A 72,089-nucleotide genomic window follows, 5' to 3' on the forward strand; every position below is an offset into this window, starting at 1 on the left:
GTAAAAGAGCGCCAGGCTCACTCCTGTGCAAATTGTATGCATTAGTTGGGAATAGGATAGATTAGAACGGTGGGAAATGAGAAATGGGCCTAGGCTAATGGTCGGCCATGTAAAAAAGGGGATGACCGCCCATGAAAAGTAGGGCATGTATATAAAGCTCAAAAAGTGAGGTGTCATATGATTTGAAGCCCCTAAATCAGTGTACTATCTCTCATCTCTGTTCTTCTTGGATGAATTCTTAGACACATGCTGCACGGCAAACAACCTATCAACCTACTCATCATGACCATTGCTAGAAGATGCATAGTGCCCATGCTGTTTGCCCTTTGCCTTCATATCTCCTTGCTTCTTGTAACAATCCTTTGCAATGTGTCCATATCTGCCGTAGTAATGACAGTCCTTATCTCTATTTGACTGCTCATTTGATTGCCATGAATCAGATCCACCACCTCTACCATGGGGTGATCTCCCCCTGCCTCTAAAGCCACCAAATCCACACTGGCCCTATGTATTTGTGCCATGCCAGGCTTTCTGTTGATGTTGTTGATAAGTGTTTTGAGTGTCTCCTTGACCTCAAAAAGAGCCACGGCCTTTGCCGCCTTTGCTACGCTGGCTAGAGTAAAGAACAATGTCTTTGCTTTGAAACGTACTAGAACCTGTCTTCATCCCAACCTTAACTTCCTCATGTAGCAGCAAAGCAATCAACTCATGCCAATCAGGGGATTCATCTCTCACAGAAATAGACATATCAAATGCTGTATACTCTTTGCCAAGTCCATTCAATGTCACAGCATTCATATCATCCTCATGCATTGAAGATCCAATGGTGGCATCCGCTATGTTCTTATCTCTGTTTGACTGCTCATTTGATTGCCATGAATCAGATCCACCACCTCTACCATGGGGTGATCTCCCCCTGCCTCTAAAGCCACCAAATCCACACTGGCCCTATGTATTTGTGCCATGCCAGGCATTCTGTTGATGTTGTTGATAAGTGTTTTGAGTGTCTCCTCGACCTCAAAAAGAGCCACGGCCTTTGCCGCCTTTGCTACGCTGGCTAGAGTAAAGAACAATGTCTTTGCTTTGAAACGTACTAGAACCTGTCTTCATCCCAACCTTAACTTCCTCATGTAGCAGCAAAGCAATCAACTCATGCCAATCAGGGGATTCATCTCTCACAAAAATAGACATATCAAATGCTGTATACTCTTTGCCAAGTCCATTCAATGTCACAGCATTCATATCATCCTCATGCATTGAAGATCCAATGGTGGCATCCGCTATGTTCTTATCTCTGTTTGACTGCTCATTTGATTGCCATGAATCAGATCCACCACCTCTACCATGGGGTGATCTCCCCCTGCCTCTAAAGCCACCAAATCCACACTGGCCCTATGTATTTGTGCCATGCCAGGCATTCTGTTGATGTTGTTGATAAGTGTTTTGAGTGTCTCCTCGACCTCAAAAAGAGCCACGGCCTTTGCCGCCTTTGCTACGCTGGCTAGAGTAAAGAACAATGTCTTTGCTTTGAAACGTACTAGAACCTGTCTTCATCCCAACCTTAACTTCCTCATGTAGCAGCAAAGCAATCAACTCATGCCAATCAAGGGATTCATCTCTCACAAAAATAGACATATCAAATGCTGTATACTCTTTGCCAAGTCCATTCAATGTCACAGCATTCATATCATCCTCATGCATTGAAGATCCGCTATGTTCTTTATCTCTATAGTGTGGGCTTGAATGCTCCTACCATTCCTAGACATGTTATTGAATTGTTGCTTTAGCTAAATCTTTCTTGCATGTGTTACATTTTCATAATTCTTCATGAGTATGTCCCATGCATCCTTTGGGGAATTGCATCTAGTAATTTGTATAACCATAGCATCTGATATACATAAGGAAAACCGATGTAACACCTTGCATGGTCTCTCAATCCATAGCTTATGAGCCCTTTTTTGATGATTTGTCGGATTCCTTTCATGTATTTCAGGTTCAGCCTCATCACTTGTACATAAGTCCCAATAACCTCTACCAACCAAAAAATTCTTCATACGAAACTTCCATAAAGCCAAAAAAAATTTGTCAAGCTTTTCTCCCACAATTTGAGTGATATTGTTAGTGCCTTGAGCATTTTCCATAGTTGCAGCTTAGGTATTCAGTGGTGTATACAACCTGTAAGTATCTGACTCCTTTTCCTACAGTTCAGGACTAGTTTCTTGCTATTCATGATAGTTTCTTGCAATTCATGACAATTTTCATGACAACTTGCTTGTTATAAACTATATTTCAACAATGAAAAATCACAATCAACTGAGCATAAACCAAGCTCAAATCAGTTCAAAACATTCTATGGTAGTGGCAAAACATCCCAGCAACAAATTATGTCCATAAAAGTATATATGTTTGTATTGTATGCAATTAGCAGTACCAAATACAGCCAGCCCACTACTATAACCAAAAATATTTTCTCTATTAAAACAAGTGTATTCAAACCTCAAAATATCCCCAAAGCATCTCATTTAGTTGCCACTCTATGCAGGAGTTGATACATGTCCAACGGGTCATACTATACTGCATGTATGTCAAGTGAAGATGATAGGTATCCTTCCTACATACAATAACCAGTCAATACCTTGTATAACTAGCAACAAATCAATCCAAACTTTGGACTTTCAGCACTCACAATATCCCAAAAATCATCTATCACTCAAGTGGTATGATCCAAGCATTTGTCAATAGCAAATAAGCATCACAGATACTTCAACTTTGTAGATATATTGTTTCCAAATTCAGGACAACAACTAGTTCAATATTTTCAGCTTATAAATAATCTCCAAAACTGAGTATTTAACACTCCAATATCATGCTCAAATGCATGATAATAAGGGCATATACATTATTAGGATGAAAGCCACCAGTGCCCTAGAATCACTTGCTCTTTACTGTAGTAAACAACCTAATCTACACAGGTCTGTGCTGAATATCTCAAAATCTGTGAGAAAATTGAAAAAACTTTCTTCTACAAAGTTGTAGAGCACATTGAAATGGTTAGGAATTTCAAGATGTTTCTCCAGAAACCATTTTTGTAGCAAGATCCCTCTTCTGCAAAAAAACGGGTTGCAGGCACAGTCTCCTTTGATGACATTTTCTTTAGATCAGGTGTCTTGATGTCAAATGGCCACTGCCAAGCCTTCAGGCTTCAGGCGTTCAAGCTCTGATACCATGTTGGAAGAGAGGGAGAGAGAGACAGTGGAGCAGAAGATGAGCCTCAGCTCATTGTTGTTCTTCTTCCATTATTCTTCCATCATATTCATCACTGAAAGAGACTTACACACATAGGTATGACTAACCAAGACTAATTGTGGTTAAGTCACTGACTACATGGACTTATTGAATGTCACACATGTGTACATCTATATCCATCTAATGTCGATCACACACATAAAGATAGACTGACTGAAGAGTATTGGGGGCTTGATATTCTAACAGAATGAAGTCAAGGAAGGAAGGCTAAAAGCGATGATACTCCCTATAACTCAGATATAATGCTCAATCAATTTGTTGATGCCACCAACCTCTCACTCAACAATGGTACATTATCAATCTGCTCCTTTTGGAATTGCATTGAAGTCATTTGTCTAGCTTCAAGGTCAGAACTAAGATTAAAATTAAATCTAATTAAATCTCCCTTGCACACTTTGCAAATGGCCATTAGATGAAGGGTGGAAACTAATAGAAGAGGGACACATAATCAAATTGCTAGGAATCCCAATAGGCTTTAGGGTAAACATGAAAGAGATATGGTATTGGGTACTAAGTAAATTCAAATAGAGACTCAAATACCTACAAGGAATCCAAATTTCCTTTGCAAGAATATTTGTGCTATTGAAACATCTCGTGATCCCCTTTGCCATATATTTCTTGTCCTACTTGAGACCATCAAAGGAAAATGTAAGCTATCTAGAAAGTCTAGCTAAAAACTTTCTATGGTTAAGCAATAGTGAGAAGCCAAAAAATTCCAAAGGCCTCTTGGGAAGGATCAGTATACCAAAATTAAAGCAAAAGGAGGAGTAGGACTTCTAGACAAGATGATGTTAGTAGACAAACTAGCTACAAAATGGATTCTAAGAGCCTTTAGGAAGATTTGGCTTTGCTAGTTCTTAATAGATGTAAAGGGTCTAAACTTAAACACCTTACTAGATGGAAGGACCATGATCCTATGACTATAGCTTTTAGTCAAAGTAAGTTCACTATTAAAGATAGTTGAAACATCACTAAAAGCTTGGGGATGGCTTGTAAACTTCATCGAACTCCATATGCCTTAGCATATTCCATTTACTAGTAAGTGCTAAAAAAATATAAGGGCCTAAGGAGATTGAAAGACTTATGAAAGTATGAGCTTCATGAGTGGCAGAGCATGGATCTGAGATAAACCTTGAATAGTTGGGCCTTTCATTGAAGTCTAAATAAGTGGGCATTGGGTAAGTTATCTTTGCCACTTGTCAGTTGGGATATTTTCTCAGTCATGTGGTGTTACTTTCCTTTGTATATGATCACAAGAAAATAAAAATCTAACAAAAGCAATATCCATCTAACAATTCTTCCTATAGCATGTGACTTGTTCGCAAGATAAAGCAAAGATTGATGATCAACAAAGAAAGTGACAAGTAAATAATGTCAAAACTTGTTTTTTGCATAAGCCATTGCTAAACCTATCCACCTGGTAGCAAAATGCTTTATCTTTGTCTCAATGAGTTGCCTACTTAGAAAGCTCACTACAAAGTCCATGTTGTATTCACCAAGTTGGCACAATATAGGTCTCATGGCAATCTTGGATGCACAAGTTGGCATAATATAGCTCTCCCATGGAAATCTTGGATGCATCAATCTGTACATGGAATTAGATTCCTCAATCTGTGGCTCATAAAATGGGTACAAAAACAAGAGCCCTCTTTAGATCATCATAGGATTTTTAGTATTCATCAGTCCATTCCCACAAAATCAAAAGCTTGTACATGCTCTTTGTACTCATAGCATAGTTTAAAACAAAGCAATGATAATAGCCAATGTGCCTAAGGAAGTAATGAATATCTTTAGGAGTGGTAGGGGATGGAAGATCTATAATAACCATAATCTTGATTGTAAGTAATTTTAGATACAATATGTGTCTGAGAATAGTGCCATATGCATTATCCAAAATTGGCATTTCAGGGGATAATACAAGGTAGTCATAAGTAGTTATGCCACCTTTCTACCCACATTGGGCTAAGAACCATATTCTCTCACCTGGCATTAAAAATGAATCATGCCATTGAATTTAAAAAGTCTACATCATTTGATAGATTGTAAACACTTTAACAAGAAAAAATAATCATCAATTATGCAAAAAAGAGAAGGCTGCTCCAAATAGCGAAACTCCTATAGCTGATCATCACCTAAAATCTCATATCGACACAATGGATCATTGAAAGGGTTTTGCTATATAATCAAATATTAATTCAAATTAGGGGAGACATAATGAGGAATACAAATATGCTACACTCTCAAAAGATATGTGATTTATCAGACCATCATATGCATAGAGCTTGATGAGTGTAGTTAGGCCATGTCTTTTTCATATGTTGTTTCAAGCCTAGTAGGATTTTGATTTGTAATGGAGTACTATGCCAAAAAATAAACTAACATTGTTAGAATTATGTTGGTACTATGAGAAACATAAAAAATAAGAATGCCTTCATAACAAATAGGAAACTTACCAAATACTTTAGGTAGTTTCTGTGAACCATCACTCCCATGTTGATGCACAACTCTAGCCTTTGGCCATTTCCTTGATGCCTCCCATGTTTCTACCACTATTGTTGTGGAGAGAAAGTTGGCTTCTCTTTGAGTCTTCTCCAACCCTCTCTATCTAGCCACTTGGGTATCCCTCTCTCATACTTTATTGCCCCATGCATCTAGTCACTTATATATGCGAGCATATGCTCTATTACCCATCTTGTGGAGAACTGATCTGAAGGAGAATGTACTAGGAACTCCTCATGGAAGGGTGTTATCACAGAGTCCTTGCTATTATTTGGTATATTCTTTCATCTATCTAATACATTGTGTTGATAGACTTGTTGACACAATTCATACATGCATGCCATGGCTCTCTTTCACTCATCATTCGTAAGCATAACACCAGTGGTGTTGTCCACCAAGTACCCATAGCTAGGTGGGGTAGATTTAATATAAGTCGTCCCCCACCATGCAATACAATACTCAACATAAACAAGAGATCCCTATACAATAGGTGTACATGTAGAACTAGCACCTAAAGAAAATCTATTTATAGATGGCCAATAAAATTCAAGTGTTATAGTGGATGGCACTACCAATGGGTGTGGCCAATATGGGTAAATCCACTTAATTGATGGGAGGTAAATAGAGCATCTATGTTTCTATAAGCAACTACTAGAGTCATCCTACCCAACATCTTGAAAAAGGAGAGAAAAAGAAACTAGCCATTGGGTTGTAGCATTTATATCTTTGTAGTATCCTAGAGAGCCACCCCTACTATGATGAGAAGACATAGCTTCCATCTCTCCACAATGTCCACCAAAGCTACTACCTCTATGAGTCAAGAAAGGTGTTCCTAAGTGAAAGCATGCTAATGTGTTATGCTCTTTATGATAGCTAGCATGTGCCAACAAGCATGTTGTGTAACCATAGGGATGATATGTGTTTTTCAAATGAGTCTACCACCATCATGGAATATATATGTTTTTTAAAAATTGGGCTACATGTATCAGTCATCTAACTTTCATTTCCACCCAAAAGTTAGGCAAAGATGATTACACTCTTGTACAATTGTTTGAAGTTTTGGTGTATTCATGAAGCATGGACAGAAGGGGGATGTAGGAGCCACAAGAAAGAGAGTGGTGAGGAGGTGATTGCATTTTGCAAATCCTACTTTAGCCATCATTACTCAGTAGGATGTAGAGGAGGAGAAAATCTCAACTAACGAAAGAGCCACCTCTCAAGACTCTCTTCACCATTCACCAAGAAGAAATTCTAGGGCCAAAGCTACTATTACTTCTTCTTCGCCATGCAAAAGTGTGAAATTGTTTGATTCCAAGGGATCCTCAATGTCATGTTCATGCATGCATGAAAAGGGAAGAATGACTCAAATTCTCTCTCTCTCTCTCTCTCTCTCTCTCTCTCTCTCTCTCTCTCTCTCTTTGTGTCTCTCTATCTCTCTCTCTCCTTGTGTGTGTGTGTGGATGTCTCTATGTTTCAATGTCCCCTACATGTAGTCTGGTTAGATAATATCAATTCCCTAATGCGAAATAGATTTTCCATTTTCTATGTAGAGCGTTGGATTGTATTATCTTGATCATGCAACAATATTTTTTTTTGCTAATCTCCTATGACATCTGTGTAAGGCTGATGTAAAGCTCCCAAAGTGAACATCCATATGTGTAGGAAAAATTTTGTATTACCACAAAAGATTTCAAATCCCTATCTTCATGGATGGTGTGGATCCCAAACTTGTGAAGTGGAATGGTATAGTATTTTTAGAGAGTCAAAGGATCAAAATCACTAGTAGTCTTGGAGCATATAGGGTTGAAGGTATACCACATGGGTAAGAGAGAAGCGTGTAGGGAGATTGAGAAACGGAACAAGATGAAAGGAAGAGACTTAAAAATTTGAAGATTTAAAGGAGATAGATAGAGGTGAAACTGATTGACTTCATTTCATACAATTCAACAAAGCAATCAATGTGCAATACATCCAATAAATTTGGTAGATATGCCCAAGAAAAAGGTGCATGCACATAGTTGGGATGATACCCCAACATTAATTGAGACTATTGATGAGTATGTATACTAATACATAAGTAATCTTTGTTGAACTTAATCCAAAATTTGTAGGTAATACCTTTAAATCTCATGCATACATCAATATGATGTGGATCATGATAGGTGGCATTACCATAGACAAGACACATGAATAGGAATAAAAAAATCCCTACAAATATCCTTTTCGGCCTTTATAAGCACTTCAACCATGTAGTTCTAATTTTATTTTAGTAGTAAAACATGGTATAGATGCTGCACCAAATCTAAGATAAGCTTTATCTTTATTGTCTATACTATGTCTACCAAAGGTAAAGATCAAGAATCAAGTAGAAAAACTCAAGAGAATCCCTATTTGAGAATCCAATCTTCATTTCTAGCTTTTTTCCCTATTCTTGACTATTATTCATAGCCCAAAACGCTCCACATGAAGAACATAAACCCATCAAAACTCCTCTTTGATGATCAAGAAATCTCTCTTGATCTTTGGGGCCAAAAATCATATGAGATATTGCCTTAGAGCATCCATAAAGTGCTCATGCAAGTCCAACTACTCCCACCCAAATCATAAGTTATTAAGAGTGCAAACATCCCATCGTGTATGTATCCTTTAGTATCCATCCTTGGAAATGATAACATCCCAAGTTTACATGTGAGCTCATCTTCAGTTGCTTTCAATGTCTAGCACTTTCTCCTCCTCATATTTTTCAATTTTCTCATCTTCTACTAGGCTCAGTAGTGGAGAGACCTCTTCCACATTTCTCTTTTTGCATATCTTGGTCCTCTTCTCTTTTTTGGCTACTCAAATGTCAACCTTATGTATCTCTAGCAAAGCATATGTTAGATACAATAGATTACATTGATCAGACTTAGTCTCTTCTTGATTGGAAAACTATCCTATAGGACTACCTTGTAGAAAACTACCTCTGCCTTCTATATCGTAACCAAGATTATCAAGTTTTTTTGAAAAAATGTTGCCCTACTCATAATCTACAACTTTACTGAAGACACTAGGACCAAATTCTCAAGATATCAGTGCCTAAAATTTTCTGTCTAGCTTGCAACTATTTTTTAAAGCATGTAGTCCCAGATAGACATCACACTTTCCCTATAACTTTTGATATCTTTGACTCCTAAGATAATTCAAACTATAGGTGTATGCCACCAAGAGCCATTGCCCCATCCTACATAAGCTAGAATGAGCAATAAAAAATGGGACCACAATAGAATCAACTCCATGCCACTACTCCCTCCACCAAAAAACAATAGAAAGACCATGCAAATCAAACCCAACCACCAAAATCCCAGAAAGATTCCAACCACTCTTCATAAAAACCTCCACAACACTGACACTCTTCATAAAATACCTCCACAACACCGACATCTAACAACAAGCCTCGGTCTAGCATGGTTTATAGACATAATCACCCCAATTCAAACTCTTCTATTTCTCATGAGGTGCCAAGTACATTAATTCACTTCTTATTGAAATAGTTTTCAACATCTTCAAATCTACCCTACCTAACCAGATCAATCTCTTATAGCCTTTTTTTTTTCTTGGGTCTTCGAACCTATACATCCTTGGTATATGCCAAAGTATTAGTATTCAATAGATTCAAAGTCTTCCTCATCCATATCCATGCCATTCACTTCTTCTTCCTCCATACTACCAAGGTCAATACTTGTATCCAACTCATCCAATTATATATTGTAGACTCCTTTCACTTAAAGAGCTTGATCGGATCACCAGCTATAGAAATGTGCAATGTTGTCCTATCCAATTCAACAAGTGAATAGGTAGCATTTTCAAATATCTACCCTACCACATATGGACCAAACCATCTCTTACACATTTCTGGTTTGACTCTATGCTATTTTTCCAAGTTGCTGTCATAAATCAGCACCCGAGACATCTTTCTATATGGCTCTTGGCCAAAGTCTATGTCTCTTATCAAACTATTTCTTATTCTAAAGCCTACCTTCCTTTAACTTCTGTCTTATTGTCCTAATGTCTTTTGGCCTTCTTTCTAATTTTCTTATGTGTAAAACTAGCAACTTCTCTCTATTCAACCCCTCTTCCCAAGGTATCACACTCCATGTAAGAGCCATCTCTTCTATTGGCATGATGGGATTCTAACCATACAACAGTTGAGCAAGCATATATCCTATGACATCACTATGAGTTTTTCTATTAAGCCACAAATCATATGGGAGAAGTTGTGACTACTCTTTCATCTTCTCTTGACATAACGACCAGGGCCTTAATGATAGGTGGATGTAATATTTCCGCACACTGCGTGCCGTAAATATTGACTTTCCGCACGCCGTGTAAATCCTGTGCAAGGTGATCCCCTACATCGTATTATTGGTAGCATTATCCATACAGTGCATGCTCAAAAATGAGGCCGCCACATTGTAAATACGAGGCCGAGATTGGAGACCGTAGAAGCCGCAAGGGAACACCCTTTTTGAAGGGGCAATTTGGATAAATCAAGGCAAATTTTTTTAATTATTATCCCTTCCCCCAGCCGATGCATGGCTGGAGGAGAGGGAGTGTGGGGAGGAATGGCCAAGGGAGGAGAAGGTCAGATATGCATGAGGAGTCCTCCACGTGTGTGGAGGCCCTCTTTCCCAAGGCCTATAAGAACCTCCTTTTGGGGGGAGGGGAAGGTAGGAGAATGGGGGGGCAGAAGGCTGTCGTGTGACAGCCGGACGTGAGGGAAGGAGGTCGCTGTGGATGGTGCCGGACGTGAGGGAGGTGGACGGGCTGCTGCTGCCGTGAAGGAAGGGACGGCTGTGGAAGGAGAGGACGTGCTGATCGTGCAGGAGAGGAGGGCGGACCGTGTGAAGGAGGGGACGGGCTGTGTGAAGGGGAGAGAAGGTCGCCGTGTGGAGGGTGAGAGGAGCTGGAGGAGGTGCCGACGTGAAGGGAGGAGGCCGCCGTGGAGCCGCCGCGCTGCCGCCCAGTCCACCAGCCGCCGCAGCCGCCCAATCCGCCAGTCGCCAGGCCTTCAGTCCGCCGCCACTGGATTACGATCCCCCTCCTCCTCCACACGTGGACGCTGCTGGAGAAGCTTCTTAAGAAGCTTCTCTAGGAAGCTTCTAAGGGGGCTTCTCAAAGCCCCCTTCCCGTGGAGCCCTTTATAAGCCCATTTTTTTTACCCCGGGATTCAATCCCCCTTTTCCATTGTATTCCCACACAAGCCCATATTAGCCCGGTGTAAGTTTCCCCCCTTCTCGTGGATTTCCAACACAAGCCCTTCCCACCGATCACCCATAAGCCTTCTAGGCTCGGATTTAAAGCCCCGTCCCACTAGATCCTCCAAAAGTCCAATTTTTCCCCTCGGGTTTTGAAGAGGAAGCCTATAAGGCCTTCCCACCAATCACCCACAAGGCTGGGCCTAGGATTTTTGGGAAGGAGAAGAAGAACTCTAAAGCCCCATTCTTGCAAGGCCCATTCGCAAGAGCTCTTTCCCATAACAAGCTTAAATTCCCACAAGCTTGTATTTCTTTTTTCAAGGATCCGTACTTACAAAAAGGATCTTGTACGTATGAGGGAGAAGGGCAAGATCTGGAGGCTGCATTCCGAGGCAAGTCAATTCGTAGACCACAAAGGCAAATCAGAAACCGAATCCACGCCTACGATGGCCCCAAAAAGATCACAAGGTGCGACTGCGGAAGGTTCATCTCCGAGTATACAAGTGGATATCTCCCCGAGTCCACAAGTCCAGGTTTTATCTATTTGGATTCCGCACAGAAGTATTGAATTAATCTCGATAACTTTATGGATTAGGAAGCACTCATGCATGTCAAATGCAACTAGTCAAGTTAAATGCAATTGGAAAATGAATTGGCTATTTGAACATTTATTAGAGATAGCTTAAGATATGAAAATTGATCATTGGTACGTTCAATGGAGTTAATGAAAAGAGCATAAGGTGTCTATGCATTTGCAGGACCTTATTAGTAAGTTTCCTTTTGTGAATTCAAAAGTGACGGGCCTAGGACGACTGATACCTCATTTCAAGGTTGAAATTATTGAGGTACACCTTTTTACTAGGCATGGAAAGATTAATGGCATGTCACCTTTTTAGATAAATCCTCCCTGTAATGATTCATGAGGGAAAGTTAACACCCATAAGACGTTATTCGAAAAGGAATAGAAGGCAAGAAATTGATCTATGGACTTGCAAGAGGCATGATTATTTGAGGTAAGTCCTAGTAGGATTTAGGAAAGTTAGTGTCCGGATTATCAGGCATTTTTGCTTTGCCAAGGAAGGATAGGGTTATTGTGAACCATGTGATGCGTAGAAGCAATGAATCGCATGTTTACACGTATTGGTGTAGTTGTAACTATTGATCTAGTTTATTACCTTTGGGAAAGGTTCATCCTTGTCGCAAGACAAGTATATTGTGTTGTCTAAGTCACCTAGACCACAAGGGATTCATTTGGGCATGGTTCAGTCGATATGATAGGTAGCCCAAGTGCTAACTAGGGTTTTGTGCGGTAAGAATTCGACCTAGCTTTACACTTGTTGCCAAGTCAAAACCCGCAAACCCAAAGATCTTACACACAGTCACTAAATGTCGAGTCAACTGGATGCTCATACATAAAATGATCTAAGGTTTCATCCTAAGGATCACTCGTACAAATGATGAAACTCCGACTGAGTTGGAAATTCCTAGGGCCGTGGGCCAATATAATTAGGAATGGATTGGGTAAGAAGATACCCTAAACCCTGCTACTCGGCTGGAGGTAATTCCGTGACCAGAAAACGCCATTCAATGGGTGAAATGATGCCATGGAATAGATGCAACACATGTGCAAAAGGTTGCAACATCGTATAGACTTGAGATTTGTCCATAAGAGAGTTTTGTCATTTCTCGAAATGAGGTTGGCAAGTTATTGAAAGAATTTAACTTACAAGAGGATGAGTAATCATCCTGTTACTTCACCTTTCTTGGGGAATAATTACCAAGAAAAAGGAGAGTTAGGTATTTGCCTGGAAGCAAATGACCAATCAAGGAATTGAAGCGACATGGTCGCCAGGATTTACTATTACCTAAGGTATTGATTAAGTTGGGTTAACAGGGTATGGCCCTAACCCAAGGATAAAAGGGTGAACAAACAAACCCTTGGGGATCTTGCCAAGTCGCAATTTGATCCCAGGTCGAATGCTGGATGCATTCGGAGAGAATGATTCATTTTTTTTAACAGTTGGCCAAATAAAACGACCACTGGAATTGATTGTGCTTGTAATAGTTTAGAAAGCACTGTTTGCATTGTTTGCTCAAGGAACTAAAGGATGAAAAGATATCTAAAACTTCAGGTTGAAGCCTGAAGGGAGAGGCAGCTTCAGTTACCCCCGACTGCATGCCTGACCCTAACCAAGGGGGTTGTTAACCGCGCCGAGAACGTGGACCGAACCCGCCGCGAGAGGTCTCTCCGTTGAGTTCTACTTGGAGCAGGAGGACGCTTGGGTGCCAGGGGGGGCTCTGGCCGTAAATCCCTCGCCTTACGAGCCCTGCACAAGAGACTAACGTGACTCGGGATTGGATCTCGAGGCCCGCATACTAGTCTACGGGCGGAAACTTGGATTAGTGATCCTTGGTGGATTACTGGATAGCCTTCGGGCGGATTATGAATACGCCTACAGGCGGGAACTCCTTGTATTTCAAAGATAACAGGATAAAATGATAATAAGGAAGTTGTTTGACATTGTTTTCTTTATGTCCTGTGATAAGATTACGTGAAGGAACCAGTGCATAACAGGGTTAATCAAAGAAGCTGTTTGTATATGTCAAACTAATGTGGTAGGTAATTACATAACTAAAACAAACCGAGGAAAGTGCGGAGGATGGACCATGGGTCTGTCCTACGGATGGGTGGTCCCGGTTAGCCGGGAACTTTTCTCAAAGTCTTCGACGAGCAGTAGGTTGATCTTCAGCATCAAAGCGAATAACGAGGACGATGACCTAGAGTCACATCCTACCCGATTTACGCTGTTTTAGGGGAACGGAATGGGACTATGCCTTATGGCAGAGAGGTCGAGCCTTGCATCCCTCTCGTTTCTCATTCTCCTTGAACCAAGTGCAGCGTGAATCCGCTTCGGACCTGGCGTTTCTGCGTAAAGTAGTTCGCTCGGGTATGACGCTAGTTGTTGCTAGCTAATGACCAAGCAGGAAAACCCAAATTTAGGTCGATCCTAAGTGGGAACGGCCAGGATACTTCCGCTACGTGGCAGACGCGGGAAGACCTAGATCGCAAGTCCCGTAACATTCCATGGGAGTGCCGGGCGGAGCTTTCTAGACATCCTTCCCGATGGACTGCTAAGACGTGTCCGGGATGATTCTAGGGGACACGTTACAGTTGGTATCAGAGCAAACCAACACAGGACTTGTTTTTAGGAAATTCTAATAAGAAGAAGTAAAGCAAATGTTGTGTCCCAAACATTTCCTTACTTTGATTGCTGTCTTCCAGAATTATGAAGCATGGAACAAGTTCTTAGTGTTCCAAGTCATGTTTATGACCGCGATGCATTCCACGGATTATCGACAGAGGGTTGAGATTATGAACATCCTAGACCGCATTTACAATCCATCGCCTGTGTACATGGAACAGAGATGGATGGGTGTTTCAGGGATCTATTACATAACTGCCTATCGACCTGTGTACCTTCAAATTAACTTGAAGAGAATCAAGTGGATGGAGGATTTGAAGATCGTAAAGCTGTTCGTCTTTGTTGAGGCTCACGCAAATGCGACCCTACAGGTTGGAGGTCGAAGGGTTAACCAGAATAAGTATGTGTACGGAGAAGTGATTCAAAGAATCTCTGCCGACCGAATCAAGGTTTTGGGACGTCATTAGAAGAATGGATATCAAAGGAAAAGATACCCTAATCTTCCAATGAACTATCGATTCCTGAAAATCGATGACCCCAATCCGTACTACTACTCAGTTCATGTAGCTGAATGCAATAATATCTTATTCTCCTCGAATTAATGTATTAACTTGTTCCATCGGCCCAAGAAATAATTGTACCCCGAAAGGACTATGCTGATATGAATGGAATAAAACTTTTTCCCGATTGTCTTGACTATGAATATTGATAAAGAAGTAAAGTGAATTGGTCACTTGGCTGAAGGAATACGTGGACGTAGTTTCTGAAGAGTTAACAGAATTCCCACTTCAAAGAGAAGTAGATCATGAGATCAAGCTAGTAATAGGAGCTGCGCCAATTGCGAAGAGACCCTATAGAATGTCTATATCGGAAGCTATTGAGTTGAAGGAACAACTCAAGCAACTGTTAAACCAAGGCTACATCCGGCCTAGCAATTCACCATGGGGAGCTCCAGTCCTATTCCAGAAAAAGAAAGATGGGACACTTCGGCTATGTATTGATTACCGTGGGTTGAATCAATCAACAGTCAAGAATAAGTATCCTATTCCTAGAATAGATGAGCTTCTTGATCGCCTTTAAGGTGCAAAGATCTTCTCCAAAATTGATCTCAGGTCAGGTTACTATCAAATCAGGATCAAGGATGAGGATATTCCAAAAACGGCCTTCAATACAAGATATGGGCACTTTGAATTCTTGGTTATGTCATTCGGGCTTACAAATGCACCTGCCACCTTCAATAGATTAATGCAGGATATTTTTAGACCATATCTTGATGATTTCGTGCTTGTCTTCTTCGATGACATTTTAGTCTAATCTAAACAGGAAGAAGATTATGAACCTCAACTACGGATTGTTTTGGAGACAATGAGGTTCCATAAGCTATATGCAAAAATGAAGAAGTGTGCATTCTTCAAACGTCATATTGAATATCTAGGATTCATAGTATCATCAGAAGGAATATCAGTAGATCCAGCCAAAGTCAGAGATGTGCTTGAATGGCCAATACCAGTATCTGTCAAAAAGATACGTAGTTTTCTTGGCTTGACAGGATGGTATGGGGTCTTCATCTAAAGCTATGCCTTGATTGCAGCACCTTTGACAGAATTATTGAGGAAGCAAACGTCCATTGCATGGACAACTGCCAAACAAACTAGCTTCGATAGGTTGAAGCAAAGTTTGGTATTAGCACCGATCCTAAAACTTCTAGACCACAGTAAGGAGTAGAGGAAGTAACTGATACTAGCATGCTTGCCTTAAGATATGTGCTCATATAGGAAAATCATCAGCATATTCTTCAAGGAAATTGAAGAGTCACGAAAAGAATTATGCCACGCATGACCTGGAGTTATTAGCTGTCATCCATGCTCTAAAGCTTTGGAGACACTACCTGTTGGGTAACAAGTTCACTCTAGTAACCGATCATAAGAGCCTCAAATGGGTTTTTACCAGAACGAGCTCAACATGAGGCAACGTCGATGGATTGAAGTATTGGAGGAATATGATTTTTAAGATCAAGTACCGACCTGGAAAGGAGAATGTAGTTGTTGATGCACTCAATCGCAAGGCATTCCTTAATTTACTAATTTTGCAAAATCTATCAATAGCTAGATCTCTAGCTACAAAGGTGTCCATGCCAAATGACCTAATACTTGAGCTAGCTAGAGAGGAAGGATGCAATGATCTAGCCTATCAAAGGATGCTAAGGGAAGTCTCTATCAAGGACCAGGAACAAAAGCTAGAGGCTAAGTATCGTGAATTCTCTGTCAGTAGTGGACTTGTCTACTATAGGACGAGAGTATGTATACGAGCAAGCCAGTTATTTAAATAGAAGATATTGTGCGAAGCTCATGATTTCACTTTCTCGGGACATCAAAGCTGCGAAGGAGAGACAGAAGGCATACATGGATTTGAAGTGTCAAGATAGAATATTTGAGGAAGGAGACATGGTCTTCATTCACGTATGCCCAAGGAAGAGTTCTCTATCCTTAGGAGATTGCAGGAAGCTAAGTCCAAGGTATTGTGGACCATACAAGATCCTCAAACTGCTTAAGACCTAATGTTTATAGACTGCAACTCCCTGAAAGAAAAACCTAAAGGTTCATAATGTATTCCATAACAGTCTATTGAAGAATGAAGTATGTACCTAACCCTAATCATGTACTTGATGACCAACATATTGCAATGCCTAGTCAAGGAATCCTTGAACTAAGGCCGGACAGGATTTTAGATGTTAGAAAGAGATAGTTAAGATCTGGAACCTTAAAAGAATGCCTCGTCCAGTGGAAAGATTATCCTAAGGAGGATGCTATCTGGATGGATGAAAGCTCTCTCAATCTTCAAATATCCCCAGTTTATCTCGAGATGAGGACACCTCGATTCTTCTAAGGGGGAGAGAATGTAATATTTCCGCACACTGCGTGCCCTAAATATTGACTTTCTGCACGCCGTGTAAATCCTGTGCAAGGTGATCCCCTACATTGTATTATTGGTAGCATTATCCATACAGTGCATGCTCAAAAATGAGGCCGCCACATTGTAAATACGAGGCCGAGATTGGAGACCGTAGAAGCCGCAAGGGAACACCCTTTTTGAAGGGGAAATTTGGATAAATCAAGGCAAATTTTTTTAATTATTATCCCTTCCCCCAGCCGATGCATGGCTGGAGGAGAGGGAGTGTGGGGAGGAATGGCCAAGGGAGGAGAAGGTCAGATATGCATGAGGAGTCCTCCACGTGTGTGGAGGCCCTCTTTCCCAAGGCCTATAAGAACCTCCTTTTGGGGGGAGGGGAAGGTAGGAGAATGGGGGGGCAGAAGGCTGTCGTGTGACGGCCGGATGTGCGGGAAGGAGGTCGTTGTGGATGGTGTCTGACGTGAGGGAGGTGGACGGGCTGCTGCTGCCGTGAAGGAAGGGACGGCTGTGGAAGGAGAGGACGTGCTGATCGTGCAAGAGAGGAGGGCGGACCGTGTGAAGGAGGGGACGGGCTGTGTGAAGGGGAGAGAAGGTCGCCGTGTGGAGGGTGAGAGGAGCTGGAGGAGGTGCCGACGTGAAGGGAGGAGGCCGCCGTGGAGCCGCCGCGCTGCAGCCCAGTCCACCAGCCGCCGCAGCCGCCCAATCCGCCAGTCGCCAGGCCTTCAGTCCGCCGCCACTGGATTACGATCCCCCTCCTCCTCCACACGTGGACGCTGCTGGAGAAGCTTCTTAAGAAGCTTCTCTAGGAAGCTTCTAAGGGGGCTTCTCAAAGCCCCCTTCCCGTGGAGCCCTTTATAAGCCCATTTTTTTTACCCCGGGATTCAATCCCCCTTTTCCATTGTATTCCCACACAAGCCCATATTAGCCCGGTGTAAGTTTCCCCCCTTCTCGTGGATTTCCAACACAAGCCCTTCCCACCGATCACCCATAAGCCTTCTAGGCTCGGATTTAAAGCCCCGTCCCACTAGATCCTCCAAAAGTCCAATTTTTCCCCTCGGGTTTTGAAGAGGAAGCCTATAAGGCCTTCCCACCAATCACCCACAAGGCTGGGCCTAGGATTTTTGGGAAGGAGAAGAAGAACTCTAAAGCCCCATTCTTGCAAGGCCCATTCGCAAGAGCTCTTTCCCATAACAAGCTTAAATTCCCACAAGCTTGTATTTCTTTTTTCAAGGATCCGTACTTACAAAAAGGATCTTGTACGTATGAGGGAGAAGGGCAAGATCTGGAGGCTGCATTCCGAGGCAAGTCAATTCGTAGACCACAAAGGCAAATCAGAAACCGAATCCACGCCTACGATGGCCCCAAAAAGATCACAAGGTGCGACTGCGGAAGGTTCATCTCCGAGTATACAAGTGGATATCTCCCCGAGTCCACAAGTCCAGGTTTTATCTATTTGGATTCCGCACAGAAGTATTGAATTAATCTCGATAACTTTATGGATTAGGAAGCACTCATGCATGTCAAATGCAACTAGTCAAGTTAAATGCAATTGGAAAATGAATTGGCTATTTGAACATTTATTAGAGATAGCTTAAGATATGAAAATTGATCATTGGTACGTTCAATGGAGTTAATGAAAAGAGCATAAGGTGTCTATGCATTTGCAGGACCTTATTAGTAAGTTTCCTTTTGTGCATTCAAAAGTGACGGGCCTAGGACGACTGATACCTCATTTCAAGGTTGAAATTATTGAGGTACACCTTTTTACTAGGCATGGAAAGATTAATGGCATGTCACCTTTTTAGATAAATCCTCCCTGTAATGATTCATGAGGGAAAGTTAACACCCATAAGACGTTATTGGAAAAGGAATAGAAGGCACGAAATTGATCTATGGACTTGCAAGAGGCATGATTATTTGAGGTAAGTCCTAGTAGGACCTAGGAAAGTTAGTGTTCGGATTATCAGGCATTTTTGCTTTGCCAAGGAAGGATAGGGTTATTGTGAACCATGTGATGCGTAGAAGCAATGAATCGCATGTTTACACGTATTGGTGTAGTTGTAACTATTGATCTAGTTTATTACCTTTGGGAAAGGTCCATCCTTGTCGCAAGACAAGTATATTGTGTTGTCTAAGTCACCTAGACCACAAGGGATTCATTTGGGCATGGTTCAGTCGATATGATAGGTAGCCCAAGTGCTAACTAGGGTTTTGTGCGGTAAGAATTCGACCTAGTTTTACACTTGTTGCCAAGTCAAAACCCGCAAACCCAAAGATCTTACACACAGTCACTAAATGTCGAGTCAACTGGATGCTCATACATAAAATGATCTAAGGTTTCATCCTAAGGATCACTCGTACAAATGATGAAACTCCGACTGAGTTGGAAATTCCTAGGGCCGTGGGCCAATATAATTAGGAATGGATTGGGTAAGAAGATACCCTAAACCCTGCTACTCGGCTGGAGGTAATTCCGTGACCAGAAAACGCCATTCAATGGGTGAAATGATGCCATGGAATAGATGCAACACATGTGCAAAAGGTTGCAACATCGTATAGACTTGAGATTTGTCCATAAGAGAGTTTTGTCATTTCTCGAAATGAGGTTGGCAAGTTATTGAAAGAATTTAACTTACAAGAGGATGAGTAATCATCCTGTTACTTCACCTTTCTTGGGGAATAATTACCAAGAAAAAGGAGAGTTAGGTATTTGCCTAGAAGCAAATGACCAATCAAGGAATTGAAGCGACATGGTCGCCAGGATTTACTATTACCTAAGGTATTGATTAAGTTGGGTTAACAGGGTATGGCCCTAACCCAAGGATAAAAGGGTGAACAAACAAACCCTTGGGGATCTTGCCAAGTCGCAATTTGATCCCAGGTCGAATGCTGGATGCATTCGGAGAGAATGATTCATTTTTTTTAACAGTTGGCCAAATAAAACGACCACTGGAATTGATTGTGCTTGTAATAGTTTAGAAAGCACTGTTTGCATTGTTTGCTCAAGGAACTAAAGGATGAAAAGATATCTAAAACTTCAGGTTGAAGCCTGAAGGGAGAGGCAGCTTCAGTTACCCCCGACTGCCTGCCTGACCCTAACCAAGGGGGTTGTTAACCGCGCCGGGAACGTGGACCGAACCCGCCGCGAGAGGTCTCTCCGTTGAGTTCTACTTGGAGCAGGAGGACGCTTGGGTGCCAGGGGGGGCTCTGGCCGTAAATCCCTCGCCTTCCGGGCCCTGCACAAGAGACTAACGTGACTCGGGATTGGATCTCGAGGCCCGCATACTAGTCTACGGGCGGAAACTTGGATTAGTGATCCTTGGTGGATTACTGGATAGCCTTCGGGCGGATTATGAATACGCCTACAGGCGGGAACTCCTTGTATTTCAAAGATAACAGGATAAAATGATAATAAGGAAGTTGTTTGACATTGTTTTCTTTATGTCCTATGATAAGATTACGTGAAGGAACCAGTGCATAACAGGGTTAATCAAAGAAGCTGTTTGTATATGTCAAACTAATGTGGTAGGTAATTACATAACTAAAACAAACCGAGGAAAGTGCGGAGGATGGACCATGGGTCTGTCCTACGGATGGGTGGTCCCGGTTAGCCGGGAACATTTCTCAAAGTCTTCGACGAGCAGTAGGTTGATCTTCAGCATCAAAGCGAATAACGAGGACGATGACCTAGAGTCACATCCTACCCGATTTACGCTGTTTTAGGGGAACGGAATGGGACTATGCCTTATGGCAGAGAGGTCGAGCCTTGCATCCCTCTCGTTTCTCATTCTCCTTGAACCAAGTGCAGCGTGAATCCGCTTCAGACCTGGCGTTTCTGCGTAAAGTAGTTCGCTCGGGTATGACGCTAGTTGTTGCTAGCTAATGACCAAGCAGGAAAACCCAAATTTAGGTCGATCCTAAGTGGGAACGGCCAGGATACTTCCGCTACGTGGCAGACGCGGGAAGACCTAGATCGCAAGTCCCGTAACATTCCATGGGAGTGCCGGGCGGAGCTTTCTAGACATCCTTCCCGATGGACTGCTAAGACGTGTCCGAGATGATTCTAGGGGACACGTTACAGTGGATGTCCACATTCAATTTTTCCATTGCCTTTTGGATTGTAAATTGAAGTAAGAGCAAACTTTATCCCCAAGCAAGAAAAGAGCTCATGTATTTCATTTGCATCCAATTCACCCCTATCTATTGTAAATTTGAAAACATACCCATACCAACAGAAAATCTCTTCCAAGCGGCAAATCTAGGCTTGATATATTACTATTATACAAGGATTTGCAAAGTTGAAGTAATTCTAGATGTCTTTCATACATAAACGGTAGAAAAGGGTACATTGCTTGTACATAGATACTATTATATTGCTACCATAGAGTCTTTTTTGTTAAATAGAGTCAAAGCTACCATCTAGGAAAGAGTCTTATTTGAGCTATTGTCTTAGAGGCAAAGCTCTAATATGAAGAGAAATGATATAGGTGTTCAAAGTCTTCCAAAGTAATAAAAGTTTGCAAATCTTTGTTTCTTGAGTTTTACAAGACATTATATGCTCTTATTTCCAAAGTCACTTCTTTCATTTTTCTTGTCCAGTTTCTTGAATCCCAGTGATCTTAGGCCTAACACTTTCATCTTTCTCCCAATGACATGGGTTTAAAAGAAGAGATTTTTAAAATATTTTTTTATATATTTTTTAAAAACATACACAAGGGTCCCATATAAAGGGATCATTTACAAATTGAATAGAAAAGGAACATGTTTTATTCTTAAAACTTTCACATATAAGGGTATTTTAAAATAGACCACGAATGCACGCGATTTATAGAGTTTCGATATAGTGAACTTTCCGAACAAGACTAGTTGGTAGGACACTATTTATGATATCTTTGTGTTGGTTAAGAGTTTGAGGAATTGAGCCTGGATGCATGTTAGGCTTATGCCTATGGCCATTAGTAAGGTTACATCTCCTATAGGAAACCAACCTATTTATATAACCCGTCCAAGAGGATATCATGAATAAATTGGTTAAGGACATACATAATCTACAATTGAAATCTATAAGGATGAAAGAGAAGGGTCCATCTATTGAACCAAGAGCCCCAATGCTAGAGGTATTTGTATACCGATGTAATTGGTGTGATGGTATAAAAGATGAGAATAAGATATAAAAAATTATAGGGATGCACTGGAAAAGAATATGATTGTCTTTAAATTAATAAGATCCACTTGTATGAGACTAGTCTCTTGCTTACCCTAAATTTTGGAAAGGATGGAATGAAAATTTTGATCGTCTTTAAAAGTGATAAGATCCACTTGTATGAGACTAGTCTCTTGCTTACACTAAATTTTATAAAGGATGGAATGCAAAGGTTAGTGGATGAGACATATGTAATAGTGGAAGCTGCTACTTTTGGTTCTTGAATCGAGAAAACTCATGGTTGTATTGCATCTTGTGGTAAGAAAGCTAAAATATAATCTTGTACAATGCATTCACAATAGAAATAGTAAAATCCCTAGAGTTGAGTTAAATGATTTAGGAAAGAGTATTCGTAAGATGACATGTTGGGATAAACTAGTGAGCTCTTTTTCTACCTATGTGTATCTTATTAGATTTTTGAATACTAATGTGATTGTGAAAGAAAAAAGGAAGAGGGATTATTAGTACATCTAAAAAGGTCACCAGAGGGGGTGGCAAGTCCAATTCAAATCAACCATCTTCTACACCTCCTTGTTGGGGGTAAAATGTTACCTATGCCTAGTGGCCTACATTTATTTGTACTTAATGTATGCACACATGTACACTATAGGTGAGAGCCACTATCAATATCACTTTATTCCTTATTCTTTATATGATCAGGTAAGTTACTCATGAAAATATGTGTGCATCATGTGGGTTAAAAAAAGAAGCTATTTTTAAAATACTATTTGTATACATTTTTTTGCATATAGAAGGGTGTAATATGAAAGGATTATTTATAGATTGAATAGAAAAGGTTTATGTTTTATTCAGGAAAAATTCAAAGATAAGGATATTTATAAATAGGTCTTGAATGCACATGATGTAGAGGATATACATATAGTAACTTCCTTGAGTTTATATGACAATAGAATAAGGGAAGACATATTACACATTGTGACTATCAGAGAGTTGCCATAAATTGCTCTCTCTTCTTTGCTTAAATCTCCATATCACTTTATTCCACTCATGCTTTTACTCCTCTACCTTTTAACTAGTATTAGAGTGAGCATTTGATGAGCTTCTTCAACATTGCATTCATCCTAGGAAGACAACTTGACATGAAGCTTTCACGACAACCACACAACACTCAAGTTTTGCATTAGTCTCATTGCGATTCCACTTACTTCAACTTCTATAGCTTATCTCCATTTGTGCATGTTTTCTAGGTAGTTTATCTTTGATATACAAAAGCTTCTCTTGTCCTCTTTTTACTCCTAGGTATTGATCCTACTCTTGGGCATTGCTTTTAACATTTGAGACTTGACCTTAAGTGTCATTTGAAGTCCTTATGCTTAGCCATTGACTATGTAAATAGAGAATCTCTACTATAATAAACTATGAGTAGCATGTAATCAAGTACCTAGAATTCATGTAATGCTTATGGGGTAACTTTCCAACTCCATGATATTGGTCTAATGCGTGGATAAGATTCTTGGATTGATTAGAGCTGGAATAGCTTGACATTTGAAGGGTTTATTGCTATAGCAAAGTTTAGACAACAAGCTTTTATAGTGAATGCCTATATGCTATTCTACTCGCTACATGGTTATGTTGATTCTTGGCATTTTTGTTTATTCCTGGATGTGCTTATGGTTAGCTCTACATCTTGAATTTGAGCCATTTGATTGGATTTGGATAGTGCCTATTTCTTCAATGATTTGCAATTGCAAGCTTGAATACATATTGAAGGTTTATGCTCTTGGATATATACATGATGTACTTTAGACACCCAGATGCTATGAGCTCTATGCATTGAGCTAGTTCATTTGAGTCAATGTGGGAGTACTTGATATTTTTTACACAGAGCTAGTTCAGTTGAGTCAATGGGAGACTCTCTTATGCTCTCTTTTCTAATGCATATATTGTCATCATACAAAGTCTATGACTATGGGATGACTTGCCTTTGATGTGGTAACCTTGTACCATTATTATCTGTGGTGGATACATGCTTGGTGTGCATTCTGGTATGCATCTATGTACCTCACACCTTGGATAATTTAACAGCCTTTGGTACTCAATGGTTTCTATTACAATACCAGTTGCATTTTAAATTTTGATTGCTACCAAGATCTTCATCGTAGTAGGACCTTACTCTTTTTCATACTTACCTACATTTACATGCTGATATAGTATAATTTTATGAAAAGCCTCTTGAAAATTAGAGTTAAGCATAGTCTTTTTCTCGAGGGGTTCACTATATATATATATATATAATTTGGACCCTCTACAAAGAATTCTATTTCTCGTCAAGAAGAAAGATTAAGAAGAAATAGTTTTAGGAAAATGTGATCAACACAAGATAATAGTTAAAAAATAAATAAAAAGGGTCAAAATAAGCTAAGAAGTGTATATTTTTATGTCCATCATTAAGACCTTTAAAAAAACTTTTATTTTTTCTAATCAAAACCATCTTAGAAATTTTTTTATCAGTCTAAAACTTCCATAAAAATTATTTTGATATGTATAATATGCATCTCCATTAAGAGATTTGGAATTAGATAAAAGGTGACAACTATTTTATGAGCTCCAAATAGCATTGCAAAGTGTTGGTTTGCCTAAATTTCATATATTTTTTAAAATCTAATTTTTGTAGAAAATAATATTTCACTTGAAACTTGTTCCAAATATTTTAGTAGATTATCTCTAACAATGTTGAGAAAGTCCCATCTACTTTTGGTATCATATATACATATTCTTTTAAATATATAATGAAATAAGGCTTGAGCCAGTATTATGTCTTACGAGCACTTTTGTGGCAAATTACAAGACTAGTGTTAAGCCATTGAAATTAGGGGGCATAAAGTTGAAACCTTATGATGTAGAGGATTGGAAAGATCTTGATGAGTTATACAAGCCTACTATTATTTTTTCATTCTCAAAAAAGTTTTAATTCAATGACATTGAGATTGATAGTGGTCCTTATGAATTATTGAAAAATATTTATAAATTCTATGATAAGTAGAGTCCTAAAATTCAATTTTATTGGCTCAACAAACTCATGGATCTTTCCCTGAAGAGAGAGGGGTCTATATATTCTTAGTTAAATGAATTTCATTTCATTCTTAGTTAGCTTACTTTGTTGGGCCTTAAGTTTGAGGAGAATGCAAAGTCTATTTTCTTAGTTGCTACACTCTCTAAGTCTTGGGATACATTTTGCACTGCTATGAGTGCAAACTCTCCTTGAGGTGGTTTTTTAACTCATGGATGTAAAGGGTGCTTTGCTTATAGAGGAAGTAAATAGAAAGAATGTTGATGCAGCTTGTTACTTCTCATGCACTTATAATGAGAGGAAAACCTAATGGTAATGGAAATAATGGTCATGGTAGAGAATCATATCTCAATACGGGCAAGTCTAAGTCTCATTGACAATCACATAGTAAGTCACATGGTCCTAAGTAGTCTCTCTTACTTGTCACTATTATGAAAAAAAAGGTCACATAAGGTCATAGTGCCATAAGATACATAATGATAGGTGTGGAAAAGATAAAGGAAAACGTAGGATAAAGCTAAATCTTTTGATGATTACAACAATGTTGTGAAGTCCAGTGTTAAGATAGAAGAGATAAATACCTTTGAGTGTAGCTTAGATTATTACATACTTGCTGCTTCATCACTTGATGCTACTTAGTTGATTGATGCTTGGTTCTCTTACTCTCAATATTAGCCTCTTAATTCGGGGGATTCTTCATCAATCAAGAATTTCAAGGCAACCTGTTGGCTGAAAATGGAGTTAAACTCACTCAAGTGAAAGACCAGAGCCGGAATGCCTGCAGATATGGAACAGGAAGATTGGAATGAGTTAAATGAGCTTGCACGCTCAACCATCAAGCTATCGATTTCTGATGCCTCGTTGTTGATTGAAGGTTTGGATTCTACATATGCTATTTGGACTTGACTGGAATAACTGTATGCACACAAAAGTGCCGCAAACAAAGTGTATTGGCAAAAAAAGCTTATGGATTAGCATATGAAATAGGGTAGAGCAATGTCTACCTCCACATTGTCATTGGTTCTTCACCTACTATCATACTGTTACGGTTTAGTTAGACTAGAAGATGATACTCTATTGGATATTATTAGTATAGGTGATATAAAATTGCATTTTGATATTGGTGTGTCATGATGTATATCATATCTTGACTTTGACTAGAATCCTTATCCCCACTAAACAATTGGATGATGACAAGTGCTATGTCCCTTTTAGTGATTCTACATGGAAGAACACTCATGCCATCTTGTTTTTGCTCGAGGTGCCAAGGTTAGTAGCATTTATCCTTGCTTGTATTTGGATCTATTGATCATGTTTTGGCCATGACTAGTCTTCCTCATATACCTCTTTTGCATCACTGTCTTAAGTATATATTCATTAAAGGAATGGAACTACTCACTCATTTATAGTATTTGCCACCTCTCAACTACTCATGTTCTGATTGTTATGGTTGTTGCTTATATGGCAAGTAGACATATAACTCTAAGAAAAAGTTTGTGTCTATGCAAATGGATGAGCATTTGGTTCTTGTTCATTCAAATGTTTGTGGTCCCATCCCTTGTCTCTCATTAGGTGGTGCTAAGTACTTTGTGATGTTCATTGATAACTAGTCCCATAAAGTTTGGGCCTATACTATTAAGAATAAGTCAAAAGTGTTAGCTACATTTAAGCACGTCCTTGCTATAATAGAGAATCAATATGGGCATAGGCTCGAATGCCTACAATTTAACAATCCAAGAGAAAGGGATGGGGTAGAGAAACAATGAGGTAGAGAAAAATATAGAGATGGATGGAGGTAGAAAAAAAAAGAAATAAGGAGAGAGAAAAAAATATAGAGGGGAGAGAAAAAAACAGAGGAAGAGAGAGGGAGAAAATTACAGAGGGGGAGAGAAAAAAATAGAGAGGAGAGGGAGGGAGGAGAAACAAGGAGAGAGAGAGCGAGTGAGTGAGAAGCAGAGAGAGAGAGAGAGAGAGAGAGAGAGAGAGAGAGAGAGAGAGAGAGAGAGAGAGAGAGAGAGAGAGAGAGAGAATGAGAGAAACCAAAAGAAAGATATGGGGGTAGAGAAACAAAGAGGTAGAGAGAGAGGGAAATATAGGAAAATAGAGAGATGAAGGGATGGAGAGAAAGGAATAGAAGCAAAGAGATAAAGGGGGAGAGAAATATAAATGTCGAGAGGAGAGAGAAAAATAAAAATAGAGAAATGGAGGAAAAACAAAAACAAATAAATAAATATGTAAAGAAGTAAACAGAGAGAGAGGGGGAGAGAACCAAAAGAGAGAAAGGGAGGGAGAGAGAAATAAACATGCAAGGAAAGAGGGGAAAGGAGAGAGATAAAGAAAGGGAGGGAGAGAAACAAAGAGAGAGGGGGAATAAATATGTGAAGGGAGGGAGAGGGGGAGAGATAAAAATAGAGAGAGAGAGAGAGAAAAAAGAAAGAAAGAGAGAAAGGAGCGAAATGAAATAGAAACAAAGACAAATAAAAATAAAAGATAAAGTGAGAAAAAAAATAGAGAGATAAATAAAAAAATAGATAAAGAGCAAGAGAGAAAGAGAGAAACAAAGAGAGAGTATAGGGGGAGAAATAAATATGTTAAGAGAAATAGAGGAGTGTATTACCCACCATGACATAGAGAAGATGGACAATGATGAGAGGGCCACAATGTTCAAGATCAAGAGGCATATCTCAATCAACATATCTCATGTCTGTGCACTCAATGCAAGCTTACAATTCAATGAAAATATTGCTTGTCTATAGACCATATGCGATGCTTCTGCGAGTTTCAATTGAAAGTCATTAGTTAAGCAATCTTAGACTTTGAGATAACGATGAGTAAAAGTATGTATTGTTTATGAAAGCCTTTGAAAGGCTTTGTGCAACAACAAGCTTGTCCCAAGGACAACATGGTTGAAGGTTGGCTATTGTTAAAGGTGTACGTGTATATTTTGGAGTGGCTATGATGGTGGACACAGATAACATGATGTTGAAGGATGATGATTGACTAACAAGTCATGTGGTGGAAAATGGAATAGAGAGAAGAATGGATGGTTCAATGGAGGAGAAAGTGAATCATTTTTTAATGCTACATCATGCATCTATGGAGAAGTGGCTCGATATGTAGGAGCAAGCCAAAAGAGGATGCCAAGTAGCACGATCAAAGTATCAGTGTAGTTCACACGAATAGAGGCAGTTTAGTATCCCAAGGGTACGTAGGAGATGCCATATTTTATATCTATGAGATGGTTGCATGATGTCTTGATCAATGCTTCACACCAAGGCATGGGAGTGTGTTATTTTTGTGAGCTTTTGATTTTGTGCTTTTGTAATTGAAATTGATTTTTCTAGCTTTTTCAAGCTTGCAACATGACGTATACTATTGAGAATTGAGGAATTTGTGGTACAAAATTCTAGACATTTTCCAAAATACTCAAAACTTCTATATCACTCAAAAAGAGTGCAATATCTAGAAAGAGTATGGGAGACTTTGCTCCAGTGAGCAATGGGAAACTTTTGTATCTCCCAAAAAAAGTACAATATCTAGAACTTTTCGAAGATTGCTACACCCTAATCTTCTTGCAATAGAAAAGGACATGCCACATCCTACTGATGTGAGCATGATGATGAGTGGGCCAAAACAATGAATGATTTATGCTTATTTTTGGGCTTTCCACATGACATGGCATATCTTACGCGATTTCCCTAACACAAAGGCAAGGGCAGTGGGAGTTAGTGCAGGCTAATGTTGTATAACAATGTGCTCCTTAGGTCGAAGGCCAAGTATGCGCACGTACACATAATACATTATATGTTTGCAGGTAAGAAATGCCATTTGGGTAGATTCTCTTCTTTGAAAATCAAGACAAGTGCACCTAAGCTCTTCTTTGATGTGCACATAATAAGAACTCTTTGTCAAGACTCAAAATACTAAATGTTGCCTCTCAAGTTTCACTATCTCCTCCAAGAAGGTTGCAACCATGCAAGCAACTGCATCTATTCTCTTTTGTGCGTCTTTGGAAATTCATGTCTTCACTTGTGTCTCCTCCCACTTGAACCACCCTCTATAAAAGTAAGAGGTTTTGTCTTCTCATTCTTTGATGGTGTTGCAAAGTAGGCAAACTTGAAACCAACATGTTTTAGACTACTACACTCTTCCTTTGATATATTTGTCCCTATATTAACTTGCCACAAAAAAGGAACTATTTGTGATCACTTGTTTTTGCACAATGTTTGTATGTGTGATGTCATGATTGCAAAACCATATCCATTGTGCAATGGTATTTTTCTTATAGGCTCTCTCTGACCAAAAGCATGGTGTTACTAGCCCCACTTGCCAACTTTGTAACTTGTTGCTACAACTCTTTCTACCCTCCATACCAAAAAACTTTCTCACATAGTTAGGTGTCATCCTTCGTAAATCTCACTCCTCCTGTGCCACTTCTACCTCTTCTACATAAGTTGATGTTCCTGCATTTGGCACATTTACTCCACTTTCCAAGGGCTTGACTGGTATCTATTCATTCTCCTCAGCTTCCTGAATATATATCTCTTCCAACTACATACTTCATTCTCCTCAGCATCGTGAATATATATCTCTTCCAACTCACCATCATCAAACTACATACTTCATGGCCTACCCCTATTTTTACGTTGCCTAGACTCAATCACGTATCCCAGCTTGTGGGAACTTGTAGCTACTCCAGTTCCCTTCTTTTTACGTTGCCTGGACTCAATCATGTATCCCAGCTTGTGGGAACTTGCACCATCATCAAACTACATACTTCATGGCCTACCCCTATTTTTACGTTGCCTGGACTCAATCGCGTATCCCAGCTTGTGGGAACTTGTAGCTACTCCAGTTCCCTTCTTTTTACGTTGCCTGGACTTAATCACGTATCCCAGCTTGTGGGAACTTGTAGCTACTCCAGTTCCCTTCTTTTTTCTATGCCCAATATCCCTATCACCTTGCATTGTGGGCTCCTCATACAAAGGATTGCCAACTAGAATACCTTGTAATGCACACACAACAGAGGTAATATTTGGGAATCTCCTTTTGCTAGCATTAGCCATCAAAGAGTCCATTGAAGGCCCATATCCTATATACCTACCCGTGATATAGCCCAACCTCTTTTGCTAGCATTAGCCATCAAAGAGTCCATTGAAGGCCCATATCCTATATACCTACCCGTGATATAGCCCAACCTCTTTGCACATTGGATATATACATTCAAAACATCAGTAACACATGCATCACAGAGTGATATCTTCTGTTTTCCACCTGCACCTGCTAATAGGCTAGCATGGATACTTTCTGAAAATTTTATGCCTGGAATCTCAGCATGTTCCCATGAATTTTTTTAATCTCATAGAGTCAAATCCAATAACAAAGTTAGTAGCTCTCTCCATTAGTACATTGTGTAGCAATTCTTTTAATGAGCTAAGGAAAACAACAGACCTACATGATATTCAATTCCTCCCCAATGGGCAATTCTTTGCTGCCACCATTTTAACCACCTATCCAAATCCTTAATGTTATTCTTGTTTACATTCTGTGCCCACCAATCTTGGATAGTAGAGGCATGAAGCAATGCCTATTGACGTGCCGTTCCTAGCATCCATGCTTCACACATTTCAATGTGATGCATTTGTTTATCTATAGTGACTAATTTCTTGGTATGCCTTTGTAAACTTTGCTCCCAATGGAAAAGACAAGAGTGCTCTCTCCCTTCAATTATGTTATGTGATCCTCCATTTGTATACAGCCCTTATTGCTAGCCAATTTGCACTTGCCTCATTGGACATGAATCTGGCAAAGTCAAGAGGATCATGACCACATCAAACCATGACGAAATTCAGATTTTCCCAAAACAAGATTTGAGACTCTTCATCCTCCTCTTTAAATTCACATATTGCAATCACCTCCAATGCTCTCATGCTAGTTGTTGATTGATACATTAGCATAGTATTTGCTAGCAACAATTCAATTTTAATGTAAGCTATAATAATGTTATCACAGACCTAGGATCATAAATAGAACAAGACATTGTTGCCCATCCATCAACCCTATGGGTGTGATTGAAGTGCGTCCATGCACTTCGATGTAGATCTTCGGATCCTATTTAGTCCACCCTTGACGCTACTCCCTTAGTGGACATGACATTTTAAACAAGAAGCACTTCTCCTTGGCATCACCTTGCCTAGGAAATCTACTTCCATGGAAAAATGGAAAGACACAACATCTTTGAAAAAGAAGTATTTTATCATACCAATTACCAATGACCTAAACTTGATTAGCTCTCTTTTGTGAAACAATACCTTTAAACTTGTGTGTTTGCTAGATGGTTATTTCAAATGAAAGGTATACAACATTAGTATAAAGTAATGATACACAAGCTTATCCTTTATTCTACACTAGTGGCATCATTTCTTCTAAAACATGATTAAGATCCACCTAAGCCATCTGATTCATCTTCTTTTGTCAAATATTCAAAAAACATCTACCAAGCAACTAGCATCTGTATTTTTCATGGGCCTCCTTTTCAATTTTTAGGACTGTGCTATGACAAGGCTCCATAAATTCTGAATGGTTGTCCTCTTTGTGCTGAACATCTGAGCATGCTCCACAACATGGATCACCAACCATATCATTGTAGGGTCTAGTGGCAACACATAATAGATTGAGAATGTGCAAACAAATATACAACTAACAACCTTTTGACAATAGTGACATGTTATCTTGGAGTTTCCCTCACTCGTAAGATAGCCCATGCTCACCTGTCTATCTAAATGACCATGGAAAAAAGCATCATTGTATCTTCTCTCGATTATGTAGTCAGGACAAGTTACCTTGCGACATTGAAGACTTCCAAGACAATAGCTCAAATGCAATTTGCACTCTATAATTGCCATATTTTTTTGTGAGGGCCGCAACCAAAGGTGACCATCATATTTCTGCTCCATACCCATCATTCGTTTCTTACTTTGTGTAGCTGGAAGCTCAAAAGAAATCATACTATTATACTCACTTGGGAGCTCATCCACCTTTTATGGAGATCCACAAAGTGCTAGTACATTTTTCAATCTACCTAGCCTAGCTTTCTCCTCAATGAAGGCCACAATGGACTTACATAGGAAGACACTGATGCTATAACGTGTCCCCTAGAATCATCCAGGACACGTCTTAGCATTCCATCGGAAAGGATGTCTAGAAAGCTCCACCCGACATTCCCATGGAATGTTACGGGTTTTGCGATCTAGTTCTTCCCGCGTCTGCCATGTAGCGGAAGTATCCTGGCCGTTCCCACTTAGGATTGACCGGAGTTAGGGTTTTCCTAACGGGTCACTAGCTAACAGCAACTAGCGTCAGACCCGAGCGAACTACTTTACACAGAAACGCCACGTCCGAAGCAGATTCACGCTGCACTTGATTCAAGGAGAAGGGCAAACGAGAGGGATGCAAAGCTCAACCTCTTTGCCATAAGGCATAGTCCCATTCCGTTCCCCTAAAACAACGTAAATTGGGTAAGACGTAACTCTAGGTCATCGTTCTCGTTATTCTTTTTGATGATGATGATCATTCCACTGTCTTTCAAGATTTATGAGAAAAGTTCCCGGCTAACCGGGACCACCCAACCGTAGGACGGACCCATGGTCCATGCTCCACACTTTCCTTGGTTTGTTTTAGTTATGTAATTATCTAACACATTAATTTGACATATAACAATCAGCTTCTTTAATTAATCTTGTTAAGCACTGGTTCCTTCACGTAATCTTATCACGTGACATATAAAAACAATATCAAGCAAGTTCTTTTAACATCTCATCATTTTATCTTTGAATTACAAGAAGTTCCGCCCGTAGGCTTGTCCATAATCTGCCCGAAGGCTAACAAGTAATCTCCAGGGATTACTATTCCAAGCTTCCGCCCGTCAACTAGTATGCGGGCCTCGGGATCCAGTCCCGAGTCACGTTAGCCTCTTGTGCAGGACCCGGAAGGCGAGGAATTTATGGCCAGAGCCCCCCCTGGCACCCAAGCGTCCTCCTGCTCCAAGTAGAACTCAACGGAGAGACCTCTCGCGGAGGGTTCGATCCACGTTCCCGGCGCGGTCAACAACCCCCTTGGTTAGGGTCAGGCAGGCAGTCGGGGGTAACTGAAGCTCCCTCTCCCTTCAGGCCTTTAACCTGAAGTATAGGTACTTGCTTAATTTATAATTCATAATTCAAACAGAGCCCTAACATCTCTAGCAAGCACAAACATTTCCATTAATCAACCCAGTTGTATGGCAAACTGCTAAAGTAGTGTTCTTTCCTTTTTGAGTGTATCAGCAGTCGTTTTCAAGATGTCTTGTAACTTGGCAAGATCCCTTATATTCGGATGTAGGGTATACCTAGCTTGGTTAACCCTAAGGCACCTTAGATATGATGGTTTCTATTTTTCAACTTTCCTTATTTTGAAGGATATCCAAAAACTACGTCTTTTTGCAAGATAACTTGCGTAAGGATCTGCCGTCTTTGAAAAGGGTTTTTCCCTTTTCTCTTTGTGAATTGATCACAAAATGATTTCATACATGTTGCGCAAGTCCGGCGATGGAATAATCTGTTTAGATTCCTTAAGCTGATGTATGTTAGGCCTAGGGTTTTTTCATTTAAGAACCTTAGGGACGAACCCTAATTTCTTATCTTTATGAATTTATTGTCCTTGCGCTAAGGTAAGTAGTCCAGTGTTTTTTTTAGGGTATGAATGTTTCTATGTTTAGATTGGTCCGGTTATCTTTTGGAAAGATTGGTTTGGTCAGCTTTTGGGAGGTAATCTTAATCGTCTTGTCACGGTTTTACTATCTTTGATTAACTTTCTCAGTCAATACAATTTAATTTGGCATATAGCATAATGCCATAATGATACAAAGATACTCCTTGGGACAAGGCCTAGCTAATGAATTGGTGAATACACACTTTATTAGTTCCAAGTCCTCAATTTGCAGGGGAAAAGTGTTAATAGAGTGTCATCCAGCAATTCCCCACTACATTTTCTTTCCAAATGAGTTCGTATATCTAATTTTTATACTTGTTAATTCCTAACATCTAACTTCCGTTTTTTAAAGATGAACTCATGCCAAATAACAACAGTTGCTAAGATGTGCAATTAGCAAAGATAACTCCCTAGTAATTTGAGCATCGAAAGAAGCCTTTCATGAATTTAGCCATTTTGCTATGATTCGCTGTGAAAGGAATAAGACTAATGGTGCAAGATATAATTTCTTCATTTTAGGACTATATTACTATAGTAAATGGATAGTTTTTGCCTATTATTCTATAATGCTTGATGCAATTTGAAGGAATCCAATTGTCATTTATAAGTTAACTACTTCGTTAAAAATAACTTGAACAAATAAATATATTTCCTTAACAATTATTCTTTGCATGATTGACTAAAAACCCGAATTAACAACAAGAAGAAAACCTGGCTTTGAGGTGAGATATCCACATGGATACCGGGAGATGACCCTCCCGCAGCTACACCTTGGACTTTCTTCGGCGGCATCCTAGTTCGAATGTGAGATAGCCTTTTCCTTTTTCTTCTTGGAATTCCACCGTCTTCTCCTTCCTTTTATTTTTCCTTTTCCCCACTCTTCCTCCTTCACTCCCTCTTTTCACTCCCTCTACTTCCCTCCCTCACTTTTATCTCACGGCTAATTCTTCCTTACGAGATACCATACGAAGCCGTGATGATGATTTTGATTTTTAGGACATGGGAGTGTGTGGACACTGGCTTGTTTGATAAGACTAAGAATACAAAGCTTAACTACAAGAGAACTTGCACAAAAAGATTTGAAAGTGAGTGAAGGGATTAACGCAAGAGAACGGAAGTCTGCAAGGTAGCCTAAGGACAAAGTAGGCCTATGGTTGTGACTTGAAAAATCTAAAGAGCTATGAGGAGGGGAAAGAGCAAGGGCTTAAGGTGGAAATTTAAACCCAGGGTAGGACTTTTAGGGGATTAAAATCCGGAGGGGAAAAGAACAAGGCTTAGGAGGGGATTATACCGGGAGGAGGGAAACAAGGCCTTACGGGGGGATTTAGAATCCCGGGAGGGGGGGAATTTAGAATCCCGGGAGGGGGGGGGGGGGGAATAAGGGCTTAGGGGGGGATTTAGAATCCTGGGAGGGGGGGGGAATAAGGGGCTTAGGGAGCCCACCTTGGAACCTTCCAAGGTGCTTCTGGAAGGCCACGTGGGGGGGGAAAAAAAACTGCTAATTCGGTCAAACGGCGGACTGGACTGCAGCAGTCGATGGTGGTGTGATGGAGGGCGGACGGTCGGCGTGGCAGTGGCGAATCGTTTCCTTCCTTTAGCTCGAAGCTATGGCGGCGTTCGGAACTTCTCACAGCCCCCCCCAGCATTCTCCGTCCTGAGGCCCCTCCCCTCCCCTCGTTTAAATAGTGGAGGGAGGGAGAATCTTCTCCTCCTGCGTGTCGACACGCATGCCCTCCCTCCCTCCACAAGCTCCACCAAGGAGCTTCAGAACTCCTTCTATTCCCCTCCCCCTCCAGCTCGTCAGTCGGCTGGAGGGATAAGGGGGAAATAAATAATTTTTTTTAAAAATTTTCAAAAAGCCTGATCCATTAATTCCCATGCGGACTTCTACATTCTCTCCCCCTTGGAGGAATCGAGATGTCCTCATCTCGAGATAAACTGGGGATATTGATGGTTGAGAGTGCCTTCATCTACCCAAGTGGCATCCTCTTGGGGATAATCTTTCCACTGGACAAGGTATTCTTTCAAGGTTCTAGATCTTAACTGTCTTTCCCTAACATCTAAGATCCTTTCTGGCCTTAGTTCAAGGACTCCTTGGCTAGGCATTACAATTTGTTGGTCATTAAGTACATGATTAGGATTGGGTATATATTTTTTTAATAGACTGATATGGAATACATTATGAACCTTTAGGTTCTCAGGGAGTTGCAATTTATAAGCATTGGGTCCTAGGCATTTGAGGATTTTATACGGCCCACAATACCTTGGACTTAGCTTCTTGCATTCTCCTAGGGATAGAGAACTCTTTTTAGGGCGTACTCGAATGAAGACCATGTCTCCTTCTTTGAAGACTCTTTCTTGACGTTTCAAATCTGCATATGCCTTTTGTCTATCCTTGGCTACTTGTATGTCTTGTCTTATTGATCTTATTTGATCATCCATGTCCTCCAACATTGGTCTTGAAGCTTCAACTCTTAGGGTTGGATCAGAAAATTTTAGGGGACTTCGACAATCATGACCATATAATGCCTGGAAAGGGGTCATTTGAATGCTCTGCTGGTAAGAAGCATTGTAGGCAAATTCAACTAATGGCAAGTATTGAATCCACCTCTTCGGCTCTCGACAACAGTATGCCCTAAGCATATCCTCAATGATTTGATTCGCTCACTCTGTTTGTCCATCCGTTTGGGGATGGTAGGCGGTGCTAAAACAGAGTTGAGTTCCAATAGCTTCAAAGATAGCTCTCCAGAAGTGGGATGTGAAGAGAGAATCTGGATCACTAATGATTCTCCTAGGTAACCCATGTAGCTTGAATATTTCCTTGATAAACAATCTTGCTATGTCAGAGGTTTTATAGTTTGTCTTTACTGGAATTAGGTGTGCAATCGTGGTAAGCATGTCAACCACAACCATAATGGAATTGTAACCTCCTTGGACTTGGGGTAAGCCCACAACAAAATCCATACTGATGAATTCCCATTTCATTTGGGAAATGTCAAGCGGATGCAGTTTCCCTGGCATCATGACATGTTCGGCTTTGATACGTTGGCAAGACAAACATTTAGTGACATATTTGAGAATGTCACCTTTGAGCCTCTCCCAATGGTAGCTCTTCCTAACTGCATTAAGAGTTTTTGCATAGCCAGGATGTCCTGTGAAAGGGGAATCATGAGCTTCCCATAATATCTTCTGCTTAAGTGACTGGCTTGTTGGTATACACAGCCTTGTTCTGTAGTAGACAAGTCCATTATCAATGGAAAATTCATGATACTTAGCTTGTAACTTCAGATTCTGCTCCTTGGTAGATATTTCTTTTATCATTGTTTGGTAGGCCAAATCATGGCTTGCTTCCTCTCTAGCTAGTTCCAGTATAGGGTTGTTTGGCATAGATACCTTTGTAGCCAGAGATCTGGCCGTTGATGGATTCTGTAAGATTAATGAATTTAGGAATGCCTTGCGACTGAGTGCATCGGCAACTACATTCTCTTTCCCTGGTCGGTACTTGATTTCAAAATCATACTCCTCCAATACTTCAATCCACCGACGTTGCCTCATGTTGAGCTCGTTCTAGGTAAAAATCCATTTGAGACTCTTATGATCGGTTACTAGAGTAAACTTGTTACCCAACAGGTAGTGTCTCCAAAGCTTTAGAGCATGGATGACAGCTAATAATTCCAGATCATGCGTGGCATAATTCTTTTCATGACTCTTCAATTTACTTGAAGAGTATGCTACTGGATGACCTTCCTGCATAAGTACACACGCCAAGGCAAGAATGCTGGCATCAGTTACTACCTCGAACTCCTTATTAAGGTCAGGAAGTTTTAGAATAGGTGTTGATACCAAACTTTGCTTCAATTTGTCGAAACTATTTTGTTCGGGAGTTGACCATGTAATAGAAGTCTGCTTCTTTAGTAAGTCTGTAAGAGGTGTTGCAATCAAAGCATAGTTCTTGATAAAGACCCTATACCATCCTGTCAAGCCAAGAAAGCTACGTATTTCTTTGACGGATACTGGTATTGGCCATTCAAGCACATCCCTGACTTTGGCTGGGTCTACTGATATTCCCTATGATGATACTATGAATCCTAGATATTCAATCTGAGGCGTGAAGAATGCACACTTCTTCATTTTTGCATACAGCTTATGAGACCTCATTGTCTCAAGGACAATCCGTAGTTGAGGTTCATGATCTTCTTCCTGTTTAGAATAGACTAAAGTGTCATCGAAGAAGACAAGCACGAAATCATCAAGATATGGTCTAAAAATATCCTGCATTAATCTATTGAAGGTGGCAGGTGCATTTGTAAGCCCGAATGACATAACCAAGAACTCAAAGTGCCCATATCTTATATTGAAGGCCATTTTTGGAATATCTTCTTCCTTGATCCTTATTTGATAGTAACCTGACCTGAGATCAATCTTGGAGAAGATCTTTGCACCTTGAAGGTGATCAAGAAGCTCATCTATTCTAGGAATAGGATACTTGTTCTTGAAGGTTGATTGATTCAACCCACGGTAATCAATACATAGTCGAAGTGTCCCATCTTTCTTTTTCTGGAATAGTACTGCAGCTCCCCATGGTGAGTTGCTAGGCCGGATGTAACCCTGATCTAACAGTTGCTTGAGTTGTTCCTTCAACTCAATAGCTTCCGGTATGGACATTCTATAAGGTCTCTTTGCAATTGGCGCAGCTCCAGGCACTAGCCTTATTTCATGATCAACTTCTCTTGGAGGCGGAAGTTCAGTCAATTCCTCAGGGAATACGTCAGCGTATTCCTTTAGCCAAGAATGTCCTTCATGAGACTCTTGCTTTTGATCTAACTTGTTGAGTTTGATCAGGTAAACGGGTAATCCTTTTCTGACTCCTTTTATGATCCGCGATACTTTGGCTAACTGGATTCTTGGCACTCCTGCCTCACCTTGAGTTGTAACAAACTCCCTTTCAGAGTTTCGAAAGGAAACTTGACCCTTTCCACAGTGGATGTGGGCGTCATCAGGCTTAAGCCAATCCATCCCGAGTAGACACTCATGGATACCTAAATTCATGACTCTAAATTTGACTGAGGTTTTCTTTCCTCCTAGAAAGAATTCTTCCTTAGCAGTTTGCCTTGTACAAGTTACCTCACGACCGTTTGCCAATTCCACAAGCAGGGTAGGTGCTTCTACTGTGGCTATTCCTAATCTTTTTGCACATGCTGGTGAGATAAAGGAATGTGTACTGCCACAATCAATCAAGGTTTTGAAACCTTTACCTTGATAGTCCGACGGTGTTTGAATCACCGAGAACTGGCGATTCGGCCCCTTTTTGTATAAAGCGGCATGGACTGTCGCTCTTTCGAATTCTGCTTCCATAGTCGGATCTTCCTCTTCTTCTTCTTCGCATCTTTGCCTATTGGTAATGCAGGCAGTTCTTCCTCTTCCACGGGTGGCGGCTCCTTGACCGCGGCCTGCACCTTGACGATGTCCCTCGCTGAGTTTGGGACATTGCCTTTTGAAATGACCGAGTTCGTTGCAGTGGAAACATCAGAGGTTTCGGTCATTACTTTGAGTAGGAACAAAGTTGTTGACATTATTTGTCCTTGCTTTCTTCCTTTGTCCCTGATTGTGACCTTGAACTCTCTTCACTTGGGGTCTGAATGTCCCTCGGTTCGGGTCGCTATAGGACCAATTTTTGTTACCCCTTGGTCTAGCTTGCACTTCCTGAATTATAGGCGCCGCTCGGATGAGTGCATCCTGAAGATCTGATGGACGCATGGATTCGAGATGGGTATTTACGGGTGGATTTAAGCCCGCACAAAATTTGGACACCTGCTGCGTCATGCCCATCTATGGTGCATACTTTAAGAGTGAGACAAATTTAGAGTAGTATGCGTCAAGGGTGAGTCCTAGCTGTTTTAGCTCGTAGAACTCATTCATTTTCTGTGTACGATATGCAGGTGGCAAATATCTCCCCTACACGGCTTTCTTTAACTTCTCCCAGGTAACAAACCCCTCTGAAGTCCCTTGATCCCTGCACCATTGTTTCCACCATAGTCTAGCTTCGCCGGTGAGTTTTAACTTGGCGAGCATGGCCTGATTGGGAGGTGCAGTACCAGCTGCCTCAAAGTAATCCTCCATAGATTCAATCCAAATTTCAGCATCAGACTGGACGAATCTGCCTCTCCCGTCAAACTCGGGTGGCTTTATCTGCTTGAGGAGGAACTTCTTCTCCTGGATCACAGCAGTACTTGATGTAGGGGGCGAATTTGGAACCTGTACCTGGGGTTGTGCTTGGATAAAAGTTTTTCATAACGTTATTATATGATAATTGACGTTAGCTTATCTTTAGTTCAGTTATCTCGTAAATCATGAAGCTACTTAACTTTTTAACAACTCTGATGCACAGTCAGATATTGATAAAAGAAGTCATTATTTATATTTACATGGGCGTAGCTTTTATACAACGTCTCGTGTGTTGATAATCCAATCATTACATTTAGTTTGGGGAGAACAACGTTGTATTGCATTTGTCTATAGGAACTGTGTAATAGTAGGGTTTTGGGTCATGGATCTTTAGGAATCGATAATTCATTGGAAGTTTGGGATACCCTTTTCGTTGGAATCCATACTTCTCATGGCGGCCCAACACTTTAATCCTGTCGGCTGGGATTACACGGGTTACTTCCTCATATACATATGAGTTCATTTCAACCCTCCGACCTTGAATATGTAAAGTTGAATTTACGTGAGCTTCCACAAAAATGAACAACTTCACGACTTTCAAGTCTTCCAACCACTTGATCCTCTTTAGGTTGGTCTGTAGATAAGCGAACCGGTGGGCAGCTATGTAGTAGATTCCTGAAGACCCCGTCCATCTTCGTTCTATGTATAAAGGTGATGGATTGTAAATCTGCTCCAGGATGTTCATCATCCCAATTCTTTGTCTATAAAGTGGAGAATGCATTGCAGTCATAAACATGACCCGAAACACCAAAAACTTGTTCCACGCTTCATAGTTCTGCAAGACAGCATTGAAGATGAGGAAATGTTTGGACAGCAACAATTTCTTTATTTCATTTTATTGAGATGTCATAAAAACAATTCCGTTGTTGGTCGACTCTGATACCAATTGTAACGTGTCCCCTAGAATCATCCAGGACACGTCTTAGCAGTCCATCAGAAAGGATGTCTAGAAAGCTCCACCCGACATTCCCATGGAATGTTACGGGTTTTGCAATCTAGTTCTTCCCGTGTCTGCCACGTAGCGGAAGTATCCTGGCCGTTCCCACTTAGGATTGACCAGAATTAGGGTTTTCCTAACGAGTCACTACCTAACAACAACTAGCGTCAGACCCGAGCGAACTACTTTACGCAGAAACGCCAAGTCCGAAGCAGATTCACGCTGCAGTTGGTTCAAGAAGAAGGGGAAACGAGAGGGATGCAAAGCTCAACCTCTCTGCCATAAGGCATAGTCCCATTCCGTTCCCCTAAAACAACGTAAATCGGGTAAGACGTAACTCTAGGTCATCGTTCTCGTTATTCTTTTTGATGATGATGATCATTCCGCTGTCTTTCGAGATTTATGAGAAAAGTTCCCGACTAACCGGGACCACCCAACCGTAGGACGGACCCATGGTCCATCCTCCACACTTTCCTTGGTTTGTTTTACTTATGTAATTATCTAACACATTAATTTGACATATAACAATCAGCTTCTTTAATTAATCTTGTTAAGCACTGGTTCCTTCACGTAATCTTATCACGTGACATATAAAAACAATATCAAGCAAGTTCTTTTAACATCTCATCATTTTATCTTTGAATTACAAGAAGTTACGCCCGTAGGCTTGTCCATAATCTGCCCGGAGGCTAACAAGTAATCTCCAGGGATTACTATTCCAAGCTTCCGCGCGTCAACTAGTATGTGGGCCTCGGGATCCAATCCCAAGTCACATTAGCCTCTTGTGCAGGACCCAGAAGGCGAGGAATTTACGGCCAGAGCCCCCCCTGGCACCCAAGCGTCCTCCTGCTCCAAGTAGAACTCAACGGAGAGACCTCTCGCGGTGGGTTCGGTACACGTTCCCGGCGCGGTCGACAACCCCCTTGGTTAGGGTCAGGCAGGCAGTCGGGGGTAACTGAAGCTCCCTCTCCCTTCAGGCCTTTAACCTGAAGTATAGGTACTTGCTTAATTTATAATTCATAATTCAAACAGAGCCCTAAAATCTCTAGCAAGCATAAACATTTCCATTAATCAACCCAGTTGTATGGCAAACTGCTAAAGCAGTGTTCTTTCCTTTTTGAGTGTATCAGCAGTCGTTTTCAAGATGTCTTGTAACTTGGCAAGATCCCTTATATTCGGATGTAGGGTATACCTAGCTTGGTTAACCCTAAGGTACCTTAGATATGCTGGTTTCTATTTTTCAACTTTCCTTATTTTGAAGGATATCCAAAAACTACGTCTTTTTGCAAGATAACTTGCGTAAGGATCTGCCGTCTTTGAAAAGGGTTTTTCCCTTTTCTCTTTGTGAATTGATCACAAAATGATTTCATACATGTTGCGCAAGTCCGGCGACGGAATAATCTGTTTAGATTCCTTAAGCTGATGTATGTTAGGCCTAGGGTTTTTTCATTTAAGAACCTTAGGGACGAACCCTAATTTCTTATCTTTATGAATTTATTGTCCTTGCGCTAAGGTAAGTAGTCCAGTGTTTTTTTTAGGGTATGAATGTTTCTATGTTTAGATTGGTCCGGTTAGCTTTTGGAAAGATTGGTTTGGTCAGCTTTTGGGAGGTAATCTTAATCGTCTTGTCACGGTTTTACTATCTTTGATTAACTTTCTCAGTCAATACAATTTAATTTGGCATATAGCATAATGCCATAATGATACAAAGATACTCCTTGGGACAAGGCCTAGCTAATGAATTGGTGAATACACACTTTATTAGTTCCAAGTCCTCAATTTGCAGGGGAAAAGTGTTAATAGAGTGTCATCCAGCAATTCCCCACTACATTTTCTTTCCAAATGAGTTCGTATATCTAATTTTTATACTTGTTAATTCCTAACATCTAACTTCCGTTTTTTAAAGATGAACTCATGCCAAATAACAACAGTTGCTAAGATGTGCAATTAGCAAAGATAACTCCCTAGTAATTTGAGCATCGAAAGAAGCCTTTCATGAATTTAGCCATTTTGCTATGATTCGTTGCGAAAGGAATAAGACTAATGGTGCAAGATATAATTTCTTCATTTTAGGACTATATTACTATAGTAAATGGATAGTTTTTGCCTATTATTCTATAATGCTTGATGCAATTTGAAGGAATCCAATTGTCATTTATAAGTTAACTACTTCGTTAAAAATAACTTGAACAAATAAATATATTTCCTTAACAATTATTCTTTGCATGATTGACTAAAAACCCGAATTAACAACAAGAAGAAAACCTGGCTTTGAGGTGAGATATCCACATGGATACCGGGAGATGACCCTCCCGCAGCTACACCTTGGACTTTCTTCGGCAGCATCCTTGTTCGAATGTGAGATAGCCTTTTCCTTTTTCTTCTTGGAATTCCACCGTCTTCTCCTTCCTTTTATTTTTCCTTTTCCCCACTCTTCCTCCTTCACTCCCTCTTTTCACTCCCTCTACTTCCCTCCCTCACTTTTATCTCACGGCTAATTCTTCCTTACGAGATACCATACGAAGCTGTGATGATGATTTTGATTATTAGGACATGGGAGTGTGTGGACACTGGCTTGTTTGATAAGACTAAGAATACAAAGCTTAACTGCGAGAGAACTTGCACAAAAAGATTTGAAAGTGAGTGAAGGGATTAACGCAAGAGAACGGAAGTCTGCAAGGTAGCCTAAGGACAAAGTAGGCCTATGGTTGTGACTTGAAAAATCTAAAGAGCTATGAGGAGGGGAAAGAGCAAGGGCTTAAGGTGGAAATTTAAACCCGGGGTAGGACTTTTAGGGGATTAAAATCCGGAGGGGAAAAGAACAAGGCTTAGGAGGGGATTATACCGGGAGGAGGGAAACAAGGCCTTACGGGGGGATTTAGAATCCCGGGAGGGGGGGAATAAGGGCTTAGGGGGGGAATTTAGAATCCCGGGAGGGGGGGGGGAATAAGGGCTTAGGGGGGGATTTAGAATCCTGGGAGGGGGGGGGGGGGAATAAGGGGCTTAGGGAGCCCACCTTGGAACCTTCCAAGGTGCTTCTGGAAGGCCACGTGGGGGGGGAAAAAAACTGCTAATTCGGTCAAATGGCGGACTGGACTGCAGCAGTCGATGGTGGTGTGATGGAGGGCGGACGGTCGGCGTGGCAGTGGCGAATCGTTTCCTTCCTTTAGCTCGAAGCTATGGCGGCGTTCGGATCTTCTCACAGCCCCCCCCAGCATTCTCCGTCCTGAGGCCCCTCCCCTCCCCTCGTTTAAATAGTGGAGGGAGGGAGAATCTTCTCCTCCTGCGTGTCGACACGCATGCCCTCCCTCCCTCCACAAGCTCCACCAAGGAGCTTCAGAACTCCTTCTATTCCCCTCCCCCTCCAGCTCGTCAGTCGGCTGGAGGGATAAGGGGGAAATAAATAATTTAAAAAATAATGATTCAAAAAGCCCGATCCATTAATTCCCATGCGGACTTTTACAGATGCCAAGAGGCATATTTCACGGTGGATTCCATGCCATGGTGGATTCCGTGAGGTTTTACGGTGGATTCCGTAAACTTTGTTGACTGGGGCTCATACACAAAGTGGATTCTTTGTGCGAGAAGTTGATGGGGACGCCTATCCTTTTCGAGTGTTTTATTAATTTAGTGTGTACATGGGTGATTCCATAGCGGGTGATTCCGCAAAATGCATATTAAATTAATAAACGTTTATGAGTTTAGAGTACACACTCGTAATAAATTAAGGTTAGGATTGATTTCTAACCAGTTGATTTATTTATGTAGCTGAAGACTGCTAGGTATTCACTTTTGTCAGTTTAATTTTGTTATTTTACTAATGATTGTGAAAGCTTCAGTTGATGTGTAGAGATAGCAGCAGTGGCGGAGGAAAGCATTGGAGGATAGCGAGTATTCAATTTATTACTTATATTTTGATGGGCGCATACCTTAGGAATGGAGCCTATATTTTGTCCGCCTATTTATTGAGGCATTGGATATTTATTTATTATTTTTGTATGCGCACGGGCGCACGATTATGTTATTTGTACTTGGACATTGTATTGGGCATGCCAGATTCTTTGGGCATCGCCCACTAGCTTTATTTCTATTTTGTGCTACAGCAAACTCAAAAGCTAAAAGCTTGCTATTTTGTAATTTGGGCTATTATTTGAGCTTGAAGATGATTAATACATAAAATACATGCTTTGTGGAGCGCTCACACAAGGCATGGGGGAGATTGCACCCAATTGGTCTCTTGTTCATGTCGTTCATGCTTTTTACCTTGAATTTTGTGCAAAAAGTAGAGTTCTATTGTTCTTGGGGACCTTCCGGCATTCACTACACGAGCATACAACATCCAATCTGCGCACCAATGGTATCAGAGCGAAGCTGAGTTCAAGAGCTTCTAATCGCTACCCATCTTGTGCGAAGGCAGAGCTCCTAGAACGATCGAGCTCTACGGTCAATCTCGTCGCGAACGGTCAATATAGGTGGATTCCTAGCAATCAAGAACCTCTGTTTCCATCATCAAATCAGGAAGGACCAGCCTGCAAGCGGAGGACCACTCCTACATCCTCACATAGAAGTCGTGGAGTTGCAGAGATAGGTTTCAATCTTTATATCTTCAAAGCTTAAAAAACTAAAGCTTAGAAAGCTTAAAGAAGCTTTAAGCTTCTAAATCTCATCGCGAGGTATCAGAAGATGGCCAAAATTTTTGCCGCGCTGGAAAAAACGCCCCCCCTCTCCCCCCCCACGATTCGTCTTTTTCAACAAGATTAAGCTTAAAGCTTAATCACTTAAGCTACAATCACATAAGTCCTCTCAATTCTGCAAGTCACACACAAGCAATCAAGTTCTGCAAGTCTATCAAGTCAAAATTATGCAAGTTAGATAAAGCAACTAAGTTCTGCAAGTCTGGAACTCTGCAAGTCACATAAGTTTGCAACTTTGCAAGTCAGACAAGTCATCTGAAGTCAAAACTAACTTCTGTTCAAAACTCATAGAAGGGCTATTCCTGCGCAGAAACTCCGAACTGCAAAGTTGTTCGTTGGAAGGTACTCTTCGCATACGCAGGTTTGCTGAAGCATTTTCAGCATACGAAGAAGGATAAAAAACAATTTTTTCAAAAATTACAAATTTCACAATATTCAAAGACGAAGATTGTGAAAGCCACACCCAAAAATATATAAGCCTTGTATACGCGATCTTGAGCTACACTCATCCCGCTAACTTGATTTTGAGAGTGAGAGGTCTTTTGATTTTTACAGGATGATGGAAGTACATATGGATGATTTAATGGCTGAAGGCGACCTACCTGAACCTACGATGGAGCAAAAGCTAGACTTAAGTATGATGCAGTTGGATGAAGAACGACGAGCTAGGCAAGCATTGCAAGTTCAATTGGCAAATTTACAAAGATCGACTACCGACAAAGACGAACCTCGACATACCATTGACGCGACTCTCGAAGCTCAATCCATCCGCAAGGAATCAAAGATAAGTAAAAGAAATTTCAAATTCCGTACTTTCAATGGCACTCGAGAGGAAAAAACTGTTCTTGCATTCATTAGTCAGTTTGATGACTACTTTCATGAGGAAACCTATGCAGAAAAAGATAAAATCAAGTGTGTCACTAATCATTTAGTGGATAGAGCATCTCTTTGGTAGACTGTGGTTCGCAAGAGTATAGATTGTCCCACTACCTAGGAGAATTTCAAGAAGAAGTTTATGCAGAATTTCCTTCCTCCACAATTCCATGAAAAAGCCATAAAGCAATGGGATCTTCTTCAGCAACGAGATCGTGAGCCTATTCCTCAATATACATAATGCTTTTGGAATGCATTACTCTAGTTATGCATGCTTGAAGACGTACCTGAAGCAACACACAAGTGCAAGTATATGTCTGGACTACTTGGGCATTACTACGTTGAAGTTAATATGTTCAAGCCTGCAACTCTTGAAGACGCAATTTCATTAGCTCATGACACTGAAGACAAGCTGCAAGGAAGAGCCAGACGTCCAGAGCAATTCCAAGCCAATGGTAACTATGGATCTAAGCAATTCAACTCAAATTTTAGAAGATTTAATCAAGGTCGTTTCCCTTCATCATCTTTTCGTAAAAATTGGGCAAAACCATCTGCTTTACCATCCAATACCAACCAAAACCCCAAGCCTATTCCATAGCCAAATCCTAATGTACCTAGACTTCCCGCCATTGCAAACAATGTAACCAAAGCCAAACCTATAGTATGTTATAAATGCCACCAACCTGGACATCTAGCAGAAAATTGCCATTCGAAGAAGCCACCTGTCCATATCAACTACCTTGGAGCAATGGAAGATGACGAACATGAAGAAATGCCTGATTTCACGGAAGATGAAGACGACATTACCACTCCTTCAGATACTTTACCAGGTATGCCAACTCCACATTCTTTATTGACAATGAAATGTTTAGTGCATGGAAAGGAAAAGATTATTTTGCATGATGATGGTAGTACTCATGATTTTATTTCTGCAAAGCTAGTAAAAGAATTGAAGTTACAGACTGTACCTATGCATTATCGCATCAAAGTAGCATTCTTAGGCACTAGGTATAATTGTACACAGGAGGTGCATGACTTAGAGATTCAAATTGGTGAATACATTGAAAGAAAAAAATTTCTAGTTGTACCACTATAGTCTAGTGATATTATTTTAGGTATGCCTTGGCGTCATCAGCATAACCTAGATATAGATTATTCCACACATTCAATTAATATTCAATTTCAAGGAAAACATATTACATTGTATGGTATGCATGCATCTAATGCTTTTCCACTGCTTTCGCATACTCAAGCTAAACGTGCATTACACAAAAGTAGTAAATCCTATCTCATTTGGGTGAATGAACTGCAAGTTAAAGAAAATCATATGTACCCTAGGCATAAAGAATTTCTTGCACATTTTAAAGACTGTTTTGCCGAAGATCTACCACCTGGTTTACCTCCTTCACGTCCAGAAGACCATAAAATAGATTTGATTCCTGGTACCCAACCACCTTGTAAAGCATGATATAGGCATAACCGGATAGAGCAAAAATAAATTCAAAGTTAAGTTGAGGAATTACTAAATAGAGGATTGATTAGACCTAGTAGTTTTCCATTTGGTGCACCTGTTCTGTTAGTAAAGAAAAAGAATAATACCTATCGTATATGCATTGACTATCGAGCTTTAAATAAGATCACAGTAAAGAATAGGTATCCAATTCCTAGAGTCGATGACCTTATGGATAAACTGCAAGGTTCTGCCATATTTAGTAACATAGAATTAAAACTGGTTATCATCAGGTGAGACTAGATAAGTCAGACATATTCAAGACTACATTTAGGACATAGTTTGGTCATTATGAATTTTTAGTGATGCCTTTTGGATTGACTAATGCACCTATTACATTTAGTAGAATGATGAATCGTATATTTTTGAATTATCAGTATTGTGTTATTGTCTTCTTTGATGATATTTTGGTGTTTAGTCAAAATGAGAAAGAACATTACGAACATTTGTCATTGGTTTTCCAGTTATTAAAAGATAATCAACTATATGCCAATCCGGAAAAGAGTGAGTTCTTTAAAATAGAAATTGAATATTTAGGTCATATAGTATCATCTGATGGAATTAAAGTTGACCCTAAGAAAATAGATGCAATATTGAGCTGGCCTGTACCTAAAAATGTGCATGAGTTACGATCATTCCTAGGTCTTGCTAGTTTCTATAGGAAGTTTGTGCGTAATTTTTCATTACTTGCTTTACCATTGACCAAACTTCTAAAGAAAGGTATTGTTTATCATTGGTCCGATAATCAACAGAAATCCTTTGACTTATTGAAACATGCATTAACCCATGCTCCTATACTACAGTTGCCTGATTTTAATAGACCATTCTTTTTAGTAGTGACTGATGCTAGCGGATCAGGAATAGGAGCCATACTTATGCAGGACAATCATCCCATAGCCTATTCTAGTTGTAAGCTGAAACCCTCTGAATTGAAATATTCCACATATGACAAAGAATTATTAGCCGTGGTACAAGCTTTAAGACAATGGAAACACTATTTAATGGGCTCTGAATTTATGATTAAGACCAATCAAAAAAGTAGTAGACATTTACTTAGCCAACCTCAAATATCTGACCGACATATCAAATGGGCATCCTTTATTCAAAGTTTTCATCCTATCATTCAATATCAACCCGGTAAAGAAAATGTAGTGGCTGATGCATTAAGTAGAAGACCTGCCATTCATAATATTTCAATTATATCATTTGATTCTTTGATTGCTATGAAAGATACTTATCATCAGGATATTACTTTTCATGCTGATTGGAATAAATTAGTTCAAAATAACTTGATTCCTATTGATTCATTATCTTATAATGATGGATTTATGTTTTATGAAAATAGATTATGTGTTACAGTTCCATTCAGATCTTTTGTTTTGAATGAGATTCATTGTCCTCCATATCAAGGTCATAGAGGTATCATATCTACTTTACATACATTAACTGAAGATTTTTATTGGCCGCATATGGACACTGATGTATCTAACTTTGTTTCTGAATGTTTGATTTGTCAAAGAGTTAAGAGACATCATGGTAAACAATATGGATTACTTATGCCTTTGTCTATTCCGTCAAGACCATGGGAACAAATTTCTATGTATTTTATACTGATTTATCTAATACTAAATCTAACCATGATATGATCTGGACAGTACTAGATAGGTTTAGTAAACAAGCATATTTCATTCCATGTAAGAAAACTTTAATAGCATCACAGGCAGCACAATTGTTTTTGAAAACTGTTTTCACTAACCATGGATTACCAAAAGTTATTATTTCTGATCGTGATTCTAGATTTTGTAACAACTTTTGGATTACTTTGTTTGCTAACCGAGGCACAAAAATTGATTTCTCATCTGCATTTCATCCTGAAACTAATGGACAAACAGAAGCCACTAACAGTACTATACTAGATCTTTTACGTGCTTATACTATTTCTAAACCACACACATGGGACACACATTTGCATTTATTACAATTTGCATATAACAATACACCACACACCTACAAACAAAGCACCATTTGAAGTGATTTATGGTTATAGATTATCTACACCTGTTGCATCTTTGTCAAATAGAATTCAAAGTGCTGATGATATTGCTAGTATGCACAATACTATTTTTGATGAGGTTAAAGACATGATTGCCAAAGCCCAGCAATCATATACCAAGCAATCCAATAAGAAAAGACAAGCAATGAATTTCAAAGTTGATGACTATGTTTGGTTGAGAATAGAAAAACATAGACTACAAAGTGTAGATAGACAGCCCAGCAATCATATACCAAGCAATCCAATAAGAAAAGACAAGCAATGAATTTCAAAGTTGATGACTATGTTTGGTTGAGAATAGAAAAACATAGACTACAAAGTGTAGATAGACACCCAGTTGTGAAATTAGCCCCTAGATTCTATGGACCATTTAGGATCATTCATAAAATTAATGACAATATATTCAAGTTAGAATTACCACCTCACTGGAAAATTCACAACACATTTCACATTAGTTTATTAAGACCCTTTAGAGGCCAATTACCTATACACCCTGTTTATGAAAACCCACCTTTGTTATAAGAAGAGACTAAAATACTTGAACCTGAAGCTATCATAGATACTGATTTTATGACCACTAGAACTAGTCGAAGATATTCTAGATATTTAGTTAAATTTAAGAACCATCGTGTAGAAGAAGCCCAATGGATGCACGCTAGAAACTTAAATGCTTTCCCCACTCTGTTAGCTCCACATTGAGCTAATAGCAATTGAGGTCAATTGCTATCCCACCCCGGGGGTATGATGCCAGGAGGCATATTTCACAGTGGATTCCGTGCCACGGTGGATTCCGTGAGGTTTTACGGTGGATTTCGTAAACGTTTTTGACCAGGGCTCATACACAAAGTGGATTCTTTGTGCGAGAAGTTGATGGGGACGCCTATCCTTTTCGGGCGTTTCATTAATTTAGTGTGTACATGGGTGATTCCATAGTGGGTGATTCTGCAAAATGCATATTAAATTAATAAACGTTTATGAGTTTAGAGTGCGCAATCGTAATAAATTAAGGTTAGGATTGATTTCTAACCAGTTGATTTATTTATGTAGTTGAAGACTGCTAGGTATTCACTTTTGTCGGTTTAATTGTATTATTTTACTAACGATTGTGAATGCTTCAGTTGATGTGTAGAGATAGCAGCAGTGGGGGCGGAGGAAAGCATTGGAGGATAGGGAGTATTCGATTTATTACTTATATTTTGATGGGCGCATACCTTAGGCATGGCACCTATATTTTGTTGCGCCTATTTATTGAGGCGTTGGATATTTATTTATTATTTTTGTATGCGCATGGGCGCACGATTATGTTATTTGTACTTGGATATTGTATTGGGCATGCCAGATTCTTTGGGCACTGCCCACTAGCTTTATTTCTATTTTGTGCTAAAGCAAACTCAAAAGCTAAAAGCTTACTATTTTGTAATTTGGGCTATTATTTGAGCTTGAAGATGATTAATACATAAAATACATGCTTTGTGGAGCGCTCACATAAGGCATGGGGGGAGATTGCACCCAATTGGTTTCTTGTTCATGTCGTTCATGCTTTTTACCTTGAATTTTGTGCAAAAAGTAGAGTTCTATTGTTCTTGGGGACCTTCCGGCATTCACTACGCGAGCATACAGCATCTGATCTGTGCACCAGACACATCCTTGCTTTTGCTACCCACATGCAAGTCCTCGTCAATATTTGTGTCATGCATCCTTGTGTGCACACCTCTGTCATTGTATTAGCTTTTGACATTATCACCTGGTCAACATCCTTGCTATCATTTGAGGGTATATCAAGATACATTGGACTTGACTTGCTACTAGTACCACTTTTATTGACTCAATACTATCAAATACATAGACACAATAGTTTGAGTGCATGATGCAATAGGTGGTTGATAGTGTGCTACTAATCATGTAGTGCCATTGCCATTCATAATCCCATCATCTTGGAGTCACATTGACCTTGTTTGCTCCACCTTCATGCTCTACAACGGCTTGCAACCCTTGAAATTTTTGTGTTGGAGGCAATAGATTTTGCAGGTAGTTCTCACTCAGAAACAAGCTCTCCATTTCTTAATGAAACCCTATGCTTTATGTAATCACCAGCTATTCTCCATGACAAAATGGCAAAACTTGACATGTTGTGATTTCTATTGGGTTGGAAATTGATGAAAAATAAGACAACTCTATATTGAGCTTACAATGTGGATTTGTTAAAGAGAAGGAAACAACTCTCGAATTAAGGAAAGTGCAAAGGGCATCATAGAGGAAGTCTTGAGAGGGTTTGAATAGCGTAAATGTTGTATTGGGTGGCCATCATTGTAAATTGAGAAGACTAATTAATGAATTAGTAGAATCATCAAAATTTAAGAGCCATAGAAGGACTATCAATTTATGACACATTATGGAGAATGTGTAGTAGTAATAATGACTCAATAACTCTAAAACATCATTAGATTGAGTGAGAGACTATTAGAGATGTAATAAAAATGACTTAGAAGGAAATTTGGGCTATTTTCTAGGACATTTTACACACATTAGTACGACCCTCTAGGCCTAGTAATATAATCTCTAGAGTCACCACTAGCTACCTTGGTAGCAAGATCCTGATATAATCCTACTTAAGAACATTGCCTTGCCAAAGAAGATGTCTTTTGACATGAACTCTTGTTTTTTCAATGTCTTACTCTCACTCTTGCTCTCACAAAGCTTTGTGTCTCCCCCCCCCTCTCTCTCTCAAACCTTGATTCATTCAAGCCAAGAGACACTTTCCCCGCCTCTCTCTCTCTCTCTCTCTCTCTCTCTCTCTCTCTCTCTCTCTCTCTCTCTCTCTCTCTCTCTCTCTATCTCTCTCTCTCTCAACCTCTATGTATGTATTTCTCTCTCACTCAAGATCATGAAGCATTAGGTCATTGAGCCACAAGTCATCATCCTCAAGATTTTAAAGCAGTCAGGCCAACCACGCACATGCAGATCACAAGGGAGGTGTACAAGTGAACTCACTAAGGACCTTGTTCTTTGCATATGCTTCCTACCATCATTTGTGTGCACAAGAAGGATGGGGGGCTTCCAACCTCCCTTTTTTTGCACATTATGATCATATAACCATTTTAGGCAAGACAGGCACATAGCTAGGATACTAGAGAGAGAGAGAGAGAGAGAGAGAGAGAGAGAGAGAGAGAGAGAGAGAGAGAGAGAGAGAGAGAGAGAGAGAGAGAGAGAGAGAGTGTGTGTGTGTGTGTGTGTGTGTGTGTGTGTGTGAGGAGACATGTTTTGCTGTACAGTATAGACTCCATTGTAAAACAATGAGGATAGACTCTTGTTAAAAGGAAGTTCAAGGTAGCATTATCTTTCTGTATAAAAATAATTGATGCATTAGCTTTCTATAAAAAATAATTGTTGAAGGTAATTATCAATTTTACCTTTCTATGAAAAATGGTTATATGAAGGTTTGGATTATAATATCTCTTGTTGGAAGACCCTTCATTTTGTTTCTATGCACGAACTTGAGTAGTCTAGGACAAATGTGTATTTCCTAATCCTTGAGTCCCTAATTAGTCATTTAATGGTCAAGGGTAAGTTAAATGGTCAAGGGTAAGAAAAAACAAATCATTGCTTTTAGGAATTGTCAAAATTGGATGACCAAATGAATTTCAAGGTTGCAAATTGGATGAATTTCAAGATGTGTCATTGATTGAATGAATTTTGACCTAGATGAATTGACCACAATATCCATTAGTCAAATTTGAATCTAGAGATCTTTAACTACAACCAGTCAAAACCTTAGTGGGCCTTGTGACTTCAAATGTCCTCATAAGTGTGGGTAAGACCTAAGGCCTTATTATTTGGTGGGTCAAATTTTGAAAGGAAAGGGATTTTGATTATTTCATTATTGTGAGAGAACGTGAAGAAGCTAGTCTAGGTTCATTTTCAATTGACCACAAGAGCCACCAAATTGTTTGCACGGATGCAGACCGAAAGTGAGCTCAGCTCCTTCCTCTCATCAGGTAATCTTTCAATGAAAATATGGCTTTCAATGCACCATAGAGTTGTCGAGGCATGTTACAATAGGCTATGACTGTAGATCAAATGCAAATACAATTGTAGATGAAGCAACTCTAGACCACGCTATAGAACAAGTGGCATAGATCAAGCAACTGTAGACCTGGCTATAGACCAAGCGATGTAGATTAAATGGTTCAGACGGCTCCTCATTAAACCCTTAAAGCCTTAAGCCTTATGGCTCAAACTACTTGTCGATTGGCTCGGATGAACCCTCCATTAAAGGGTTTAATCTTCTCTCGGATGGACCTCAAGCCTTATGGCTTTGACTACCCATTGATTGGCTCAAAGGCCCCTCATTAAAGGGTTTAATCTTCCCTTAGATGGCCCCTCAAGCCTTATGGCTCAAATGGTAAACTTGGTCTTATGTCTCACCCTTTAAGTCTCATGCCTCTTAAACGGATGGCCCCTTAAGCCTTATGGATCGTGCTTCAAGCCTTTTGGATGTCCTTCAATCACCTTAGTATCTAAGGCTTGATCTTAGAAAAAAAGCAAGTTGTGTAATCATCTAAATGATGGCATGACCTTCACACTCTGCCCCCTCATCTGAATGCTGACACAAGCCACACATGGCCTCCTTGGCCAATCACAAGAAGGTTGGCAATTCCAAATAGGGTACTTGGGCCTTATTATGCCATTTGAATGGGCTACACCATTCGAATGCCTATAAAGGTCTTAATAGCCCATTATCCATGACTTGTTTTTGAAAAGATATTTAAGCTTCTTTAGCCTTAATAGGCTCCCCACCTCTAAACAAACAATAAGGTCAAAAAATCCTCTTCATAGATTTTCTTGAATTCCACATGAAAGTTTTTAGCATAACAACTCAAGGGTGGCATCAAGAGAAATTTGAGGTAGAACATCATCTGAAACTCAAGGTGATGGTGAATAGACAATTCAGGAAGGGTTAAGTCCTTTTCTAGAAAAGTGGTGGTGTATGTTGAGAAATGTTCAATCACATCCACCATAGCCTTTGTGTAAGGAACAAACAAGGAAAAGAAACACATTGCAAATAAAGCCTTAGACTAGGTCATGTATGCATGGTTTATTAAAACCATAGTTGGTGAATACCATGGTCACTTTCCACTTTTCTCCACCTACCAATACCACCTACTGTAAGCCTATACTCATCCCCACACTCATTCCATCAATCATAATCATCAATTTTACTTGCATTATGCTCGGAGAATATCAATTGTTCTTGTTTGTCAATGCTTATGTCTCATTATGATTGTCTATTTGGTCATTAGTGATCCTCCTTAGCATGCATCCTCAATATTTTCACATGGTATCAGAGTACGTTTCAAGGTAATGAGTCATTAGGCTACTAATTGGGTCACTTCAGTTTGAAATTTTGGCTCCCTCCACTTTCCCATGAATCTCTCACATACCTCCATAGCTACCCACCTTCAGTGGGAGGACATGAATCCCTCTTCCAAAGGCCATCTAAGCTTTGTGCTTCCTTCTGGAAAAATATTCCATGATTCTAGGCGCTCCTCCTTATCACTTCAAAGCACAACACTGTTGACTCTATGCTCCAACATTGCACCGTTTCTCAGTTGATGCCCACCAGATCTGCATCGTCTATGTTTGTACTACTTAATCCACCTGCAGACGTTGTGATGTTGACAACCACCATGGGGATTTCAAAGCCCATGAAATAGGCTCTCTATACATATAATTTTTTTTGAAAATGATCAAGTCTATGTGGTGCAATCCGAAAAAAATCAGATGCTTGCTATAACCCTAACAGAGAAGCCATAGCTCCTTCAACATCAAGCTTCTATTTCCCTTCATTTTCTCATTTTTTTTAGTCAATTGGAGTTTTTGCCACTTGAGTTAGATTTATTACTTAGTTTCTAGTAAAATTTGAAGCATCAAACTAGCAAGAAGGGGACATTTTGAAAGAGTCAAGTTCAATCCAAGAAGATACAAGAATAGTTTCCATTGACACTCATCTACTGCTTTTAGCACTTATGTCATCTAACACAATCAGTTTTGCCTCTAATCAAATTTGATTTTTTTTTCTACTCTAGCATCAAATCAAGGAGGGGAAGACTCGGAACCCGAACTTACAAGACCTTGAAGATCCCAAGTTCAAAGGGCATACTGGTAACCTAGTCACCTAATATCTCTTGATACTAATTGCCTGGTGCTTCTTGGAGTGCTTCTTGACACTTGTGCTCAACTCTTCTACTGTTGAAACCTAAAACTTTTGGAGCTAATTTTCTGTTGATTGTGCAACCACAACATGGGCAAGGACTCATTGACAACTCGATTCAATGGTGTCGGAAAAAAAGCTCATAAAAACGAGATCAATTGCAAAAGAAAAAAAAATAAAAGCTCGCAAAAATAAAATCCCCAAGGGATGGAAGTCTCTAGGGAGGAGTGGAAGCTCTTGAAGGGATGCAACCCAAAGATAATTATGTATTATCTTTGTTATTGTATCTAGCAATTGTAAGCATCAACTAACTTAGGCATTTCAATGTACAATACAAAATCTATAGCACAGTATGGTCATGTGGTGACATTTTTTAGTTGAGTTCATTGACAAAATGTGCTTCATGACCGACTATGGATTCATGGCAAAGTTTGAGCAAATAAGTCAACAACATACACCATGGATTCAAACGTTATAGTAGATTGAATGACAAGAAGAAGTGTGGATTAGCCTAAAGCTGCAAATCAGCCACCTCCCATACTTACTTCATGCTCATATTCAGGCTGAATATCCAACAAACCAGTTTCCTCTTCAAATTGCAGTAATGCACTAGTGGTATCACCAAGAAACTGATGCTTCCTTTTAATTATGTCAATGATCTCATCATGAAATTCTCGCTTGGAAATGCCAAGCACCTCTCCCAAGGTAAATTCCACCCGATTGTTTAAGATCCGTTCTTCAAGAACCTTCTTAAGATCTATGGCTGTCTCAATGTCGGATTGCAACTTATATCCAAGCTACTTGCCCTTCTTTTTGCCCTCTTGTTTGTTATCCTATTTTTGCTCTTGACTGACCTCTTCCACAACATGCTTCATATCCCTACAATATCTTCATCTCTTTTTTGTTTTTCTTCCACAAGTATATCCGTGTTTTGTACCTTTGCTAAATATGCATACACTGAATATGCATCTACCGGTGATTCCCAACCAATTATGCCATGAATGTCTTGCCCTGCATGAGACATTTCACTATCAGTGACCTTTCTCTTTTCAGCCGCATGTAAAGCATGTGCCCATATTTTAGCCTTTGGACACCATCACTTGGCCATGCATTCTATCCAACTATAGACCAAAAGTAGAAGCATGTACTGCCGCATAAGCATTTTGGACAACCAAGTCTTCCAACAACTTCTCCATACCTCCCTTTCCAAAATTCAAAGCAAGAGGCAATCCCATTTCTTGTGCATGGATCTTGCCATCTTTCCAAAAGATAAGTTGTCGTGCCAAGGCCTCGTGATAGGCAGCACAATCCTTTCTCTCATGCTACAAACTATCACACCACATACATCTTTTTCCAGGCTTAGGGGCTGCTGCCCATCCCCTTTTCTCTTGTCCTTTTTCATCCAATTTTGCAACCTTCAATTGAAGATCCCGCATGCCTTTGACCAATTCATCTAAGACATCTTCCCTAACAAAGAGAACAATAGCAGGTACAACCATAGGGTTAGCCACAGAAGTAGGTGGCTTACTGGATACATCAATTGTCTTGCCGGTAACAGTGGGCAAGCTAGAGACATGCAATCTTTCACTTCTTCTATGCTTCTTCACAAGTGCAGTAACAACTTCCTTGACATGTCTCCACTCTGTTTTCAAACCTGTCTCTGTAGTTTAATCCTCCAACAAATCATCAAGCTTCTCTTGAAGCTCAGGATCAACTACCTGTAGAAACAATTCAATTTTCTGACTTGTAAGAGCTTGTTATTTTGCAAGATCCAACTGCTCAAATCGACTTTCAAATTCTCTTAACAATTCCATAGCCACAAGACCCTTATTGGATTGTAAAACACACTCTTGAAAAGTCTTGCACACAATCAAACTAGTGTCCTCAATGTAAAACTATTCCTTGAGTGTCTTCTTGAAGGCTACCGAGTCTGCATCCTACATGTATAATTCAGTAATCCATGCTTTCAGTTCATGAACAGTAACACGTACAAAATACCGGCTTTCAGTTCATGCCACCCCAAAGAATTCCATCTTCTGAGCATAGGTATATACATATGCAGATACATTCCTGCCATTGAATAATTTCACCTCACGCTCAACTGCTTGCAAAGCATTCATCACAACACTTTCTGTTTGAGCTTAAGCTTGCATCACCTGTTGTTGTTATTGTACCTGCATAAGCATATTCATATTTTGCACCAATTGTTGCAAAACATCATTGGAGAATGTATTCAAAGATTCTCCCATCTTGTCTTTCCTTCTTCTAGCGACCTTTCACGTCGGGTTCACCAATGTCGGAGGGGTTTTTGTCGAAAGGTTGAATCCACCGAGGATCAGAAGTAGAAGGAAGTAGAGATAGGAGATGGAAGAGAATACCCAAGTGGTAAACACTAGAAAGATAAATCACAATGAATTGAATCAATATGTATTGAAAGAACTTGGAATCTTCGCACTACTCAGAAGCAATCTCCAGGCATTAGATCTCCTGGAGCTTCTTTATAGAACAAAACGTGCAAAAAAATTATAGCTCCTTCTTTGCTGCTCAAAACCCAAATCTGATGGCTCCGTTGGCTCCGAAAGGGGGGTAAAACTTCAGGATACCTGCTCACGGATCTCCTAGATCACTCCTTCTTCTTCTTTCAGTTCAATATGTAGTTTTCAACCTGTTCACAGCGATCGCGATGCGCGCGATTTCGTCAGTCAGTCCCTCTGTGAAAATCCCCTTATTGGTTCAAAAATCAACTAGCTTTTTGTATGCCATCCTAATCTAGATGTTTTTTTTCTAACTTTTTCGGATTTTTACAATAAATAATATAAAAAATAAGCTAAAATTATCAAAAAATCTAGTATTTTTGGATAATCCATGCAACTCACACTAGTACTAATGGCTCAAATCACATTGACTCTCTAGATCAATAAAGAAGTCATGATGCATTCCATACTTTTTCACACTGTGTCCTCATAACATCACGACATTGTAGGAAGTCAATAACCAATAACTACATTGTAGAAATCTTCATATTTGTACTTTGTATGCAAAGATTAGAATAATTGAGGAGCTTCTTAGATTGTATCTTGAATATCCATATTCAATTAAGACAATATCTTCATGAGATGAGTACATTGATAAATTTGAGGCATTACTCTCAAGAATGGAGTTTCATGAGGGACAAGTTTAGTTAAAAAAGGACACAATAGCTTCATGGAAAATAATAGATATCCTAGTATATGTCTCTATGGAAGGTGCAAAGGCCAAAAGATTTCTCAAAAACCATAGTGGAAAACAAGTAAATACAATATGGGAGTGTTAAAGAGAGTTGTATGAGATCACAACAAATGTGACTAGCACATCCAAAGTTGTATTTCTGCAAATGGAGGTTTAGAGGCATCTTGATATCTTTTTAAAAGTGCTCAAGAAACAAACATAATTCAGGTATCCATAAGACTACAAATCTTCAATTACAAGTCTTATTCAAGCAATATAGGAAGCATGAGGAAAAAATAATATTACTTATTATTTGGTAATACAGAGAAAGAGATCATGCATTTTTGAAAAAAAAGAAGAAGATAGAAACTAACTCTTTCTTCTTATATGATGTAGCACATTCTTCTATTTATGTGGAGGAGCATGGGCCATTAGCAACTTTCAGAGGCAAGAATAGGAAAATCCCACTATCAAGCTCACACATGTTACTTTCCTAGCACAAGACATGATAGAGGAGTAACAAATAGTAATGCCCTTGAAGAGTTTTTCAATTATTTTTTTCAAAGAAAACTTCAAAGATTGAAGAATACAATAAATGTTTATGATATTTGAATAGTCAAATATATGAAGGGCTAGCAATCTTAAAATAGCCTTTTCATCATCTTCATCCTTGGCTATCTTTCCTCTATAATGCAAAAACTTTCTTCTATTATATCCAACAATGGATTTAATATGTGTTTATTGTGGTGCCAAAGAATAAGAGGAGAATGCTAGAAATTATCTAGCTCTAGAGGTAGAGTAGCCAAGTGCATAGCCAAAAATTTAAATGGTTCTTATCTTTTCAAGAAACATAACTTTGTGGGCATTATTCTATAATCCTAAGATAGCCAAGAATGGCAAAAAAGGTATAATAAGTCTTGAGAGGATGACTCAAATATTTCAAGGATCTCAGCACTACTTTCTTCAATAATAGTCTCCACTTTCAAATGAGCAACATCTAAATTCTTTGCAATAGATACCTCAATTTGAGGATCAACCTACTCCTCCACATCCTTGTCAATCTCCATATACTTGAGCAAACAATAGTGGAAGGGTCTGAGTGTCTCCATCTGTTGCTAATCAAAACTCACTGTATACTTCACAAGGGAATACACAATTAATGCAACAAACTTCAACTACATTTTTGTGGGTGCAAAGAGCACATAACATCTAAGCCAAAAAACTTCTCCAAAGAATCCCTTATATACTTTTTTATGAATGATGCCTTCTCTATGGGTTACTTGCCAATAGGTATATGTACAAGAGACTTTGAGTCCACTTGCACAATTGGGCCTCCTAAATTTTTGAACTTTGTATAGTCCTCTATGCAAAATTATTTGCAATAATTAACTACTTGATCAAGATCCCATTCAAGATTGAACTTGGAAATTGGAAAAAATGATCGTTCAATGTTATTATGAATAAGGTAATCCAAAAGCCTTTGAGAGGGGGTTATTTCTATGACTTGAGTGAGGCTTGAGTTGTGGTAATTTTCATTTGCTTAATGGAGTCCTTGAAATTCTTGCACTTCCTCCAGACCCTAGAGAGTTGGCAAAAAGAACATCTGAGATAGGACCTATATTTCCTTTTATTGACTCTTTGGATGCTGTGGAGGAGAATATGACTCCTCTGACATTGCTTCAAGGTTTTCAAGATGGGAAATCTAGAGAGAAAAAGTAAGAAGGATTACTAGAGGAAAAAATAGCAAAAGAAAATGTGATGCAAAGTTGCCAGTATAAGCAATCAAAGATGTGGTCCTTACACTAGTCATGCCATGACAAACATACCAAAGTATAGCATTAGTAGCAACCCAAGAGTCACAGACACACAAAAATGGCAAAGGATTATTGGAGTTCAAAAAATTGACAAAGGAAAATGTGGAATAATAGCGTGATTACAAGCAAACCAAGATTAAGTCCTTGTGCCACTCGCACCACAATGGATAAGATAGGATGCAACAATAGGAGAGATCCCCCAAAGGGAGGAGCTATGGAGACACCAAATGATAAATCAAGAGTAGTGGTAAGTAGAGAAAAAAGCTAGAGAAAAGTTTCAGCAAATGTATTTATAGTCACTCGTATTCGTTGGCAAAAAACTAGCCATTGGATTAAAATGTTGGATGCATGGCAAAAATCTAGCCACTGGACTTTTTGATTGGACGAGCTATTTAAAATCCTAGCTCTTTGGAGAAGATCTTCGCACCTTGAAGACGATCAAGAAGTTCATCTATCCTTGGAATGGGATATTTGTTCTTAATGGTTGATTGATTCAACCGTCTGTAATCAATACATAACCGAAGCGTTCCATCCTTCTTTTTTTGGAATAGCACTGGAGCTCCCCATGGTGAACTGCTAGGACGAATGTAACCTTGTTCTAACAGTTGCTTGAGTTGCTCCTTCAGCTCAATTGCTTTTGGAATGGACATTCTATATGGCCTCTTTGCAATTGGTGCAACTCTTGGCACTAGCTTGATTTCATGATTAACTTCCCTTTGAGACGGAAGTTCTATCAGCTCTTTAGGAAATACGTCTACGTACTCCTTTAGCCATGAGGGTTCTTCACTAGACTCCTGATTCTGATCTAGCTTATTAAGCTTAATCAAATAGATAGGTAGTCCCTTTCTAACTCCTTTTATTATCTGAGATGCTTTGGCCAGTTGAATTTTTGGCTTCCCAGCCTCTCCTTGAGTTGTGACCAAATCCCCTTCACAGTTTCAAAAGGAAACTTGGCCCTTTCCACAGTGAATGTGGGCATCATTAGGTTTAAGCCAATCCATTCCGAGCAAACACTCATGGATACCTAGGTTCATAACCCTAAATCTGACCGAAGTCGACTTTCCTCCCAGTAGGAATTCCACCTTAGCAGTTTGCCTGGTACAAGTGACCTCGCGGCCATTTGCTAATTCCACAAGCAAGGTAGGTGCATCTTTTGTGGCTATTCCTAATCTTTTTGCACAAACTGGTGAAATAAAGGAATGTGTACTGCCACAATCAATCAAGATTTTGAAGCCTTTACCTTGATAATCCGATGGTGTTTGAATCACCGAAAACTAGCGATTCAGACCTTTCTTGTGAAGGGCGGCATGGACTGTTTCCCTCTCAAAGTCTAATTCCATGGTCGCGTCCTCTTCATCGCACATCTTCCTGTTGGCAACACAAGTTGTTCTTCCTCTGCCCTAGATGGCGGCTCCCTGGCCACAGGTGGTTCCTTGGGATGGTCCTTGACGTTGTCCTCTGCCAAGCTTAGGACATTGCCTTTTGAAATGACCGGGCTCGTTGCAATGGAAGCAACGGAGGTTGCGGCCATTACCTTGGGTAGGAACAAAATTATTGGCATTGTTGGTTCTAGCTTTCTTCCTTTTTCCTTGGTTTTGACCTTGAGCTCTCTTCGCCTAGGACCTATACACTCCCTTGTTCTAATCCTTATAAGACCAAGTCTTGTTATTTCTTGGCCTAGTCTGCACCTCCTGTATTATGGGTGCATCTCGAATGAGTGTGTCCTGAAGATCTGTTGGGCACACTGACTCGAGGCGGGTGTTTATGGGTGGGTTTAATCCGGCACAAAACTTTGACACCTATTGTATCATATCCATTTGTGGTGCATACTTCAAAAGAGAGACAAACTTTGAATAGTAAGCATCAAGGGATAGACCAAGTTGCTTCAGTTCATAGAACTCGTTCATCTTCTGCGTGTGGTAGGTAGGTGGTAGATATCTTCCTCGCACAGCTCTTTTAAGCTTTTCCCAAGTAACTGACCCTTCCAAGATCCCTTGGTCTCTACACCATTGCTTCTACCAAAGTCTTGCTTCGCCGGTAAGTTTCAGCTTGGTGAGCATTGCTTGGTTGGTGGGTGCACTACCTACCGCTTCGAAATAATCCTCCATGGATTCGATCCAGATCTCGTCATCAGTTTGGACGGTCCTTCCTTTGCCATCAAATTCTGGTGGCTTGATCTGCTTGAGAAGAAACTTCTTCTCTTGAATCATGGCCATACTTGGTGTAGGGGTCGGGGACTAGGAATCTGCACTTGAGGTTGTGCCTGGGCATTGAGATTCTTAATGTTAAGACTTGCTAAACGTTTTCTCACATCACATTACATGCCCAGTTTAGCTTTCAGTCAAGTGACCTAATCACTTGACTTCTTTATCAACATTCACATTCAAGACAATCATTGAAAAAAAAAGTCTATTTCATTCATATGGGCGTAGCCCTTTCGAGTACAATTGTTTTTGGGAAGATGGAACAAGTTGATACATTAATTCGGGGGAAATAAGATTGTATTACATTCAGATATGAGAACTGAGTAATAGTATGGATTGGGATCATGGATTTTCAGGAATTGATAGGTCATAGGAAGATTAGGGTATCCTTTCCTTTGATACCCGTTCTTCTCGTAACATCCCAACACCTTGATTCTATCGGCAGGGATTATTCGAGTCACTTCCTTGTACACATACGTGTTCTGCTTGACCTTCTGACTGTCGACATGTAGGGTTGAGTTTGCATGAGCCTCTTCAAAGATGAAGAGCTCTACGATCCTTAAGTCCTCCAACCACTTGATTCTCTTTAGGTTGGTTCGAAGGTATGCAAATCGGTGGGTAGCTGTGTAATAGATTCCTGAATCACCTGTCCATCTTCATTCCACGTACAAGGGTGAAGGATTGTAGATGCGCTCTAGGATATTTATCATATCGATCCTCCGTCGATAATCCAAGGCACGCTTCGTGGTCATAAACATAACCTGGAACACAAGAATTTGTTTCATGCTTCGTGACTCTGCAAGTCGGCATTGATAAGTAAGTAAGGAAATGTTCTTAACAACAGCATTTGCTCTACTTCACCTCATTAAGTTTTCTTGTAAATATTAGTTCCTCGTTGGTTCACTCCGATACGAGCTGTAATGTGTCCACCTATTCACTTGTTGCAGGACATGTCTTAGCAGCCCATCAGGAAGAGAGTCTAGAAAGCGCCGCCCGGCACTCCCATGGAATGTCACGGGGTTTGCGATCTAGGTCCTCATGAATCTTCCATGAAGCAGAAGCATTCCGGCCGTTCCCACTTAGGACCAACGTGAATCATGATTTTCCTAATGGTCGAATTCCTAGAACGGCAGCTAGCGTCGAACCCTAGGTGAACTACTTTACGCAAAAATGTCAGGGTCGAAGCGGATTCATACTGCACTTGGTTCAAGAAGAATGGGAAATAAGAGGGATGTGAGCTCAACCTCTCTGCCCATAAGGCATAGTCCCATTCCATTCCCCTAAAAGAGCACAAATCGGGACTTTGGCATCCTAGATTCTAGGTCAATGTTCCTTGCTGTCAATTTCCTTCGAGAAAAGTTTCCGACCAACCGGGACCACCCATCTGTAGGACGGACCCATGACCACATCCACCGCACTTTCCTCGGGGTTGCTTTAGTTATCTAATTACCTACCACATTTAGTTCGACATGCAAAAACAGCTTCCTTAATTAGCCAATTAATCACTAGTTCCTTCACGTAACTTAAACACTGACATAGAAAAACAATGTCAAACAAGTTCCTTTTCATTAATTGATCTTATTTATTAGTCTTTGGAATACATCATAATAATCCAGCTCGAAGGCTAATCCATAATCCACCCGAATGCAATCCATAATCCACCCAAAGGCAATCCAACAATCCTCAGGGATTACTAATCCAAGTTTCCGCCCATAGACTAGTATGCGGGCCTTGAGATCTAATCCCGAGTCACATCGGCCTCTTGTGCAGGACCCAAAAGGCAAGGGATTTACGGCCAAAGCCCCCTGGCACCCAGGCGTCTTCCTACTCCAAGTAGCACCCACGGAGAGATCTCACGCAGCATGTTCGATCCATGTACCTGATGTGGCTAACAACCCCCTTGGTTAGGGTCAAGCAAACAATCGGGGGTAACTAATGCTGCATCTCCGTCCAGGCCTTCAACCTGAAGCATTAATTATTTTTCCATCTTTAGTTCCTTGAGCAAAGCAATACAAACAGTGCTCCTAAACTGTACAAACACAATCAATCCAGTGGTTGTTTATTTGCCAACTGCTAAGTGTGAATCCATCTCTTCAAATGCATCCAACATTCGATCCGGGATCAATTGCGACTTGGCAAGATCCCCAAGGGTTTGTTGTTTGTTTACCATTTTATCCTTAGGTTAGGGTTTATACCTTGTCAATCCAAATTAGCAAACACCTTAGGTTCGTCAAATTAAGACAGTAAATCCTCACGACCTTGTCGCTCTAACTTGATTTCTCAATTGCTTGCTAAGCAATTTATAGTTACCCTAACTTGGCAACTCAGTCTCACAGAAGGTGATGTAGCAGGATGACTAGTCATCCTCTTAAAAATTATCTTGTACTTAGATCCTACCAACCCTTGTACTAAAGAGTGGCAAATCCATTTTATGACTTAAACACAAAGCCATGCGACGTTGCAACTTGTTGCATAGGAGTCGCATCTAACTTGTGGGATCAATCTCCCATCAAATGACATTCCTTGGTCAAGAAATTCGTTTAGTCAAGATGTAGGGTTTGGGATGTCTTCTTACCCAACCCAGCCCTAACCTTACAAGGCCGATAACGATTGGCCCTAGGGTTTCTAATCTCAATCAGAAGTCTTGTATTAGGCCAATTTGCCCTAGGGTAAAATCCCTAGATCGTTATTGTATGGGTGTCCAATTAACCCTAACATTCCATGAATGTGGGTAGAATCTTTGGGTTTGAAAGTCTCGACTTGGCATCCCAAATGCGATACTAGGAAGAATTTTTAACGTACTACACCCTACCTAGCACTTTGAAGTATTTGTCGTGCCAACTAGTTATGCTTTTACGAATCCCTTGAGAGTTATTCCCTTACAAATGATCTACCTAAAACGATCTAATTGTCTTGCGACAAGAGTGATCTTTGCTTAGAAGAGATGCAAATACTTTTCCTAAGAGATGCAAATAAATAGATTCAAGATGCAACATTCCATGTAAGTATGCGAATCATAGACTTTTTCTTCTATGCAACTATGAGGTTTGCAAATACCATTTCTTTTCTTTGCAAAAATCATGATGATTGACAATTTGGGGGATAACTTGCATAAAACCTACATAGATTTACATCAAGAGCTATGCCTACAAACCTTTCGTTTAATGCAATTGAATTTCAGGCTTTAATATGGCATGCAACCTTTTCTAGATACAACTTTGATAAATGAAGTTCATGCATGACGAATGTCATAAGATTAATGTTGACTTAATCCATTCTACGGAAATTAATCCATCATCAAATGCAAGCATCTTCACATGCAACAGGCAAGTTCATGGTTTCATTTCCATACAATGCAACTACTTGGACAACATCGACAATGATTTTCTCATACAAATCCACAAGTAGAAAATTACTACCTGAATGCCTTATGCGCTTTTCTTTTTCGCGGTCAATCAAGGATGCACTTAAACAATTCCATCTTTTTAAACCTACGCAATATGCACTTAGGATTTGCAACTTGGAAATGCAAGCAATCCAAATGCACGACATGCACTAACTCTTGTAAATCGTTCTAAGAGATAAATTTCCCAAATGTATTTTAACTTGACTATGTGAATTAGACACATGCATAAATGCATTCTTCGCATGAAAATTAAACGTGCCTAATGCATTCTTTTTATGTGAAATTAATCTTTTAAGAACTTGGGCATGAGGACTCATAGGGATGTCCACGCGTAAACGTGGGGTAGAAACTCCCGCGTGAGCGCCTCTTGCCATTTTCTTGGGAGCCATTGACGAGTCGAATTCTGGTTCAGCAACTCCTCTTTGACTCTTTCGCGTATCGAATCCCTTTCTGCCTTGGATCTTCTATTCTATGCAAGACATGGCCCTTACAGAATTTGATTTTAGGCTAACCCGCAATGGTGAGGTGAACAAGGCTTATAGAAGCCTTGTTTTAGAAGCATCTATGCTTCTGAGCAAAAGCTACGTGGAGAGAGAAGAAAGTAGTTGAGTGGGTGAAGATGCCGATTATGATGAAGATGATAATGATAATGATGATGGTGATGGTAAAGTGGAGGCAGACAGCAGGCGTCGTGTGGCAGCAGCTCTTTGGCGTGGCGGCAATGGCGGGCTAGCAGCACGACAGTCTCCTCCCTTTCCTCTCTCTTCGTGCCTCCCTCCCAAGCTCCAGGGGGGAGGTTTTAGGTAGAGGGGGGAGGGGATAGCCACACACGTGGCTTGTGTGCATGCCTCCTCCCTCATGCTTCCTCAACATTTAGTTTCACTTCCTCTCACACTCCTCTCCCCTGCCATGCATCAGTTTTGATGGGAGGGGGTAGTTAATAAAAAAATTTGCACCAAAACTACCCATTATCCATTTACCTTTCCCGTAGAGAATGTTCTCGTGTGGCCTTGCGGTCTTTTAGCCTCGGCCTTATTTGCACAACACGGTTGGGGTTTATTAATGCGCGCGGGGTAAGCATTTAACTGGCAACATTTTACGATGTGGGAGATCACTTTGGGGTGCCTTATTGCACGGGATGTGCGGGGTTTAAGTTCAACTTAATATTTCGAGCGGAAATATTACAAGGGTCAACACAATCTCCTCATCATTTGCAATATCCACATCCTCATCAACATCATCTCCTACTTCAAGTCCATCGTAAATCTCATCATCCCACTCCTCAACTGCATAGACTATAACATTTCTCCTCTTGAATAATTTGATTCTCTTTCCTACAATTGAAATTCGTAAGGTTGTACCATCAAGCTCTGCTAAGGAATACATAACATTTTCATGGACATGCTGCACCAAATAAGGCCCAAACCATCATCTTGAAACCTTGCAAATAGCACTATACTAGTTGTCTAAACTGCTATCATAGATCAACACCCAATATTCCTCCTTAATCTCTCTAGGTTTCAATCTATGTTTGTTATCAAATCAGTCTTTGCTGCAAATTCTTGCCCCTTTGATCTTCTGCACAACTCTCTCAATATCTTTAGATCTCCTCTCGAACCAAGGAATACAAAGAGCCAAAATATCCTCTCTAGTCATCTCATCTTGCTACTATGGTAAAGCACTCCAAGTATGTGTGCAAGTCTTTGTAGGCATGACTAATTTCTATCCAAACATCAACTCAGCTAGCATATAACCTATGGTCACACTATGGGTAGTGCGATTAGCCTATAAGGCATAAGCCTTCCACTTGATTTGTGAGATCCTCTCATGCCAAAACAATGTAACGCATCTGCCACAATCTAATAGGCATAGTAATCAAATCAAGAACCCACTTGTAGTGAATACATAGCGAGTAAGTAGGATGAAGCTCATCTCTATGCCTCATTGAAGAAAAAAACTCACAATCAATACATGTCTCAAAAAATTGTAAGATATCTTTGTACATGCCTCTCCACTAGTAGTGCTCTCTAATCTTCTCATAGGTTACCCAAAAAGCTCTATGTCTAGCCTAAAGACTTTCATGAAACTCTTTCATGATTCGCACCAATGAAGCTTTGTCACATAAAATCTCAATGGCTATCCTCCTCGCTTTCGTGGATGCTTCCAAAATAGCCCACTTGGCAAGAAGAAACCATAAGCTTTCCTCTTGATCTTCTTGAAGTCCACATCAATCCATCCATCTTGTCTAGTGTCTAGACATGGTACTCAAATAGTGACCAATCTACTAATACTCACCTCTTCCCTCTTCATCTTACACATGGCATAGACGTCTCTTTTCTGTTTCTTCTCCACCTTAGGTTCTAACCCCAGTGCCTTCTCCACCAAGGCTAGGTTCAAGGATACCTGTACCTATTTGGTCTTCTCTCCCCTTCCCACTGTTACAATTTCACATTCGTGATCTGGGTTGTAAGTTGTATATAAAGGCTCATCAAAGCTCTCCAAAGCAGATACATGACCAGTATGATCAACATGCATGACTGAAAGATCAGCTCCATCATCAACATCATCAATGCAAGAAAAATCCATGTCATCGTACCTCTCTCGTGAAAGCATATCGACTACTGGGTTTTCTTTACCTACTATGTGCTTGAACTCAGGATTTATGGATTTGATATATCTAATACACCTAAGCATCACAATGTTTGGAGTAGAACAACTCATGATCATACCTAGAAGAGGCAAACAATCACTCTTCTTGACCACCATAGCAACACCAATGAAGTACTCTTTATCATTCTTGAGAGCTCTGACAACTCCCAAGAGCTCCCTCTTAATCTGTGGATACCTGTGCTATCACTCATTTAGGACTTTTGCCCTAAACCAAATAGCATACTTATTTCCATCTACATCGTCTTGGCCAACAACCCAAATAGGACTAGTATCAACAATGAGTACAATAGGTCTCCCACACTCAAAATCTACTTTCCAAAGAGTTAGAGTAGCTCTCAACAATCTCTTTGGCTTTTGCATAGTTCTAGTGTGTCTCATGTCCCAAGAAAAACACTGCCTTTCCTTAAGAGCTAGTAGAGATCATATGCAATATGAGCAAAATGAGGAATCCAGATAAGATAAAATACACAAGCTCCAAGAAAACTACGAACCTCCGAAGTAGAAGAGAAAGTCTCCACAATCATCTCTATGGCATCAATCTTCATAGGAGAAGGACTCTTCCCATAATAACCACACATATGTCCAACAATCAAAACCTCTCTAGCACCAAAAATAGACTTTAACCCTAACAATGTCAAATTCACTTCCTCTATCCTGCAAAGAATCCTCTCAATATCTCTCATATGCATGGCCACAAAGTACCTACATCCATGATCATCTAAAGTCTCATTCTTCTCTTTCTCCATACAACCCTTAATAGGCACATCATCAATGAAAGGCATGCCAGTGAGATTTGGAATAAAATCCCGTAAGACCTTGTTCATCCCATTGATCATATGAGCAACTGAATTACTAGCTCCTTGTGGAAGTGTACACATGCAGACACGGCCTAAAGGTGTCTTCATCATAGTCAAATTTCTACTCTCAAGGGCAAGCTAGAATAAAGATCACCAAGTCAATAGATAACACATCCAACAAAGGCCTCTGCAAACTCATTCACAATATTTCCTACACTAGCATTCCGTATAGTGACGTTGTTCAGTGGCGGATGTAAGTCCTATATGAATCTGAGTGTCCCATTCTTCTTGGTAATTGTGAACAATCTATTAGAATACGGACCTGAAGATGGTTCTAGAATCGAGTATGCCTATGTTTCTACTTTTACTTAGCCTCTCATTCGTGCATATGCCTTTCTACATCTACTTCTCTAATCTTTCTTCTCCAACCTTTTCCTCTCATGCCTTTTGAACTTCTTCATGAGCCTCCCTTTGTCTTTGATGGATGTATGTCATCAACTCAGCTTCATCCCTTGCTCAGATATTTGATTCCAACTTTCTAATGACTACATTAAAAAACAAGTCTTATCATTGTCAGTTGTATATACTACACAATCCTCCAATTGTTGCCATAGAAATAAGGTGTCATTTAAAGTTTCTCCCAAGAATTATTGTCACTGATGGTGCTCTAATATAGGAGTATTCAGCCAAGTTCCATGATAGTTCTGGCACTCTTTGAATGTGATAGTTCTGGCACTCTTTGTATGTACTATCATCAATTATCAAAATGTTTCTGAGGCCAAAGTATGAAAAGCCCCTCCAAAAGAGTCTCAAGTTCTTGAAGAATACATGCTTATTACCTATATGCTAAAGTTTGCCACTGCAATGCTCTTGTGCAAGAACACCTACCATTCTTGTCCACTGTGATTTGAATACACTATCTAGAATTTCATTCATTTTACACTACATGCCAGTGCTTGATATATATACGTGAAAAAATTGGAGGAATCAATTCAAAAATATATGGTTGTCTTTGTAGCAAAAAACATACACTGTTATAATTTTGCTACAATACTTTACCATTTTTCTGCATATGCCAAGGGTTATTTGCCATACTCAACCTCTACAATACAATGGCAAAATTTAAAATATGCAAGCCAATTAACTATTGTTTCTCTTCCCCTACAAGACAATAGATCAGGTATCAAATGAAGACATCATAAAGGACAAGAAAAATATATTGAGCTATTGCACAAAAATATATTTATGCCAACAAGAATTTCTCCATTATAAATATTCAAAGAGCTAGATGCCATAACATGTGCACACTAGCTTGTTAGCACTCTATAGAATTTGGGTAGAATAGAGAATAAGCTCA

The sequence above is a fragment of the Lygodium microphyllum genome, chromosome 15, assembly GCF_053477565.2.
Source record: "Lygodium microphyllum isolate KBCC chromosome 15, Lygodium_microphyllum_v1.1.10, whole genome shotgun sequence".
NCBI classification, from domain to species: Eukaryota; Viridiplantae; Streptophyta; class Polypodiopsida; order Schizaeales; family Lygodiaceae; genus Lygodium; species Lygodium microphyllum.